This window comes from Mustela nivalis (genome assembly GCF_964662115.1).
Source record: "Mustela nivalis genome assembly, chromosome: 2".
NCBI classification, from domain to species: domain Eukaryota; kingdom Metazoa; phylum Chordata; class Mammalia; order Carnivora; family Mustelidae; genus Mustela; species Mustela nivalis.
This window is the reverse complement of record NC_139021.1, coordinates 19,971,657-20,026,845: the sequence shown is the minus strand read 5'-3', so window position 1 is coordinate 20,026,845 and position 55,189 is coordinate 19,971,657. Positions and strand designations below refer to the sequence as shown.

Here is a 55,189-nt window from a genome sequence, read left to right as displayed (position 1 = left end):
CCCTAAGGCCATTGTAACAAATTACCACAAATTTGGTGAATTAAAACAACACATCCCTTTATTCTCTCATTGTTCTGGAAGTCAGAAGACCAAAATCAGTTTCTTTTTTTTTTTTTTTAAGATTTTATTTATTTATCTGTCAGAGAGAGAGCACAAGCAGGAAGAGCAACAGGCAGAGCAGACAGAGGGAGAAGCAGGATCCCCACTGAACAGGGAGCCTGATGTGGAACTTGATCCCAGGACCCTGGGACCATGCACTGAGCCCAAGGCAGATGCTTAACCAACTGAGCCACCCAGGCATCCCCAAAAATCAGTTTCATGGGCAAAATCAAGGTTAGGCAGGATTGAGCTCCCTTTGGAAACTCTGGGAAGAATCTTATTCCTTGACTTTGCCAGCTTCAATAGATATAGTCCTTATAGACCTTGGCTCATGGAACTCTTCTTCTATCTTCAAAACCGGTGACATAGCATCTTGCTTTAGTTTTCATACGACTTCCTCTGTTTTTCAAATCTTCTGCTTCTCTCTTATATTATAAAGGTGCTTGGGATAAGACCCACCTAGATAACCCACCTTAAGATTCTTTATAACATCTGCAAGATCTCTTTTTTGCCATCTAAGATATTGTTCACAGGTTCTAGGACCATGCCATTGAGGGCCAGTATTCAGCCTATTATCCAGGGGTTGAAAGCTAATTCATTACAGAAAAAGCAGTTAGTAGGTTGTTACTATAGGACAAATGAATATTCAGTCTTGCTTGCTCAGCAAGGGGATTTGGGAAAATATAACACCCTAAACCAAATCAGCCATATGAAGAACAGGGAAGGTGGTGTTCAGGCAGATAGGACAGCTAGCATGAAGGCCCAGAGGTGGGAGAGCATGGTATATTGAAAGACCTTAAAGACTGTCTTATTAGATACTTTTTACACATGAAATAAAAGTAATGTGGGGTAATGGTGAAAATATGAGTTTGTTAGGGTGAGCAATCATTTTATAACATGGAGTCTCAAGATTCAACTCTCTTAAGATTATTTTCCCCTTAAAACTCAATGCTGAAATTTTAATACAATGTCAACAAATGATATTATGGGTTTGGGGGAGAGTAGAGTCAACAACAATAAATTATATTGTTCAAATCATGGGATATATCATACATAAGTAAAATAGATAACTTGAAACTGGGCCAATCCATTATAGAGTCTAGGGGAAAACAATGACCATGAAGGGTGTCATCAGTTCAAAACAAAGCCCAAGGGATTATGACAAACTCAAATACATTATGGGTGAAATTCAATGGTCAAAGTTTGAGGCACGTAAGTGGAAAACCAAGATTTCAGAGCACTTGTGATTCTCAATCTCAATCCATTCTTCTATTTAAAATTCATTGAGGTTTTGCTTTTGCATAATATATAGTTTCATTGGATCACTCAGCATTTAAGGAAGTCCTTGCAAAAACAGCCCAAGAAAGAGGAAGAAGTTATTTAAATGTCAGAACCTTTCATGTGTCCATTGATGTTCAATGCTGGATGCCAGCCATTACAAGAAGTAGAGTGTATCTGAAAACAAAGACCAAGGTAGAAGGTGATGGCTCCAACACATGTCACACCATAACTCTGCTTGGGTATAAGCCCAGAAACTGAGCAGGAGGTGTCAGAGATCATTCAGGAGCTAGGGCAAAGATTGTTCAGGCAGAGACCAATACAAAGGCTTATCATGAGATCCAAATAATAACTACATAGCTGAATCTCATTTCTTTCACAATGACTGCATTGACTCATTTCTTCAACTTTTCACTCCTCATAACTTGGTGCTATGCACCAGGTACACATTTCAGTTCCAGAAATATGGAGATAAGACACAGTTCATTCATTCATTTATTTAACAAATATTTATTGAATATTTACTATCTTTCAGGTGTTCGGTATACAGGATTGACTGGATTCGTCTTATCCCTTACTTTTTTATTACTATTATTATGTCAATTAGCCAACATATATAGTACATTATTAGTTTTTTGATGTAGTGTTCAATGATTCATCAGTTGCACATAACATCCAATGCTCATCACCAGACATGCCCTCCTTAATACCCCAAATCCTGTTACCCCATTCCCCCATGCCTCTCCCTTCTGCAACCCTCGTTTGTTTCCTGGAGTCCAGAGTTTGTCACGGTTTGTCTCCCTCTCTGATTTCTTCCCCTTAAGTTTTCCCTCCCTTCCCCTGTGGTCCTCTGCACTATTCCTCATGTTCCACATATGAGTGAAACTATATGATAATCATCTTTCTCTGCTTGACTTATTTCACTCAGCGTAATCCCCTCCAGTTCCATCCATGTCAATGAAAATGGTGGGTATTCATCCTTTCTGATGGTTGAGTAATATTCCATTGGATATATCCATCCATCTGTTGAAGGGCATCTCAGCTCCTTCCACAGTTTCACTATTGTGGACATTGCTGCTATGAACATTGGGATGCATGTGCCCCTCCTTTTCACTACATCTGTATCTTTGGGGTAAATACCCAGTAGTGCTATTGCTGCCAGAGCAGTCTATACTTTCTATGCTATCCCTATCAAAATACCATCTACATTTTTCACAGAACTGGAATCTTAAAATGTGTATGAAACCAGAAAAGACCCCAAATCACCAGGGGACTATTGACAAAGAAAACCAAAGCTGGGACATCATAATGCCTGACTTCCAGTTATATTACAAAGTCGTGATAGTCAAGACAGCATGGTATTTGTCTTGTTCCTTAAACATCCACAGTTTTGGGGAGGGGTGTGTACTTAGATAACTACTACAATGGAGTGATTTTTGCTGCAATAGAAAGAGACACTAGGTACTAGAATGGCACAGCTTGAGAAAGACATTGGCCTGGTCTTGGGAGACTCAGAGAGATTTCCTGGAAGAAGTGACTGCTAAGTCAGGTTGTAAAGCAGAAGTAGGAGTTTGAAGATAATCAGGGTTGAAGGAGAAAAAGATTGCAGGTAGAGTGGATATCATTTACAAAAATTCAGAAAGCACAAAGGAAACTTAAATAGTTTAGTTTGGCTTCAGGCTAATTGTGGAAAAGTGGAGAAGTGACCAGTGAGGCCACACAGAATGCTAAGGATAAAACAGGAAGGTTTGTCTGTCACACTGAGGAGCTGGGATTTTCTCCTTGGGGCACTGGTATAGGGTACGGTGGGGGAGGGAAGGCCACAGGAACACTGAGGGTTATAACCAAGGGAATGACACCATCAGAATTTAGCTTTAGATCATCTTTTTATAGTAGAAAATCTATCTTCAGCAGGCCCCTCCCCCACACACACCTAACAACCCCCTTCAAATAACACATCATGGAAGCAAAAACATTACACTCACTTTGCAAACACAGCGTCAAGACGATGCTTCTCTCTTTCCTTACCTGTCACTGCATGTGGACACATATTTCTCACCAGACTGCCATGTCCTCCTAAGAGAAATCTCATTGACCATGGAAATAAGGTCAAGAGATCACATATAGAAATTAACCAATTTAAAGAATTCAGTTATTTTAGTTCAAAAAAGAAAACATCCTACAATTCTGTCCTAATAGGAATTTGCAGCTGGAAGCTGCTTCTAAAAGGTACCAATAATTTAAATACACCACATTCCCCTGACAAGTCCCCAACTCTGTCCCAGCAGGACTCTTTCTCTCCTGCTTCTCACTTCCCTGTCAAGCTACATAAATCACTGACCTTTGCTTGTTATCATTCTCTGTCCCCTGCCCCAAACGAAAGTAAATATGAGAGATCATCATTGAAAGAAGGAAAAGGAACTGTTACAGCACCTGTTCAAGGCATGTTAGGTATTTCCTGATACCTTTACTACATTCATTTTTTTCCCCGAGAGCAGCCCCGTGGGGCAGGTAAAATCCCTATTCTGCACTGGAGAAATTGGGTTTCACGGTCATTCGTTTCTCCTTCCTCTCTGCCAGGCACTGCGGCACGGGGCTGGAAGTTCAGGGTCACGGGGCACAGTCAGGGAGAAATTTGAGGCCAGATTCTTTTGGCTCATGTCTTTCCAACTACATCATAAACAGGGTGTGGCCCTTTTATTGAGGTCTTTTGTTACTGGCGTCAGTGCTCACATAAGCTCCCTGAGTTTCTGGTTCCCTGTCTTTCCCTCCCTGTGGCACTCTCAGCTGGTAACTAACTACCTGCTTTTTCATACTTCGGAGTCTCCATGTTACTTTCCGCCTGCGTGTCCATAACCTCCTAATTCTTGACTTTTGATGTGAGGATGCCCATTTCCTCTTTGGTTTGTGTCCAACTCTGAGCCACTCATGCTCCAGGGTCAGCTCTGCTCTGTCCCCTACACACCTATCTCCCAGCACTGCCCAGGCGGGACCCAGTTTCTAAGCACCTGCAGCACCTCCAATCCAGGTCCTGAAAGTCCTTTTTATCCTACCTTTCATCAAGAGACATCTTTAAAAACTGCTTTGTTTCCTCCACCTCCTACCACTGACCATTTAAAAAAATATTGCTTTATTTTTCCAAGTGAAGCCATGGAGAGCTTCCTGATGAGATACTCATGTTTTCTGTTTTGATTAAAGACTAAGCTAAGAAGACTCAGCTATTTCTTTCTTTCTTTCTTTTTTTTTTTTTTTTTTTTTTACATTTCTAAAAAGGGACATAATTTTATTATTTTTTATTAACATATGCTGTGCTATTTGTTTCAGGGGTACAGGTCTGTGATTCATCAGGCTTACACAATTCACAGCACTCACCGTAGCACATACCCTCCCCTCAATGTCCGCCCCCCAACCACCCCACCCCTCCCGCCTCTGCTCCAGCAACCCTCAGTTCTTTTTCCGAGATTAAGAGTCTCTTATGGTTTTTCTCCCTCTCTCGTTTCATCTTGTTTCATTTTTCCCTCCCTTCCCCTATGATCCTCTGTCTTGTTTCTCAGATCCCTCGTATCAGTGAGATCATATGGTAATTGTCTTTCTCTGATTGACTTATTTTGCTTAGCATAATTAAAAAGGGGCATAATTTTAAAACCCCTATGCCATTATTACATGTAAGCATAGCAATAATTCCTTGTTAATGCATAATAATAAGCAAGTCCACAGTCACCCAACTGTCTTCATAATGAAATGATTTTTTTCAGTGGGCTTGTTTTAATCAGAACTCACTGCACTGCCTGATGTGTCTCTTTGAAGGTCCCTTAATCTAGAGTGTGTCCTCTCTTCTTGCTCTCTTTGTGTCATGCTCTTGACTTGTTCCAGTTGTGCTGTAGATGGACTCCTCTTCTGACTTTGTCTGTTTGCTACCTGGTGGTGCCATTAACAATGTTCTTTACTCTCCATTATCCCTGGAGACGGAAGTTAGCTCTGCCGCTCTATTGCACTCAGGTTGTTATTATTATTATTATTATCATTATTATTGCAAAAACACTTGATAGGTCCTACTTTTAATAACGTTAAGAGTCATCAGTAGGTTAAGGTGGTAATAATCTGATCCGTCCATGGAAAATTTCACCATCAACCGTTTATCTATTTCTTATGAACTGAATATGGACAGTAAAATCAGGCTTATGAGGGCACCTGGGTGGCTCAGTCGGTTGGGCATCCAACTCTGCTTTTGGATCAGGTCATGATCTCAGGTTCCTGGGATAGAGCCCCTCGTGAGGCTTCATGCTCAGTAGAGGGTCTGCCTTCCTCTCGCTCTGCCCTTGCCCCTTGTTCATGCACACTCTCTCTAAAATAAATAAATATTTTTTTTGAAAAAAGTTGGCTTATGAGTAAATTTGGTCCAAGAATATAGTTAGAGAATCACAAGGCTGTGAGATTTCTGAAAGACATTTCAGTCGACCTTTTACTCTCAGATAGGAACATGACTAAAGTTTGTAGAGAGGGAAAGGGGAGAGTGATATATTTAAAAAACAAGCAAACAAACAAAAAACCAAACCCAAAACCTGAGGGGATGATCTGTTTAGGCTATCTCTCACCTAGCAACACTCATACATGAGATCACAAGATTTAAGAAAAAGACTTAGCTACATAGAAAAAAAAGGTTTGAATAATTAAGGGGTAGAGTCTTTCTAGTGGCAATTACCTAACTTGTAAAATTCAGTATGCAGTGGCCAAAACTGTAGGGTATTGTGTCGGTTTGCTATTTCTTTTAACCCACTGAGCCACACAGGCGCCCCTGCTATTTCTTTTAAATATGAATAACTTTTTAACTGATAATAATGTATTTCCTGAGCCAAGGTAGGACATTAATGATCAAATCTCATGCTTCAGGCTATAACGCAATTATTGCAGAGAAGAGAGTTCTCTTGCCTGTGTTTCAAATGACAGAGAGAGAGAGAGAGAGAGAGAATGGGGTGAGGGGAGGATAGAGGGAGAGAGAACCACCATGCACATCCACCCTCCCTGAAACCTGCACTAAGCTTCTCCAATTTTCCAAACAAGGTGTCCTGACTTTGAAACAGAGGTGATAACAGCATTAGCCACAGTATATGAAGCTCTGATTTCTGCCAATTATTTCAAAGTCTCTTTATTTGCCAAGATTAACCTCTTTTCTCTAAATAAAGTAAGAGAATTGTTTGACTAGTTAATAAAAAGAAGATAACACAATGTCTGTGTTAGCATATGACTTTTTAAAACAATGGAACACCTGTAGAGAGGTTCTTGTTTAAAAGTGATTAGAATGAACCCACAGGAGCACAGGCATTATGCAGGTGACATTGACTTGAAACTCAAGTTTAACTCAGACTTATTATATTAATCATGGTAATCCAATACACAGTCAGTTCATTTGTTGTTGCTTTGTTGTTGTTCTTAAGATTGCATTCAAGCTAAAATACACAACAAGTGCAAAAACTGTTCACATTGGACAGACCTGAATTTAAGTAAAGGTTTTGACAACTGCTGTCTGGATGACATCAAACAAGTAATTTAATCTGAGTTCAATTGGAGAGATTAAAATAAGAAATATAAAAGAGTGAAAAGAATGGTAGTGACCACCTAGGGTTATTGCAAGGACTTTAAAAATTAGCAAGAGCCCAGAATATGATGCATATTTTCAACAAATGACATTATATCCTTACCACTAATTATAATGGGCTTCTCATGCTTGAACTCAGATTTAGAAATTAAGATACATTTTTATGCTGTTTCCAACAAAGATGTGTATTTTTTGTGAGTAGAATATCCAACAAAAATGAGCCTCAATATAGACATTCCAGACTGGGGCTACTAATTATTATGATGTTACTTAAAAACTAATATGACTTTGAAATTAGACTCCTTTGCTAAAAGTAAACTTTCTGGGCTCTTACTACTCAAAGTGAGGTCAGAGACTCAGGAGCAGTTGTAGCACTTAGGAGCTTTTCCAAATTTTAGAACCTCAGGCATTATCTGGACTACTGAATCAGAATATGCATTTTAATAAAACCCCTGGATGATTCATCTGCACATGAAAGTTTGAGAAGGATTTCTCTGGGGGGAACCTGGGCGGCTCAGTCAGTTAAGCAGCTGCCTTCAGCTCAGGTCATGATCTCAGTGTCCTGGGGTTGAGCCCCATGTTGGTCTCCCTGCTCAGTGGGGAGTCTGCTTCTCCCTCTATCTCTACCCTTCCCCTCTGCTCATGATTTCTCTCTCTAAATGAATAAAATCTTAAAAAGAAAAATAATTCTCTAGTAGAGTTCTCAGACTTTAGCATGTTACATAAGTACCTGGAGAACTTGTAAAGCACAGATAGCTGGACCCCAACTCCAGAATTTCTGATTAAGTAGGTCTAGAATGGCCTAAAATTTACATTATTGACAAGGTGATGCTGATGGTGCTAGTCCAGGGACCACATCTTCATAATGACTAGAACATTCAGTAAAGACTCCAGAGGTCAAACTTTAGACTACTAGTAAATGCTACTCTAGACCCACTCTGAGAAGACTTAAGAATAAGTCCTAGAAGTATCAAATCTGGGCACCTGGGTGGCTCAGTGGGCTAAGCCTCTGCCTTCGGCTCAGGTCACAATCTCAGGGTCCTGGGATCGAGTCCCAAATTAGGCTCTCTGCTCAGCAGGGAGCCTGTTTTCCCCTCTCTCTCTACCTGCCTCTCTGCCTACTTATGATCTCTGTTTGTCAAATAAATAAATAAAATCTTTTAAAAAAAAAAGGATTTTTAAAAAAAAGTAACAAACTATCCACAACAAACAAACAAACAAACACTTCTTAAAGAAGAACAACAAAATCCAGACAACAATATAACATTCAAGGTGTCCACCATACAATCAAAAATTAATAGCCATGCCAAGATGCAGAAAAATGTGATCCAGAAGCAGGAGTCAATCAACAGAACCAAATGTTGAAATGAAAGAGATGATGGAATTAGCAGATAAGAGCATTATAACAGCTATTACATATTATATACATGCTCAAAGATGTAAGGAAAAGCATAAATATGAAAGGAGAGGAATGGAAAATGCATTAAAAAATTAAATGGTATTTCTAGAGATGAAAGGTATAAATGAAAAATACATTGAATGAGATTAACAACAGGTATACACCCAAAAGAATTAAAAAAATATGTCGCACGGGCGCCTGGGTGGCTCAGGCAATTAAGCACCCAACTTTTGATTTCAGTTCAGGTCCTGATCTTAGAGTCATGAGACTGAGCCCTACATCGGTCTCCAGGCCCAGCACAGAGCCTGCTTAAGATTCTCTCTCTCTCTCTCTGCCCCTCCCTCCCCCCATACACTCTCTTTCTCTCTAAATGCAAAAACAAAAACAAACGAAAGATATATATAATTACAAATTATATAAATTATATAAATACAAATATATGATTTTATATCTATAATTATATAAATTATATATAAATTATATATAAATACATTATATTAGATATAATATAAATTATATAAATACAAATGTTCATAGGAACATTATCCATAATAAGACAAAAGTGGAAACTTAAATGTCTATCAACTGATGAATGGATAAACAAAAATATGGTATAACCATTCAATGGAAGAGTATTCAGTCATATAAAAAAAGTACTGGTACAATATCAGCCACCACATGATTGAACCTTGAAAATATTACATTAAATAAATGAAGACAGTCACAAAATCCATATTGTATAAGTCCATTTATATGACATTTCCAGAAGGTAAATCTATAGAGACAAAAAATGCCTTTGTGGTGTGCTCTAGGGATGGGCAGGAAGCCCTTTTTGAGGGGAAAAATGAGGAATGATTGTTAATTAGTATGGATTTTTTTATGGGGTGATGAAAATGATCTAGAAGTCATTTAGGTCATAGTTGGATAATTCTTTGACTATCTTATAATCCCTTGTATTGTATAGTTTTGGTGAAATGTATGATATATGAATTACATATTAATAACGCTATTATATTAAAAATATTAAAAAGTTAGCATTTTATTTCACACCTAGGAGGTCATTAGTGACCTTTGCTTGACCAATTCCAATTTGAATTGGGAAAGGGAAAGCCAAATTATGTTGTGTGTTGTTAGAAAAAAGACAGGAGAGTGGTAATGTGAAAACAATGTGGTAGACCATTCTCTTAAAAAGTCTAGCTGTAGGGGTGCTGGCAGCTCAGTCTGTTAAGCCTCTGACTCTTAACTTTGGCTCAGATCATGATCTCATGTCATGGGTCCTGAGATCAAGCCCCACGTCAGTGGGGAGTCTATTTGAAGATTATCTCCCTCGGCCCTTCCCCCCCACTGACATGCTTGTGCTCTCTCTGTCTGTCTCTTTCTCTTACATAAACACATCTTACAAAAAAAAAAAAAAAAAAAGTCTATCCATAAAGGGAAGAAAACAGTGTTATTTAGAGGAGTTTCCATGACAGGGAATGAGGTAATAGGAGATGAAGGAGAAAGAAAGATCCAGAAGAATGGAGGTAGGAGAGTTGAGAGGAGATGGAATCTAAAGAAAGAGATTAACCTTGCATAGGAGATCACCACTCTTCAACTGATCAAAGAGGAAGGAATGAAGGTCAAACATCTGCCTCTGAGTTGCTCACAATTTGGGAGCAGCAGCTAGGCTGTCTGACCGGGGAGACATTGCCCAGAGATTTCTTAACCTCCCCAACTTTCTAGTACTAGCCATTCTGATGCCTGTTATGATGGTGGTTGTGGTGGAGTGTGTGTGTTTGTGTGTGTGTGTGCGTGTGTGAGAAAGGGGGAGACCATCCTTCTCCATGATGTTCTCACTGAGAGGAAAGTGACAATTCCCACAAGGAAACCTGATCGTTTTGAAGACACAGAATCTATGAGGGATGTTGAAGCCAAATTCAGAGATGAGAGCAGAGGCTGTGAGTTCAACTGTTTACAAGGTCCAGATAGTGAATAACAACGTCTAATATTTGAGTGCATATTATGCACAGGCATCAGTCTGAATACTTCTATGCATAAACACACTTAATCCTTATAATAGCTCCATGAGGTAGGTATTCTCTCTCTCTCTCTCTTTTTTTTTTAAGATCTTATTTATTTGGGGTGCCTCAGTTGGTTAAGCGACTGCCTTTGGCTCAGGTCATGATCCTGAAGTCCCGGAATCAAGTTCCAAATCAGGCTCCCTGCTCGGTGGGGAGTCTGCTTCTCCCTCTGACCCTCCCCCTTCTCATGCTCTCCCTTTCTTTCTCATTCTCTCTCTCTTTCTCTCAAAAAAAAAAAGAAAGAAAATATTTTTAAAAAATATTTTATTTCATTGTGTATATATACCACATCTTCTTTTTTTTTAATTTTTTATTTTCTATAAACATATATTTTTATCCCCAGGGGTACAGGTCTGTGAATCACCAGGTGTACACACTTCACAGCACTCACCAAAGCACATACCCTCCCCAATGTCCATAATCCCACCCCCTTCTCCCAAACCCCCTCCCCCCAGCAACCCTCAGTTTGTTTTGTGAGATTAAGAGTCACTTATGGTTTGTCTCCCTCCCAATCCCATCTTGTTTCATTGATTCTTCTCCTACCCACTTAAGCCCCCATGTTGCATCACCACTTCCTCATATCAGGGAGATCATATGATAGTTGTCTTTCTCTGCTTGACTTATTTCGCTAAGCATGATTCGCTCTAGTTCCATCCATGTTGTCGCAAATGGCAAGATTTCATTTCTTTTGATGGCTGCATAGTATTCCATTGTGTATACATACCACATCAAAAAAAACATTTATTTATTTATTTGACAGAGAGAGACACAGCAAGGGAGGAAACACAAGCAGGAGAAGAAAGAGAGGGAGAAGCAGGCTTCCTGATGGGCAGGGAGCCTGATGCGGGGCTTGATCCCAGGACAATGGGATTATGACCTGAGCCAAAGGCAGATGCCACCTGCCACCTGCCAGATGACTGAGCCACCCAGCTGCCCCTGAGGCAGATATTCTTAATCCTATGATGGATAGAACATTGAGGCACATGAAGGTAAAGGAACTCACCAAGGATACAGAATTAGGAAGTTGGTAGAGCTAGAGTTCGTAGCCAAGCCATCTGAGTGAGAGCGTGTGCGCCAAACCATGAAATTATATTGCTTTCTTTAAAGAAATATACACAATAAAATGGGGTGTGTCTATCATGACAGAAGAGCCCACGAGCATCCTGAAAGGAGCAGACATTAGCCATGTCCAGCTCGTTCCTCACATGCATGAATTGAGCTCAGTGTTTCCAGACATGAGATTTTTTTTAAGGAGGAGCAGAATCTGAACTTGTAAATAAAATCTCACAATTTTTAGACATAGGCTATTTTTTTTTAAGTTTAGATATTTCATGACAAATATGTCCATGGGCCAGTTATGGCCATAATGAGCCAGTTTGTGATCTCTGCTTTGAAGAGAACTACAGGCTTCTGTCCAAGAAGAAGAGAGATAGGATACAAAATATAAACTCTGATAAGTTTAGAAGCCTGGTATGTCTAGAGATGACATTTTTTTAATGTACAACATGAAGGAGAAATGAATGCACATTCAGAATCATGCAACCAAACAAATATGCATCAAGAAGAAAATCAGGTAACACCCATGCAAGGGAAGAGAAGACAACAGACATTTTCAAATAACGACAAAAATTCTGGGCTACTATCATGGACAAGGACAATCAGGGTGGGACATCATTCTCCAAGAAAGATAAATGTGATCTGGAAGAATAAATCTTTGCTGTAAAACTCCTGCCCCACTTAAATCAAACATACTGTAGACAGTGAGATAAACACAAATAAGGGACAATCCATCACTATCTCACGAAGTTACTGGAAGGAGAGGGGAATAAAACAGCTTTGGCATCAGTAGGAGGAACAGTTCCCCCCCCAAACAAAATTGGGCTCTGTTACCATGGAAAGGGACAATAGGTGCTGGGTGGTCCTTACAGGGACATGGGCAGCAAGGAGCACAACTGGAATCTGAAAACAGATTACTCGGTCAGCTCTCTTCCACAGCTGCCCAGGCTCACCATACCTAGGGTGATCTAGCTAAAACAGTGCTGTGTAACCTTTTCACAGCCCATTTGCAAACACTTTGTCCGCATTGAAAGGATTGAAAGGCAAAAACTGACGTTCACTATCCAGCAATCATTACAACGCCATCACTACAATAGGACCGAAGGTATCTGCACCTACAGGAGAGTCCACTCTTATCCCACCATTCATTGGCCTGTCCTGCCGGGCTCAGCCTCTGGCTGGGAGAAACTGTTTGCCGACCCCCATGCCCCACTCAGAGGGCTCTCTTTGATACCTGTAAGGCAAAGCTATCCTTTGTTCCAGTAAAGAAACTCTTTTTGCTGGTTCAATCCCATGGTACATCTATCTCTTACAACTGGTCATCAAATCCCATGACCATCTCGGCCCAAGCTTCCATTTGGCAAAATTGCCAAAACCATGAAAATAACGAAATAACAGCAACACGAAAGAGGGATCACTTTACGAATGTGTGTCATGTTTTAGGGGCTGCTCTAACACTTGTCATGTCCACTGGACAACATGGGGCTTTGTACTGATCAATTTTGAGCTAGGCTGGAACTTCTCTAGGAGGTGGATGTATGCAGCTTCTAGAAACTCCTACTCATTTACTCATGCCAGGGCTGATGGTTGACAACTTCTCTCCCCACCCTGGATCTTTCTTTATCTCTAGAGTCCTGCCACTGTTGTGTAAATTGGAACTCTTACAGTACATTCTTTATTCCAAGTACTCACAAGGTTTCTACTCCCTGGTTAAACAGGAACACACTCATTCTGACTTTAGGAGGGGGGTGCTATTGTTATTCCTACTTCACAGGAAACAACAACAACAACAATAAAAACAAAACCTGTGCCACAAAGGGGGGAAATTACATGCCTGAAGTCACACACCTGAGGAGTACTGCGGGATTTGAACCCACAATTGATTTTTTGACTTAATAACCAGCTTAACTACCATAACAATACATGGAGAGACAGGTATTATATAATTGCCATTGCAGTGTATGAAGACATATATTATGCATATCTAGTATACAGATTTTATATATATATATACACACACACTTTGTGACATATATAGCATGCATTATAAGTAGATTTCATATATATCATATAAGCTATGCAATTGACTAGATACATATATTCTCCTTATATATACAAGTTAGCTCTAGGATTTTCTAGAAATTAATTTTTTCAACTGTTTTTGCTAATGGATAACAAAATGCCATCTGTGTATAATTGAAAATATACATACACAAATATATATTCTCAACTGTATACATTCAGTATTTTGATATCATTTGCAATAACAATTGAAAAACCAGTTTCTATAAAATCCTGGAGCTAAATTGTCCCACAATCAATAAGGAAAGGGTACAACTGCACTTTTTGGATAATATTGGTGACTCCAAAAAAAAAAAAAAAAAAAAAGAAAGAAAGAAAAGACTGAGCTCATTAATGTTCAAGCAAGGATACATCTGAATAAAGAAAGTTAATAAGTACTCAGCGTGGGAGGAACCGTGAGACAGTATAAGCTTGTGAAACAAATTCAATGTTTAGAAGAAAATGATAGATAATTCTGTTTAATGAGTACACAGCAGACTAATTATTGTAATGAAATATGTTTAATTAAAAAGAAGTCTGCTTCCTAATGATTATACTGACTGTAAACCAGTTTGTAATACCTTAAAGACAGCTCAAGACGATACATAAAGGCTACAGAGAAGGTTTACACAAGGACAGTAAATAAATGTGTTCACTTGGTCTAAAATAAGCATTCTAGTCATCCCAGGCTCTTTTAATATAATAATATGCCCTGATCTCTTAAGGCAATGCCCATTTGGAAATACAAGAAATAAAAAGAAGTAACAGAAAGCCTGAGGAGGATCATTTAAATATACTTTAATATGACTTTGGAGAAAATACACCTTAACACAAATTTGGAGAAAAATGTAAATTATAACAGGTTTCATTCAGGATAAAGAGCTAAAATCCATTCATGGAATCAAATCATGTAAGAAGTCTGTATAGCTCCAGTTTGTAGTGGGTCTGAGGAAGGACGTATAAAGCAAGCTTTCCTGTCCTATTTCGGTCACTCAGCCATTAGTGGCTCAGTGGACAGGGAGCAACATAGTAACTGGAAGAGAGCAGAATTGGGGGGTTTCAATCTAAGGCTGCAAAAATGGGATCCTTTCCGCCTGTGATTTCTATGAGTGTATGATGGTAAGAGTGTGTGCTGTGGAGTGTGGGTGGTGTTATCAGATATATCTTTAAGAAAATTTCAATCTGAGGGAACATCTAGGATGATTCATTTTCTGGGCATATTCTGCACCTCTCTTGCCTCTTTCCTGACAAATGGTGGGATGGAGCAGTGGTACGCTGGAGACCCTAGTGTGCTGGGGTTAGTCTATACTAGTTCACGGGAGCTGTCCAAGTTTTTAGAAACTTGCAGGTTGTTTATTAAACAGCTATTATTAAAATTTAAATTATATAAACGTACAAGCAGATAAATTATGGTAGAAATAAAGGTAACAAATGCTCAACAATCCTGACTTATTGTCCTAATTTTTTATTATATATGTTCTTGGAGTTATCTACAGCTATTGTATATATATATAGTGGGCATGCTACAGCTATTGTATATATATATATATAGTGGGCATGCTATATAGTTTTATAACCCCCCTTTCAGTGACTTCATGGTGGTAGCTTAAAATTGATCACTGTGGAAATATTTGCACCATGGAAAACCAGCACTGCTGCAAATTGGCTTCCCTCTGCCCTCGATGGTTGTTAAACATTTACCAGGACATACCTGAATAGAGGCCATCATGAGAAGTAACGTATGCTGCCTAGATTCTATGTTTGGAGGGTAGGACTTGAGCTCTGGCGGCTGTGCAGGGCAGAGAAAAAATGATAACAGGTGAGTCTGCAGAAGAAACCACACAGATGTTTGCTAAAGAGGTTGTTATTTTGGGGAATCTAGGTAGAGAGAAACTGAGGTTCTGGCCAGCAGCTGTTGGGATGAGAACTTAGAAAATCAAACAAAAGTGAGGTCTAAAGAATGAGTGGGTGGTGAAACCATGGAAGAATTATTGAACCAAGTAGATTAGCAGGTTTTATAAGGTGGATCCAAGGCATAAATAGGGAAGAAGCACTTAAAGACAGGGCCACTGGTTTCACATCTACTCTACATTGATTCAAACAAAACCCTATTTTTTTCTGAATGATCTCCTCTCTCTTTATTCAAAGTTCTTTGATGGCTGACCTCACATTAAAAAGGAAAGAAGCCAGATTAAGACAAGTTACATGGAGGTATGATTAACATTCTTAATACTAGAGCAAATGTTCACACAAACACGCACATAGTCACACACAAACATATATACACTCTCCCTCCCACACACGCATGCTCACCTTATTCATGGGGCAGCTAGAATGGCATTCATTGGGAAAAACTATGGGAGATAGAATTAGCAGCAGGTATATAGGTTTCCATTGCTCATTCATTATAGCAGAGCCAGACATAAGTCTCAACAACCCTAGCTGGGAAGTTCTAGGCTGAACAATTAAAGAAGCACTGGTTTCTTTCCCAGTGTGATTCCATGCTGTGAAGTGGCAGAAACTTGATTCCAACCATATCCTGCCAGTTTAGTGTTCAAAAGAGGTGGGAATTAGTCATATAGTGTCAGTCATGAGATGTACCAAACTAGGAGTCACAACATCAGGATTTGTGGCTGGGAAACCATCAGTCCTTCATCAAGGGTAGGAGCCCAAGATTTGACTAAGATTGCTTATCCTAAAGACTGGACCATCACCAGCTACCACAGATTTTGAAGAAGACCAACATGGTTCCTTACAGACCAGTCTGCACATTATCAGTCTGAGACATATTTTTCCTTGTTCCTCATTGACGTATAGTCTGGATCCTCCAAGAGATTTGGGGAATGTAATAAATAAGTTCATCAATACTGATTAATTTGTCTCTATTAGATGGAAAATTCAAGGAGTTTTTAAATTAAATCAGGAAGGTCTTCTGCTACCTATCCTCCAGTCTTCTAGAATATCTCATCCTTCTTCAAGAAAAACAATTATGAACACCTAGAACAAGGATAAAAGATTTCTTTTTTCCCCAAAGTGCCAACTGCTCTGAGGAAGAGAATATAACTTATTACAGATGTCTGCCATGGGTACAGCATAATAGGAAGTATAAGTCATGCCAAGTATTTGTCACTTTCCCTAACTTTTCTGTAAATTATTTTCCTTGTTTCAAAAAACATATTTTTGTGGGCATCTGCTTGTCTTCTTAAAAATCACAAGGTAATGATTTCTGATATAATTTTTTGAAAGACTATCCCTTCATATGTGAGATAATTAGAATAAAGTTAGCTTAATATGCTATATCTATCCTTGGATAACCCTCTAGTAAGGGCCGATCTGATTGTGTCTAAGGCCTGAAGAATGTTATAGTCCAAATTCCCAGGGGAAAAATTTCTTTCTCTCTTTTTGTGTCATAGGTGCTCAATGTAAAATTGACCAGCTGAAATGTGGTGGCTTTTTTTTTTTTTTTTCTGTTAAAATAATGGCAACACCTGCTCTGTCTTGCCTTTGCAAACACCAACCTATTTCTCTATATTATGGGTTATAAAGTCATTTTCTATTGGACAAATTTAAATAATTACCAACATAAAGAATCAAAATCATTCTTTTGGTATCGGTTGAGTCCTGATTTGTGACCCAGTATGTGGTCTATTCTGGAGAAGGTTCCATGTGCACTTGAGAAGAATGAGTATTCTGTTGTTTTAGGGTGGAATGTTCTGTATATATTTATGAGTTCCATCTGGTCCAATGTGTCATTCAATGCTCTTGTTTCTTTATTGATTTTCTGCTTGGATGATCTGTCTTTTACTGAGAGAGGTGTGTTAATATCTCCTACTATTAATGTATTCATATCAATATGACTCTTTATCTTGATTAATAGTTTTCTTATGTAATTGGCTGCTCTCGTATTGGGCGCATAAATATTTACAATTGTTAGATCATCTTGGTGGATAGTCCCTTTAAGAATGAAGTAGTGTCCTTCTGTATCTCTGACTACAGTCTTTAGTTTAAAATCGAATTTATCTGATATGAGAATCGCTACCCCGGCCTTCTTTTGAGGCCCATTGGCATGAAAGATGCTTCTCCATCCCTTCACTTTCAGTCTGGGTGTATCCTTCAGTTCAAAATAGGTCTCTTGTAGACAACATATGGATGGGTCCTGTTGTTTTATCCAATCTGCAACTCTGTGTCATTTTATGAGGGCATTTAGGCCATTCACATTGAGAGTGATTATTGATAGATATGTTTTTATTGACATCGTGTTACTTTTGAGTCTTTCTGTAGATTGTCTCTGTATCTCAGTTCAATGATATTCTTGGGATTTTTCTTCTTTTATAGAACCCCCCCCTTAATATTTCCTGCAGTGTCGGCTTGGTGGTTGGCATAGTCTTTTAAGCTTTGCCGGTCTTGGAAACTCTTTATCTCTCCATCCATTTTGAATGTCAGTCTTGCTGGATAAAGTATTCTTGGCTGCATGTTCTTCTCACTTAGTGCCTTGAATATATCTTGCCAACCCTTTCTGGCTTGCCAGGTTTCTGTGGACAGGTCTGACATTATTCTGATGGGCTTTCCTTTGTACGTAAGGAGCTTCTTCGTCCTAGCTGCCTTCAAGAGGGCCTGCCTACAATTATAATTCTTCATTCTTAATATTAGGTGTCTCAAGGACTTTTGAGAATCTATAATCTTGGGGGGAGACCTTTCTGCTTCTAGTTCACTTACTTGTGGAGCATAAGGAATAACACGGAGGACATTGGGAGATGGAGAGGAGGAGTTGAGTTGGGGGAAATTGGAGGGGGAGATAAACCATGAGAGACTGTGGACTCTGAGAAACAAACTGAGGGTTTTGGAAGGGAGGGAGGTGGGGGGTTGGGTGAGCCTAGTGGTGGGTATTAAGGAGGGCACGAATTGCATGGAGCACTGGGTGTGATGCATAAACAATGAATTTTGGAACACTGAAAAAAAATAAAATAAAACAAAATTTTTAAAAAGTGCAAGCTTTAAATAGATAAGTTGGGGCTCTAGGTAAAAAATAAATTGGCACTCAGATGTCAAAACCATCCTACAGCAAATGGGAAAGCAGTGTAGTGAAGGGATAAAGTTAGAAACTTTGGAGTAAACAGACTTGCTTATCTTGAACAAATCATTTAACCTCCCCAAGGCTCATTTTTCACCTTCCAAATGGGTTTATTTTCTTATATTTATCTACCTTCAGGTTATTGTAAAGTGAAATGAAATAGATGTAAATTTTTTATTCTAAAATGCTCTGAAATGTAATAAGTACTTAGTGAATGCTCAATTATTCTGCTAAGCATGGAGGAGGGTATACAAGCTTATGAAACTTATGGGGAAATATTTTTGTTTCACATTTTACAGATTGTCATTTATTCTTGTGAGTTTCTGGTCTCTGTATTTTTAACTACACTTCTATAGGGAGGCAGTATTATTCTGTAGATTGATACATATATGAAGAGTATTTATTGCAGTATCTAACACATAGTAAGTACATACTGAACATCATTAGTAATAACACATGAATCATGAAATAATTCCTGAAATATAAATGATTTTGATTCTTTTTTTTTTTTTTTCAGCGTAACAGTATTCATTATTTTTGCACCACACCCAGTGCTCCCTGCAATATGTATCCTCCTTAACACCCACCTCCTGGCTCCCCCAAACTCCCACCCCCCCCCGCCCCTTCAAAACCCTCAGGTTGTTTTTTAGAGTCCATAGTCTCTCATGGTTCACCTCTCCTTCCAATTTCCCTCAACTCCCTTCTCCTCTCCATCTCCCCATGTCCTCCATGTTATTTGTTATGCTCCACAAATAAGTGAAACCATATCATTGACTTTCTATGTTTGACTTATTTCACTCAGCATAATTTCTTCCAGTCCCATCCATGTTGCTACAAAAGTTGAGTATTCATCCTTTCTGATGGAGGCATAATACTCCATAGTGTATATGGATCACATCTTCTTTATCCATTCGTCCATTGAAGGGCATCTTGGTTCTTTCCACAGTTTGGCGACTGTGGCCACTGCTGCTATAAACATTGGGGTACAGATGGCCCTACTTTTCACTACATCTGTATCTTTGAGGTAAATACCCAGTAGTGCAGGGTCATAGGGAAGCTCTATTTTTAATTTCTTAAGGAATCTCCACACTGTTTTCCAAAGTGGCTGCACCAACTTGCATTCCCACCAACAGTGTAAGAGGGTTCCCCTTTCTCCACATCCTCTCCAACACTGGTTGTTTACTGTCTTGTTGATTTGGGCCATTCTAAGTGGTGTAAGGTGGTATCTCAATGTGGTTTTGATTGCAATCTCTCTGATGGCTAATGATGATGAACGTTTTTTTCATGTGTCTGTTAGCCATTTTTATGTCTTCTTTGGAGAAGTGTTCTGTTCATGTCTTCTGCCCATTTTATTTTTTTATTATTTTTTTATTTATTTGACAGACAGAGATCACAAGTAGGCAGAGAGACAAACAGAGAGAGAGAAAGAAGCCGCTCTCTGCCGAGCAAAGAGCCTGATGTGGGTCTCGATCCCAGAACTCTGGGATCATGACCTGACCTTGTGCCTGGGTGGCTCAATAAGTTAAGCATCTGCCTTCGGCTCAGGTCATGATCCCAGAGGCCTGGGAATAAGTCCCACATCCAGGGAGCCTGCTTCTCCCTCCGCCTTCCATTCCCCTTGCTCGTGCACTCTATCTCTGTCAAATAAGTAAATAAAATATAAAAATGAGTCACACCCTTCTAACGTTGCATTGTCCTTAGAGAGTTCTTAGGATAAAATTCATAGTGTTAAGCATGACCTCGAGGGCTTGAGAACAAAATTTTCACCTAACTCCCTAGCTTCATTTCAAAGTACATAGATTTCACTCAGTTCTTAACACCAAGCTCCTTCGCAAATAGGTATTCACATATGTTCTCCCCTTTGCTTATGACACCTCCTTCCCCCTCCTCCCTTTAGTCCAGCTAGCTTTTATTCATCCCCTGGATCTCTGCTTAAGTTACTTATCCTTCAAAAATTTCCCCAAATTTCCACATTAGTTGGAGACACTGTTATTCATTTGTGTACACTCCATATATAAAGAAAACACTTGTCGAAGTCTTTTTGGCTGTGCTGCAGATGGACCAATTCCTTATTTGGTCAATTTCCAAAAGTATAAGTTAGTGAAGGATAGATCCCTCCTCCCATTGTAGAGGGCTAAAAGTAGATACTCTTCCCCAGCCTTCCTTTTTGTTACAATGCAGATCCATGGGCTAGGTTTAGAAAATTAGATGCACCTGCTTCTGTGCTCACATGAGGAGCTGGTGATTCAAAGAAGCATGGACAGAAGAAGATTAATTCCCAATCTGGTGACAATGGCTGTGCTGACATCTGGTTTGGAGAGACCACAGAGATATCAACAGCATTGGTGTCAGTGGTAGAACCCTTGATCCCATTCTGGCAATGTCATGGATCCCAGTGATTAGTAGAGTTGTTGGTGTCCTCACCTGGCCAGTTCCATAGCTTAATTTTGGGTGTGACCTGGCTATGTATCTATCCTTATTCTCATCTTAGTTTCCCAAACTTCCTGCCAAATCTATAAATTAATACATATCTTTTCAATAAATTGTTTTTCTGTTTAAAGAAACCTGGTTCAGTTTCTGTTGCTTGCACCTTAGCACCCTGAAAAAACATCATGGCCCTTTTAACCATATGATGTAAAATGAATACATTTTTCAGTTATGTCTGCTTCTACCACTGAACTATAAGCTTGAAGACTTGTGCTTTGTCTATTTTATGAGCCACTGGTTTTCCAGTGTCTAGCACAGGTTTGTCAAATAGTAAATACAAGATCAATTGCTGAGTGAAAAGAGTGAATTAATATATGCAAAGCCCTATGCCTAAATGGTGGAGAGGGTAGGGGACAACAAAGCATACAAAGGAAAATCACAAACATGATCCTCAAATGAAAAGATAAGCTATAATGAATTACTATGTGTGTGTGTACATGGACATACACATATATGTGTGTGTATATATATATTAATTAATGAATGAACATTATGTAAGATAGAACATGAAAGTGTTGGAAAGATAGAAAGGTCAAAAGGAGAAGAACTGAACGTATTATGAAAAAGATGGTTTTCAGGCAAGATCTTAAAGCATAGCCCAAATTTTTACATTAAAAATTGGAAGAGGGATTACTCAATAAAGTCTAGACAACTGGAGGGATGAGCAAAGGCACAGAGGTCAAAATGCACAGAATTATGAGGAGATACCCCTCTACTTAGAATGTAATGGGCAGTCATTAAAAACTATTAGGGAGGGGGGAAAGCGAATAGGGAGGAAAATGACATGTTTAGGGAGGAAAAGCTGCATTATGAAAAAGTCAAACTGACAGAATTATTTAAAATTTAACACAGAGTAGGAAGAGTAGACAAAAAAAATCAGATACTAAAAACTATTGGTATAATTCAAAGGAGAGGTAATAGGGTATTGTTTAAGTAGTAGAAATAAAACAGATTATTATTATTATTATTATTATTAGACAGATTATGAGCTATCAAAGAGATAGGATTGCAAAGATTTGGAAACTTCTTGGATATGGGAAGCATAATAAAAAAAAGTTTTTAAGAAGTGAAAATAAAGCACGGATAAATGGGGAAATAGTAATAACAAGTACAGAAGGAAGAAATCATGGGAAAAGTGAAGTTTTATAGAGAAAGAGTAACTTTCTTATAGTATATTTTGAGCTTAAAATTACAGGCAATTTACAACGGGCAACTGAAAGTAGAAGTCTGGCATTCCAGAGAGAAACCAGAATTAGAGATCTAGATTAGGAAGTGAAGGAGATGATGCCATGCTCTCCTAGGTCCCTTCAACTCCCTTTATAGCATTTCTGTGTACCTTTCTCCCCACTTTGGTGTGAGTTCAAGCATTGGCCCCTGCTTGCCCCCTGCCAATTTGGGAAGACAACCATGAGTTACTAGAGGTGCACTACCCCCATGTGCAGATTGCTGGAAGAGTTCGAAGTTTAAGTGCCTTCTTCTGTTCTCCCTTAGCCTTTCTAATGACAATCAGGTAAAGAAGCATGAAAGCCTCACCTTGAATTAGGCAACACTGAGCTGTAACTTGCATTCCACTTGTTCTGCGGGATCAGGCTTATGCCTGGATCACCCTCATGCCTGGATCACCCTTGCCTGGCTTCCTCCCCCTCCCTGTCCTTGCTCTACTCCTTTTTCCTGTCTCCCATAAGAGTACTTCATTACTGCATCACTTGCACATGAATCCATCTCTCAGGGTCTGCCTCTGGTGATGTAGAGGGAAAACAGTGAGTAAATCATAATGTAAACTATGGACTTTGAGTGACTTATGATGTGCCAATGTCAATTCACTCTTGGTATAAAATGTACCATTTTGGTGACTGGTATTGAAATGTGGGAGGCTATGCATGCATGGGAACAGAGGGTACACAGGAAATCTTTGCACCCTCCTCAATTTTTTCATGAACCAAAACCCGCTCTAAAACAATAAAGTCTTAGAAAATAAACTAAAAATTTTAAAAGTGTATATTTTACCTTCATTATTGAAAGAAATTTTTGCTGTATATAGAACTTTAGGTTGGCAGCGTTTTTCTTTTTTCTTTTAGTAACTTGAAGATGTTGTTGCACTCTATTCCTTGCATTGTTTCCAACAAGTCTATTGCCAGTCTTATCTCTGCATCTCTCTGTATGTGATGTACCTTTTTTTGCTGGTTACTTCTGAAGATTTTTCTCCTTATCATTGCTTTTAAGAAATTTAGTTATGATGTGGTTTGGTATAGATTTTTTTCATGTATCCAATTCCTGGGGTTCATTGAATTTATTAGGTCTGTGGATATAATTTGATAAAATTTGGAAATCTGGCAGTCATTATGTACTCCAATTTTTTCTCTTTTCTCCTTTTGAGATTCTAATTAAAAATATATTAAAACACTTCAGGTTCTCTCATTAATCACTCTGTTTTAATTTTTTTTCACTCTTTTTCCCTCTGTGTATTTCATTTTAGTTCCCATTTCTATTTCCATGTCTTCAAGTTAACTAATCTTTTCTTCTGTATTATCTAATTTGCTGTTAACCCTTTGCAGAATATTTTTCAACTCAAACATTCAGTTTGGGTCCTTTTTATGTGTTTTATATTTGTTTCTACAGGAAGTGTTCAATCTTTATTTTTTGAACATACGGCATACATTTATAGAAACTGTCTTAATATTCTTTCTACTAATACAATCATCTGTACCATTTCTGGATTTGGTTATGGTGGTTGATATTTCCTCATTATGTTTCATATTTCCTGCTTCTTTGCATACCTGTCATTTTTAATTGGATGCCAAACATCATGAATCTTCTTTTTTTTTTTTTACGATTTTTTTTTTAAATTTGATAGAGAGAGAGAGCGCACAAGTAAGCAGAGCAGCAGGCAGAGGGAGAGAGAAAAGCAGCCTCTCTGTAAGCAGGGAGCCTAATGCGGGGCTCAATCCCAGGACTCGAATCAGGATCTGAGCCAAAGGCAGCCACTTAACTAACTGAGCCACGCAGGTGCCCCCGTGAATTTTTTCTTCCTGGGTGCTAGACATTTTTGTATTCCATAATATTCTTAAGGATTCTTCTATGATTCAATTGAGTTATCTAGACATGGTCTGAGCATTTTTAGGCTTTTAGAAAAGCTTTGTAAGGATGGACCAGAGCAGACTTTCATCTAAGGCTATGTCTCAGTATCGAGACAATATTTTTCTATGTACTCTATCCAGTGCTTTATTAATTAGGAAATTTTTCACTCCAGGTAGTGGAAACAAAAGCTGTTCCCAGCCATGTATGAACTCCTGGGATTGTTCCTTTGCTTTTCTGGATGCTTCTTCCTTGGCCTTGGATAAATTACTTACCTTCATGTAATGATTAGCACTCATCTGAAGATTTAAGGGAGACTCTTTTCTGACTTCCCAAGCTTTCTCTGCATTCAGATCTTTCCTCACTAGTACTCTATGAACCCAGCTCTGTGCCCCCCTCAAATCCAGCTTCACCAACTCAACCCCTGGCCTCCACCAGGATTTTCCTCCCTCACTCTAGAAACTTGTTCCAAGGTGAGAAAATAATATGGTTCACATTACTTTTTTCTTATTCCTAAGGGATCATTACCTTGCATTGTCTGATGTGCAATGTCTAAAAACCAGGGTTTCACATATTTTGTCTGGAATTTGTTTTAGCTGGGAAGATGAATCCAGTCTTAGTTATTCTATTTTGGGCAGAAGTCATATGTTGCTGTTTTTTGATGATAAGAGAAATTGGTATATATTCATGGAGGGGAAAAGATTGAGTGCAAGGTTGAAATTGAAATTGAAGAGAGAGAAGGAAAGATTAATGAATGAATTTCCTAAAGGAAGTTCAAAGGAGAAATAATGAAAAGCTAGGATGGGACTTACCTTTGGACATGGGAAAAAAACTAATTTGTCTGAGACAGGAAGAAAGGAGGTGAGTAATAGTGACAAAACAGAAATTTAGATGCAGACTACATTTGGTTGGTTAATATTAATATTAGCTTTTAGCATGTAAGGTAAATAAATCTAAACTACTTTCTGCAATGTGGGCCAGGAGAGTAAAGTACGATTCTTAGCACAGGTCTCCCTGAAATCACCCTCCTTACAAACCTTCATTCCCGAGCTTTCCATATTCCTGATAAAAGTGAGGGTTTTATAGGTTACCTAATGAGTTCTTAATCAACTTACTTTAAAACTGCTGGTGGTCTGATTCACAGCTCACATTGGTATCTGATATCTATCATCTCTTGACGCCTCCACTGATTTTTTTCAACTTAATATTCTGTTACACAATACTACCTAAGAGATATGAGACACATGAAAGTCCAATTTCAATTTAGGGAAATAAGTATTCTGTCCTGTAAGTGTTCTGCACATCAGGTTGTGGAAGCACAATGAATGGGTGGGGCCCTACGTAATCTTCAATGGCCAGATAAATGCTGCCATAAAGAATTGCCCTTATGACCCAAAAGAATTATCCACAAAATAGATATGGGGACAGGAATGGTGAGAAGAAAAGATATTCCATTGGGGGGGAGGAGTATGTATACAGGCAGGAGAATTATTGGAAATGCAGATGGATTAATAGGACAGGTGAGGTCAGGGAGCTTATCAGTAGCTATATCCCACAAATACCCTGAATGTATTACGGGTGTTTGGAACTGATCCTGAGAACAGGAGGGAATTCTGGAGGAGTTTTAAGTAGAGGAGTGACTGCAATCCATTCTGTGCTTAGAAATCATTCCAATAGCAGTGTAGAGAACACAAGGAAAGGAACAAGACTGTTAAAGTATTTGTTGTGGCAGGGAATAGTATCCTGAGATAGAAGGAGGACAGTGGGGATAGAGAGAAGTGATACATGCTAGAGAATAAGGTGGTAGAACTAAGAGCCTCATAACTGATGAAATATGTGCCATAAGAGGAGCTACCCAAGGAAACACCCAGATGTTTGTCTTGGATAACTGGATTGACAGCCTTGTTTTCAATGAAACAAGTATTACTGGTTAGATGTCCCAAAACTCCCTGTAAAGTAAGAGAAAGTAGGGACAGCTGGAATGGTTTAGATTTGGTTTTGTATTCATTGGACATATTGCCTACTGTGCCAGGCTTAAATATGAGGAAAGGGAAAGAAGCTATGGGGTAATAAGCAAGACAAGTAGTGGGAGGGGTGGCAACAGAAAGTGACAACCTCAGGGATCCCTAAGGCCCAGTCCAAGTTAGATAACATGAATTAGTAGTGGGAACAAGAGTCTTGGTGATGACATTCTTTCAGCACCTCTGGGGCTGTGAAAGTAGACTCAGAGAAAAGAGGCAGAGATGGTGGGTTGAACCTCAGCTGCAGATATGGAGGCAGTGTGGATAAATCTATAATAAGGTACAAGATGGGAGACAGTATCTGGGACTAATACAAGCATCTCTAAAATCCCTTCCCATGAGCACAGCGTGGGACCAATGAGAGAATAGAGAGAGAGTGAAAGGCTGGAGGTCAATGGGCTGAGAATGAAGGAGAGTTTGGTGCATAAGAGATAGCCATCAGAGAGAATATCAGCATTCACAGGAATGGCCGCAGAGAAACTCCAACAAGGTGGGTCCAGATGTGATTTCAACTCATTGAAGCTAGCAAGTCGTTTGGAGGCAAGATTGTTCAAAGTATTGTGGGTATGAATGATGACATTCCAAATGAGGGTGTCCATAGAGAGTCTATGAAGAAGGGAAAAGTCACTCTGGGAGTCAGTAATGGCAACAGGATGGAGGAAGTGCAGAAAAGTGAACCTGTTAAGAGCTTGTAGTCATTTGTGTAGAGGAAGGGACACACTGGTGGGGTGGGGGTGGGGATGAGTGTTTTCCTTCCTTGGAGTCTAGAGGTGTTGCTTTCATTAGAAGGAAATTCAAATCATCAAGAGAAAACAGGTTTGGGTAGTGATCATGAGAAGGGAAACCGTTCTAGGAAGGAATTCATTTTCAAGCAAATAATATGTTACAATAATAGAAGAAAACTCAAGGACAATTCTTTTCATTCCATTGGTCATTGTGGCAGCAGGTAGAAGAGGGAAAGCAGGAATCCTCAGGATACATGGTATATAGCAAGGAAGGTGCTAGAAGGGACACAGTAGAAAATTTTCCCCCTCATGGCAATTTTTTAAACATGTGCAATTGAGGCCTTTTCAGTCATTCATATTTCTGGAAACTCCAAAGTCATTTTAAGTTTATTCACTAAAATTTGGGGGTCTGTCCTAGTTGCTGAGCATCTCCATGATAAAATTCTTTGAAGAGATCTTTCCTTTGAATGTTCTTAAAGTGCTTATAAAGAAACATTAGGCAGAAAATACAATATGATACAATACAATACAATATATTACACAGGAAGATTATTCCTTCCCTCTCAGGGTCTGAACACAGAGAGAGATCACTGAGGAGATCAGTGCAGAAAACTTGAAATTTCCTATTAACTAGTGCACGTTAAATATCAGAGAGTGATGACTAACAGGAGGAATATACAAAAGGTTTCACCCACACCCTGTTTTGTGGTTTTTGGTCCAATCCTGCCACCACACCTACGAGTTTCACTTATTAAAATAATAAAGAGGTAGAATGACTAAAATCTGCTGACCAGTGCATGGAGCTTTACACAGTCCTTTAAAGGCTAGTACTGACAGACAAGATCAGTATTCCATTTGGAGAACGCCTGACGATGTTAGCTAATATTTTTTTCCAGTATGATCTACCTGCGTATGCTGGTATGTGTACTTTTGTTTATATTCAGCATATCTTTGAGAAGATCAATCTCACATCCTTTATTTCACTTAAAAAATGTTGATATAAAAAAATTAAAGATAAAATGGGGATAAATTAGGGCAGGGAATCTAAACTATACATAGCATCCCTTTTAAAAAGTCCATTTAAGTGTTTAAGATACAGCAGCAATTTATAAGTTGCAGGCAGGTAAAAATCAATAATTAAAGTTTTATGTGGAAAATATAGCCTATGCAACCATGTGTACACAGAGCAAGATATGTGTATGCGTAAAAATTCCAAAAAATAGCAGTCATCATATTGGCTGCCATTAAAGGGGCGCTGACCATGAGCTAAGCTCTTTCCATGTCAATGTAATCTGGGCAATTACAAGGGGTAAATACCCGTACCCCCATTTCACCGAGGAGCACACCACCCGCTCACAAAGCCGCCAGTTACCTGTCCAGCGTCCACCGCCACTGGCGCTGAGCCATCTGACTCTGTCCTAGTGGTATTTTTAAAAAAAAAATCCTACTAGAGTCCCATTTAAGGCAGATCCGCTCCACTTATTAGGTGTGACTGGTGACCTTGATTTTACCTTCTGGGTCACAACTTCAAGACCGGACTGGTAGTTAAGTTGAGGAAAGTGGGGTAGGGTAGTTGTGAGACTGGGGGGCGGGGGGAAGGACAGGTGGAAACTAAGAGGAGGGATATAAGAAACAAATGAAGAGCCGGGGTGCTGGCCGGCGAGGGGCGCGCGGAGCGGAGCAGAAAGGACCGCGCCGGGTGGCCGCCGCACCTGTGCACGTGACGGGCGCGGGATGGGTGGCCGTGGCGGGCTCACCTGGGCCCACGTGACAGGGCGGGGCCCCGCGCGGCTCGAGGCAGCGCGGCCACGCCCCCTCCCGCGCGGCGCGCCCGGACCCCGCGGACCCGAGCGGCGGCGGCGGCGGCGGCGGCGGCGGGAGCCCGGGCTGCCGAGGCGGGCGGAGGGAGGCGGCGGCTCGCGGAGACGCAGAGCGGCAGCGGCAGCATGTCGGCCGGCGGAGCGTCAGTCCCGCCGCCCCCGAACCCCGCCGTGTCCTTCCCGGCGCCCCGGATCACTCTGCCCGCCGGTCCGGACATCCTGCGGACCTACTCGGGTGCCTTCGTCTGCCTGGAGATTGTAAGTGGGGCAGCCTCGGTGACGGTCGTGCCGGGGGCTCGGAGCGAGGAAGGGCAGCGGCATCCTTGCTCCCGGGGCTGTGGCGCTCTGCGCGCGGGCCCCAGCTCCCTTCCCCCCGACGTGGCCTTTACCTGCGCCCCTCCTGGGGTTCTGCCCTCTCCCTGCCTGGCGCAGCCGGAACCTGGGCCCACTCGCCTGGCACCTGTTACGCTGGCACCTGCTCCCCCGCTGGCGACAGAAATCGCCCCGCGAGAGCGAGCAGACAGCCCGGCGGGGCCCCGGATTGAGGACTTTCAGAGGGGAAGGGTGTTTGGGCTTGGGGCACTGCCGGAGACCCCCGGCGGCTTGGCCGGGGGCCGCGCTTGGCTAGAGCTAGAGCAGGCGCTCTGGGCCTCGCCTGTTGCTAACCTGCCATTTTGTTGGGTGGCGCAAAGGTGTAGCCAGCCGGTGATTGAGTGACCTGGAGGCTGCCACGATGTGAAAATCCGAGGCGGGAGGTACCAGGAAGAGAAGGCGGGCTTAAGACCTGGGCTCCCCGCCCCTCCCACCCCTTGCCATTATTAGTGCCCTTTGGATTGGGGAGAGGAGCAGAGTTTAGGAGGCAGGGCAGGGAAAAAGGTCAAGTATGAACCGTGCCCTTGGCAGTTTCTAATGCAGTGGGTGCGAAAGAGAGAGCGGCAGAGGAAACGTGGCTGTCAAGTTCCTCGCTGCCCACCTTTGCACCTTCTGGCTTCTAGTGGACCTGTGCCCCTCCACACCTTGTCAGCACACTTTCCTGGGTCTAGGTGAAGGTGAGGTCACCTGGCCCGACCGGCAACCTTATTGGGCTAGAGACGTAAACTTTTTGAAGGCAATTTTATGGAGTTGGAAGCTTTTGGAACTCATCGTGGACCAGGGCAAATGTGCAAACATAAATTGGGCAACTCACGGTTGCATCATCGCCTGAGAAAGGCAAATCCAGAGCGCAGGGCTCTGCCCTTCCTGGAGGCTGATGTTGTTTGGTGGGTCTGGAGTTTCCATCTCCCTTCCCTCACCTGTTCCTTTGAGTTTGCATAACCTGGATTTGGTCGCTTCGGTTTCACTTTTGTGCTCCTGGGGCTGGAACGCCTTGTGAGCATTGGTTTTCTGCCCTATTATGCTGAGGTGGCTAAGGCGTGCGAAGTTAAGTTTAGCTCAGATTTGAATCTGAAAAAGGAGACAAGGGAGTTACAGGCTACGCCATCAGTAATCGGATCGTGATGGTGAGGCTGGAAGAGGCTGGTTTGAGTCTGAGCCCAGTTCAGAAGCATCTGAGTACTTGGGATGAGGCACAGGCATCCATGTGAGAAGAGTAGGGAGCGGATGGCACTGGGCCCGGGCTCTGCTGGGTGTGGGGGAGATGCGCTCGGAACAGTAGGATCTGGGGAGAAAGCTTGTGTAAGTTCTGGGCTGCTTCAGTGCCATGTTTCTCAAACTCCAGTTGTTTGCATACCTCTTTTACAAGTTTTTGCCAAATCCGCATTCCACCTGTTCTAGAATTTACAGAATGTTCACTTCAATTCCCTTCCTAAACTTTAGCACCTACTTTAAGCCTCATCCTAAACAATAATACACATGAGTCCTCAACTTTGATATACTGCGGGTATTTTTCTTGTATTTACTCAAAGATATATATTTACACATGTATGTATATATGTAAGGATAGGTAAGGGTACCTGTATGTATATATGGAACATATATACAGAGACGGCTTCTCCGTGTGCTGTCGAATCAAATCCTGTCTCGAGGATCATCTGTGGTCTTATCACACTTTTGGAAACGTTGCCTAATGCTGATGGGAAAAAGTGGAAGTGATTTATTCTATTGTGTTTTCCCTCTCCTGCCCCCGTATTTCTTTATGGGGCCAAGTAGTTAGTTCTCAACTCTGCTGTACTTAATTACTTGGGAAGCTTTTAAAAATATGGTGACTGGCCCAGACTAATTAAATTGGAATCTCTGGGGTTGGGGGAGGGGGTGGGTTGCCCAGAGTCAGCCAGGTTCTTCTAAAAGCTCCCTAGAGATTCTGGGGTACAGTCATGGCTGGGAACCGCCAAGAGCCGCCTTTATCAGCGGTCTTTATCAGGGCCATGGACAAGACAGCTCTCATGCAAATATGAATTTTCTCCCTGTACAAGAGCTTCTACCCCTCCCCATTCTAGCAGGAACCCAGGCTCCCAGAAATAGCCAGACTTTCCTCTTATCTCTTCATGTCTGGCTTCTTACTGAAGAAATGAGTCTCAGACCCTTACCTACATAGAATAGCATCACTTCCAAAAGCTTTGTCAGTTTACTTTTCCCTTATTATGGCCAAACATATGTGATGGTTAAAATCTAGGTCTCCCTTGCCTCTTTTACTTGAATATCATCCTCCCTCCTCCCCAACCCACCCCCGCAAAAGTAAAATAACCGAAATCATCCAATGAAACTGGTGACCTCAGAGAAACACAGACCTCATTGTGAGCCAACTAGAGCTCCTTCTTGGCCCTTCCCCTTCCACACTGCTTAGAGATATTGGGTTATACGCCCTAAGAGAGCAGAGATCAAACTTGCTCAGAAAATTCAGTCTCACAGATGGTGGGACTAATTACCGTGGTGAGCACTGAGTAATGTGTAGAATTGTTGAGTCCCTATGTCATAAGCCTGAAACTAATATACCATTATATGTCAACTATACTTCAGTGTAAATTCTTTCAAATTTTACATGAAGAATTCAATCTCAATCCCCCTTATTATACCCACTCATAATCTCTCAAGTATAAGTCATTTGTTGAGAGGTCATTCAAAAGATGCAAACAGCGCCCCCCCCCCCCCCGGCAGCACCAAGTAAGGCCATTTATAACACTGGCTCTGTAGGTAGAGAACATTGCAACCACACACCTGCCAGGCATGCTTTTTTGGGATAGGTGTGTCCCATTCCCAGAGAGATGGATTATCAGCCCCTCAGTTTGTGCACTGAGCTACGCCTGCCATGAAGAGCTTAATGCTACGTTATTTTTGCAATGAGGGAAAACATCATCGTCAAAGTTTCATTTTCAAATTCTCTCATGTTTTCCTGAATTAATGTTTTCTAAGCCATGTGTCAGGTATGAATTGAATACCTACTGTGCGCAAGGCACTCTTCCAGGAAAAAAAGATGCTTAGACCTTCTTCGCCTGGAAGAGCATACAACCTAGTTGAGATGGTATGTGTAAACATAACTACCATTCAAGGAAGATGAAAGTATGGAGAGTGAGCGGGAGCTAAAGTGTTTTCCAGGCAGGTCTGTTCATAAGAAAATGACCCTGGAGCAGCTGGACTATTGGGCTGAATAAGATACTTCAGGTTCCGGTCCTCAGCTTGCCTTGTATAATGCACAAAAAAGATTAGATGTAACAGTATTAAACATGGAAAGGAATAAAGGTCAATATATTGAATTCGTATGTTTCATGGTTTTGGTGTTTGAGAAACAGCCCATGTTCCCCAAGATATTCATTAACATTTTTCTTTATGGGAGATATTCTAGGACTCTTTTTTTTTTTTTTTTAAGATTTTATTTATTTATTTGACAGAGATCACAAGTAGACAGAGAGAGAGAGGAGGAAGCAGGCTCCCCACTGAGCAGAGAGCCCGATTTGGGGCTCGATCCCAGGACCCTGGGATCATGACCCAAGCCAAGGGCAGAGGCTTAATGCACTGAGCCACCCAGGTGTCCTATTCTAGGACTCTTATTCACATGCTTCAACCTGCAGTGTTGCGGATGTCTGAGTAATTTTCAGTAATATTTAAGAAATAATTACGAATCTGCTATGCATCAGGCCTTATTCTATTCCCTGGAAATAGGATAGCTCCTACCCTTAAGTGATTTCTATATACTGAAGTATAAAGTCAAGAAAGAATTACAGTGCTGTGTTTGAAGTGGTAAAATTAGTTCCTGAAAAGTATTATTGAAAAACAGGGTAGAGGGGCATCTGGGTGGCTCAGTCCATTAAGCATCTGACTTCGGTTCAGGTTATGATCTCTGGGTCCTGGGATTGAGCTCTCCACTCAGCAGGGACGCTGCTTCTCCCTCTGCCCCTCTCCCCAGTGGTGCTCATTGGCATACGAGCACTTTCTCTCTCCTCAAACAAATAAAATCTTAAAAAAGAAAAAGAAAAACAGGACACAGCATCTCTGGCCACTGAGGAGTCCAGAACAGACAGCTTGAACAGAATGGTGACGTTTGAGCTTAGTCTTAAATGATGAATAGATGAATTCAATAGACAGGAAAAGTGGGGAAGAAAATTCCAGGTAGAAACGAGAGCAGGTGTAAACCCTCGAGACGAGACAGACTGTGGCATGAGGGTTCCAGCAGTTGTTAGTTTGTTTTGGTTTTTTATAGAACTTGTGGGAAGGAAGCAGAAGGAGAACGAGCAGGTAGGGCCCGAGTTGTGATGCTCTGGGAAACGGTAGGCCAGAGCACAGGATGGGGAGCTGCTGACCGACGGGGGCAAATGCGACCATACTTGTGTTTTAGAGATCTTTGCGGAATGAGGCTTGGTTATCAAACAGATGGAAGGCAGAGACATCAGCTCCGGGGCTTGTGTCAGTGGTTTGAAGGAGGGATAATGACAACTTGACAAATGAAAGAAGTGGAGCAGGGGAGAGGCAGATCTGACGTTTGGAAGGTCAACCAAGTACGCAACGTGTGGCTTGTCCTGAAATGATACTAGACCAGGCTTAAATAGAAGATGTAACTCGGAGGAATTATGCCAGGAAAACAAATGTTAATGAGCGGATGATGGGGAGGGTGGGAGGGGCTCCGAGCAGGCATGTGCGGCCAGGCAGAGCAATCTGTGGAAGGACTGCAGGTTATTTTCAGCCCAGAGCTTTGACACTGGGCTAACATACGAACGGTCAGATGTACAGAGTTTCCTTTTTCTTGCCCAGAAAATAGATTTGAGTTGCACAGGGACACTGAGCGTTGGCAGTGGTGAAGAGGGGCTCTTCCAGGATAGGTGCCCCTCTCTAACAGGGTTTTAATTCTATAAGCAAGATTTTCCCTTTACCTCTGGGTTAAAAATCTCCAGCCATGGGTAAAGAGTCCGTAACATTTCATAAGAGAAAATAAACGGATGCCTCTGCCAAAACATTATTTTCGGCAGTCGTTTGCCTCTGACTGGCAGCCCTGTACGGAACATGAGGAATGGCAGTACGGAACCCTTGGAGTCAGGTTCCTGAATGTCTTGACCTTGAGCTCCAAAGGAAAAGGCCGAGGAGAGGAGATTGGTTTTGCAGAACCCTGTAGAAACATGGTAGCTGGTGAAAAGAGCCCTGAACATGGCATGTTTGAGTTGATGTTTCTGAATAGGGAAGGCTGTGTAATGACAAACAGTGGGAACGAGGCTAGTGTACACTGAATCGTGCGCGTGCGGCACCTGACAGATGCTGTTGGGTCAGCGGGACCAACTGGACAGCGTGTCAAAATATTCTAGAGAAACTGGTTGGAGCGGAGAAGGGCAGCTTGGCGGTTGATGTCCCGAGCAACTTTGAAAAATGTCATGATTCTTCTCCAGGAATCTGCCGTCCGATCTGAATTTCCTATGTCCTCTTTTATATGAGAGAGTCACCCTATATGACATTCTTAACTTTTGTATAATAGCTTCCAGAAGGAGGGAAGTCAAAAAGAGGGAAAGAACCGATGATTTGTAAAGCGCCTGCTGATGTCAGGGCAGTGGCCTGCACGGACATTTTTAACCTCGGTGATAAGTAGTTACCCACAAACATGAAAAGAGGATTTTTAAAAAATCAAAGGCAATGATAAGTAAGAATAAAAAGGGACCAGAACATATTTCTCCCCTAGAAGATGTGCTTTCCAGTTTAACATTAGCACCGACTATTTAAGAGACCAAAATGGAAGTTTGGGTTGGATGGAGAGGAAAACAAAACAAAGAAGAACCGTAGTACCAAATTCTTTTAAGGATCCTCAAACACATTTTTATTAAACTTCCAGATGTAAGTCTAAAAAGTAAAACTTCTTATGCATTCGTCTGTTTTCTACAGAGGCCTCTTCTAGGTCTGTTATTTCTCATTCCTTCCCCGAACTTGTCTTCTTTTCCTGTCTCTGATTTAAAACAAGCACGCCTTGCCGGCTGTCCTTACCAGGGCTAGTCCAGGACCAGGACCAGTTTGGATGGAAGTCCTCAAGGGGAGAGGGTGGATGGGGATGGATGGAGGGAGCAGGAGGAGGGCTTGTGAGCCACAAGGCAACCACTACCCCGGTCAAGAGTTCCAGCAGGAATTGCAGTAGAATGGGTGAACTGCCTTTGGGGTCTGAAGAAGATTGAAAATGGGGTGTCATGAGGTAGACTGGCAAAAGCTAGACTGCCAACTTCCCCATAACTCTCCATCCCCGCCTCCTGAGTTCTCCTACAGGGTGGTGGGTGCTGCCAGTAATAACTGAAAAATTGAGAAGTACGTGTTCTTGCTTCGCTGATCTTCATGCCTGTTTTCAACCACCCACCATGTACCAGGGAGTGAGCTCGGCTCCAGACAGCAGTGTGTTCTGAGCATCTCAAGCTGTACTTCTGTATTTTCTTCTAGAACCGTTCATGACACACACTGGTGGGTTTTCATTCATTTTGAAGAGAACGTAGCTGAACCTCTTCTGGACAAAGCATTGCCATGGGCTCTGAGCATGGAGCGATGTTTGAGGCAATGCTGCTGACTCTGACCTCATACTCCAGTGGGCCAAACAGCCAGATGCACCTGTGATTTCAAATCAGTAGTTGTAAGTGACACAGAAGAGACAAGTGATCAGTAATCACAGAAGCACCGAGGGATGGCATCCAGCCAGGGAAATCTTTCTGGAAGACCTGCTATCAGCATTTACTTATCCAGAGAAAATGTAGGTGGCACATGCTAGGCAGAAGCATGGGCCAGTGGGATGGACCCGTTTGCAGAAAATAAGGGATGAGGGGCTGGAGCGCCAGGCTAGGGTTCAGGCTAGCTGGAAAAGTTGCGGTGCTGGGAAGAAGGGGGCCTTGGAGAGATAGCAGCCATGTTCTCAGGACGGTTACATTCCACCACAGTCACGCCATGACTGAATTTACACATTTATGGGCTACCTTGGAAGCACATCTGTAAGTGGTACATGTTGACTGAAGTATGTGCCCAGTTTAAAAAGTCTTGGAGAGTGCCTGGGTGGCTCAGTCGATTAAACATCTGCCTTTAGTCCCGCATGGAGTTCCCTGCTCACTGGAAGGTCTACTTCTCTGTCTCCCTCTGCCTCTCCCCCTGTTTGTGTTCACACACCTGCTCTCTCCCTCTCTCTCTCTCTGCTCTCTCTTCCTCTCAAATGAATCAGTAAACTCTAAAAAAAAAAAAAAAAACTTGGACTACAGATTGTGTATAAAGAGCTAATAGTAGGTAATCTATTCATTAGATGATGGTCTGAAAACATTAAACATTCTTTAACCACGTTGTTTCATTTGTGGATACTCAGTAAGCCAGCATTTATTACAATAGGAGAGGTTACCAAGAAGATAGGATATTCTGAACTTTGGGAGGGGCACAAATGGCTCTGAGATTCTGACGAAAATTGTGTCCTCAGAAAAATGCAATTAACTACCCAATTGATAGGCAATCAACCCTCCCACCTCCAGCAAGCCAGTCCACAGCAGAAGGATAGAAAACCCTGCTCTAAAAGGAACACTACCCTTTGAGGGAGGCACAATAGCATAGCGTCAAGAGCATAGGCTCTGGAAGCCAGTTGCCAAGTTCAAGTCCCATTTCCAACAGTTATTAACTGTGTAACTTAGGGCAAGTTTTTAAAGGCTGTCTACTTCGACTTACCTGTAAAATGGGAATAAAATGGTAATCATGTCTCAGAGTTTGTGTGGATTAAATTGGTACAAATGAAACCTTTAGAGCAGTTCTTGGGGCATAAGCATTTGATAAATGCTAGCTGATACTTCTCTTATCCTTATCAGCCTCAACCTCTCACTCAAGCTAACTTTATAAACCAGACAAAGAGACAGTTTTTCCCCCTCCAGTCTGCTGGTTGGTTCATCACTGCTACAGTGGTGAAAAGTTCGATCTATAAATAGCAGGAAAATCAGAAAGAGAAAGGGTTATATGTCATACACAGGAAGCTCTAAATAATGAAGTATTTCTCCTTAGGGGTAGTCTAACCAGTCCTTCGTACCTTCAGATTCATTTACCTTTGCCTGTTCTCATTCCAAACATTGACTAAAAATAGGTCAGAGTAGGCACTGGCGTGTTTACCTAGTTTTAAGTCCAACTTGGAGGGTGCAGTTCGGTGAGATGCGTGGAGGAAAACTTCCACGGCTTGCTTACGGGAAGGCTGCACGGCTGTCACACCCTTGTGGGCTACAGGAGCCAAGCTCCGGTGACGAGCAGATGGTCGGCCACCCAGGAGGGCTGGGGTTTACGGACTGTGTGGCGATCGAGTAATTGCAGTCCAGCGCACACTTGAGCACGCAAGGCATCTGCCAGGATCGCCTTAATTGCAGCTCAGAGGGGAAGGGGGAACCGAGTCCCAGGGGAAGGCGGACACCTACTTCTAGGAAACGTTGGCCTTTGCAACATACCTGGAAGTCCAGCCGTTTTTCTTGGTAGAGCTTGGGGTTCAGAGGCATGAGCCCCAAGCTAGTACTTCCCGAAAGAAATGTCAAAATGGGGTGCATTGGGGGAATCTGGTATGTAAGTGTCAGACTTTCTAGGGCACTGGAAAGGGATGGAAGGCAGTGATAGACAATAGGTCAGAATGTGGATTCAGATCTGAGAGGGGAGACCGTGGGGGCGGACAAAGCATTCTGCCCCTCCCCACAGCGTGTGTACCCAGCCGTTGCTAGGATATTTTACCAGCTGTTCTCCTGCAGATTTTAACCATTTCTGTGCTCAAAAACCAAGGCTCCCTCCAGAGTCGCCTGTACTGAACCGGGATGCGAATGGTTACAGTGAGGCTAGTAAATGCTCTCGGCTTAGTAACGCCCGGCATTGGATGGACAGTGGTCGTGTTATGTAAGGATCAGTTTTTTTAAGTTGGAGCCAGCTTGGGAAGCCCATGGAGAAAAGGTAGCTTTTGGCAAAAGGAAATCCTGAAGCGAGGAAGAAAGGACTGTGTCAGAGCCCTGTCACCCCTGTACCGACATGACCGTCTGGCGGTGAGGAAGGCGGGTCTCTCCGGTGGCCTCGCTTCTGTTCTCCAGCTCATCCCTGTGGCCTCTCCCAAAGCTGCCATGGGGAGCAGGACTTTTGCCCGGATCTCACAGACTCACTGAGCCAGGAATCCGGGGGAGGGAGGGGTTGGGGTGCTGATAGCCTGGGAAGGGCACTCATGCGCCTTCCTCCTTCCCCTGCCCCACTCGCCGGTGACACACACACCACCCATGAGGAGGCCAATCTGTTCTCTTTTTGTATAAGCTTTCCTTTTCCTTCCCAAGCCTTGGAGGTGTTGCACGGGCTGTAATTTTGAGTATGATGAGAATGGTTCGTCTCTGCTGTTTCACATCAGCATCCGCCGTCCAAGCCCTGTCTACCTCTCAAGCCTGCTTCCAAACCTGCCTCCCCTGCCTCCCCTGCCCCCCTGCCCCCCCTGCTCCCCCCGCCCACCTGTCCCCCTGCTCCCTGCCTCCCCTACCCCCTCCGCCCCCCACCACCCCTGCCTCCCCTGCCCTCCTGTCCCCCCCATCCCCCTGCCTCCCCTGCCCCCCCTGCTCCCCCCGCCCTCCTGTCCCCCTGATCCCTCTGCCTCCCCTGTCCCTCTGCCCCCCTGCTTCCCTCCCCTCCCCTGCCTCCCTTCCTTGCCCTACCTCCCTCTCCCAACGCCTCCCACTCTGTTTCTTCTCTCCTCTCCCGGTCTCTCAGAGCACAGTGTGTGGAGCTCTTTTTATAGTATTTACCACAATCTGCTCCTGAATCAGATTTGATGGAGTCTATTTCTCCCTAACCTAGAGCTCCTGGAGACAGAAACTCGTTTTTTTTTTTCTTTCTTTCTTTCTTTCTTTCTTTCTTTCTTTCTTTCTTTTTTTTTTTTTCCATTTTTCCCTGAGTATTCTTCTACAGTGCCTGGTAGGAGATTTGAGACCAACTAGTTTGATGTCCAGTCGGGGTTTATGAAATGTCTCTTTAATTCCAGGGGATCATATAGCCCTTCCTCAGAGAGTCAAGTTATCATAATCCCTGCATCCTGTGTGGAGTCTGCTTGCCTCTGATAAACGTGGCCAGTTTATTACCTGTGTACTCACCCCTCTCTTCTCCATAAACGACTCTTTAATAATAGATATTTAATAGCAATGCATATTTCTTAAGTAATAAAGTAGCGCAAGTTATTTATAGTGGGAGAGTAAGAAAAGGTTACCAGGAAGATGATGCTGTGAAAAAAGGGAAAGATTTGAAGATCTTATCACCTTCACGTATTTAATAAACAGTATGAAAGAGTAGAGAATCTTTTTACCGGGAACATTATTTCTTTCATAGCTAGTAAAAAAGGTTGTGGCTAAATTTTTAAAATATGCATTCATATTCATGATTTAGACTTATTTCATGAAACTTTCTGGGTTGATTGTTAATTTTTTTTAATTGTTTTTTTTTTAATTTGAAATTAGGACTTCAGATATACCAACAACCACAATTATAAATTGATTAGATTGGTACTGCCATTATCATACTCAAGTGATAATGTATTATGCTTTCGAAAATCTTTTTCAAGGTGGTAATGGCTTATACGACTGGGCCTCCATTTAGAAACTTGAATTAGTAAAACTTGTGATTTTAACTTTTAGCGATTTGTGCAATTTGGGTATTATCTCTATACTTAAGAAGCAAGATACACATGATTATTGGTTTTTCTTTTTTTAAAGATTTTATTTATTTATTTGACAGAGAGAGAGATCACAAGTAGGCAGAGAGAGAGGGGGAAGCAGGCTTCCCGCTGAGCAGAGAGCCTGATGCGGGGCTCGATCCCAGAACCCTGGGATCATGTCTCAAGCCAAAGGCAGAGGCTTTAACCCACTGAGCCACTCAGGAGCCCCTTGATTACTGGTTTTTAATATGAATATGTAGAGTTCCAGCTGTTCTTGGGAAGTTGGAGCTTATTTATGAAACAAATATTGGAGAGCCTTCTGCATACCACAGGGACATGTTTCTATGATATAACTGTGGGGGGGAGGGGCCTAGAGTGGCTTCAGCTAGAGGTGGCTTCAGCACGGGCGCACAGCCTAGGTTTTTGGACCGCCGCCTCTAGTGTAGTGCCTGGCTAATAGGAAGGGATTGTTGTGTCAGCGGGGAACTGGCTTAGCGCGCAGCAGCCTAGAAGGCAACCGGATGCCAGGAGGGTCTCCTAGTGCCGCTGGCCTGGAAGCCGGGCGGTCCACTTGCGGTGGTTCTCATCCATGTAACATACCCATGTAGGGAGCTTGCCCAGGGCACAGGGCGGGCACCTGGGCGGGGTAGAACTCGGGAAGGCCTTCTGAGATGATGTGCTCTTCAAGATGGACTCTGAATGGCGGTTTCTCAAATACACGTGGGCAGGGAATGACATTCCGGGCCAGCATATGTCAGGCCGCCGGATGTGAAAGCGCTTTGTCTTTGGACTGTGGATGTTTTTCTTTAAAGTGAAATGTGAGGGACTTCGTGGGAAGGGACAAAGGCTGAGAAAGACAGGTTAGAGCAGGAGGGGCCTGGAATCCCACGCAAAGGGTGTGTAGCCTCTGTGGCTTTAGTGGGAGGTTAGAGGAGACCGTGGCCGTTAGGGTCATAAAGCTGACTGTCTCTGTGACGTCATCGTTTCTCCTCCTGTGACGTCTCCCTCACTCCTCATTGCCCAAGCCAGGAATCTGAGTTTCTTCCTTATCTGTTCTTTTGCTCTCATGTCCCCTATCTGATCGGTCACCACCTGCCACCACTTCTCAGTTTCTGTCTAATCCTTTCGCTCCCCTCTGTGCTTCTTGCCCAAGTCTGGGTTGTGCTCTGTGGCTGTAACGGTCTCCTCTGTGGTCCCTCAGCCCCGCATTCATTCCTCTCTGGCCAGAGAGAAGCTTCTGAATACAGACTGGGTCAGGCTAGTTCCTGCTCAGGTGTTGTGTGGCCTCCCGTGGCCTGTGGGAGAAGCTCACCTCCTTGAGTGGACCGGCCCGGCCCGTCAGCTCAGCCTCCCGCGCTCTCCTCCGGCCGTGCCCCACGTGCTACCTGCTGTCCCTGCCGTGCTGAGCCCTGCCCCTCAGCTCTGCCAGGTCCTCTCAGGGCTGGCCTCCTGCGCTGGGGCAGCCTTCTCCTCCTGCCCCTACATGCCCTAGCTTTGTCTCTTGGTTTGTTGCTTTCCGGGTGTGTTTCCGGAGTTTCCAGCTCTGGGTTTGTAGTGCCCTCCATCTGGGAACCTGCAGTGCCCACTGTTTGCCCAATTGTGACATGTGTGAAGCAGCATTTTACTCACTTGTTTAATTGTCTCTTTCCTGAGGTGCCGGGGTGGCTACGTTGGTTCAGCGTCTGACTCTTGATTTCCACTCAGGTCATGATCTCAGGATCATGACATCGAGCCCTGACTCAGGGCCTGCGCTCAGTGTGGAGTCGGCTTGAGAATCTCTCTCTCTCTCTCTCCTTCTGCCCCTTCCCCCACTTGCTCTCTCCAAATAAATAAGTAAACAAATAAATAAATCTTTTTTAAAAATAAAATAAAATAGTCTCTTTCCTGTAAGAGATGGTGAATTCTGTGATGGCAGAAACCCAGCGTCGTGTGTAGACCGTTGTATTCCCAGCATGTGGAGCAGGGCCTGACAGGCACTAAGTGTTTACTGAATGTCAGGTCTGTGAACATCCAAGGTGCCTGTTCCCATGGCCAGCACGCAGAGGCGTGTCAATAAATGAGGCAGGTTGTGCTGACTACCCTGTACAGCAGCGGCGGCTCTTATCCTCCGGGTAGGCAGTAATCTCGTGTGTACCAATAGAGCATGATAAGGGCGGGCACATGGCCATCAGAAGGGACAGGTTAGAAAGTTACGGCTGATCTTGGCTGATAAACTCTCGGAGAAGCTGTGAGCGCAGAAGCCAGTGGTTTGAAGAGTCAGAGGTCACGGATCGGAGGTGGGGACCAAGCACAGATGAAGTTTGAGAAACGGTTGACCGGAGAGGACATTAGTAGAGAGGCAGCAGCGTCAAACGGAAATACTTTTAGGTAATGAACGGATTCTGTGTCTGTTCATGGGCTGAGGATGAGAATCCGACATAAAGTCAGGTGCAGAGATGGGTGTGGCCCCGGGTCTGACCTGTCAGCCGAAGCCCTGGCCTTGCCCTGGAGGGAAGCTGGAGTAGGGCACGTGCAAGGACAGAGGAAAGGTGGTGGGTGGGGTTGCGGGACTGTGCGCGGCGGGCTGGGGAGAAACCAAGGGTGAGAGGCAGGGGAAGGAGCGTGTTCAGGTCTGTTGCCCACGCCTGTGACGTCTTTCTTCCTTCCCGCAGCTGTTCGGGGGCCTCGTCTGGATCTTGGTTGCCTCCTCCAACGTTCCTCTACCTCTGCTGCAAGGATGGGTCATGTTCGTGTCCGTGACGGCTTTTCTCTTTTCCCTCCTCTTCCTGGGCCTGTTCCTGTCTGGCATGGTGACTCAGATTGATGCCAACTGGAACTTCCTGGTAAGGGATTTTTAAGTCTATTTCAGGAAAATGCGAGAAACGTATAAATATCCTATTCTGTCCTGAAGTGCCTGGTACCCTGTTTTCTCTGTTGCCTCCGGTGAGAGAAGAAAGGTCCGACCCCCAGGTCTGCTGTGCAGCTATGTGGCTGCCTTCCCGGGGAAGCAGGCTCCCGGTTGGTGAGATTCCTGTCGATAGAGCCGAGCAACCTTTCTATTACTCCGCCATGACTTAGACAACCTTTACTCAAAGACTTTTATTTCCTGCAACAGATGACTTGCTTTGCAGCTATTGAACTATCAAGGAGGTGCCTTTGGGAGATGGACACTGTGACATAGATCTTGAAATTTTCCATCAATTTCTGCTTCAGATATTAAATATATACGTTCTATTCAGAAAACCAGTAGCTATATACTCTCTACTGTAAATACTTAGAAAAGGGGATAGTTTATTTTTAATTCCTCTCCTAAACTAGTAAGAATTGTTAATTTTAAGAAATGAATTTATAATCCACCTAATTTTAAAAATTATGATGGCCACTAAATTGGATCAACTTGCTTTCGCTTTTCCCGTGTAATAGAGGGGGCCTTCTTCATGCTGAGGCTTATTTCGTCTCTGAGACTATTCCAGAATGGCCAGTGGAGCTTGGATTCTGGTCTGTGGCGGACAGTACCTGAAGAAGTTTGTGAGGAGTTCAGGGAAGAACCTCTGTTCCATTTCAGTTAGTTGTTGATTAGGATCTTAAATCAGGCCTTAGTCAGGATGGTATTGTTCTTTTCAGGTACAGTAACATTGTATCTACCAGCTTTAGGAGGGATGTTAGGCATATTAAAGAATGTTCCAGAGCGTAAGGAGAGCCATCATCACCCCAGATGTTACCAGCAGTGAAGCCTAGTGGTGTAGTTGCCCGAGAAGCCGGCCCGGGCGCAGTAGGTTAACTGCAAAGTTAAGGAGGAAACATGGGGCAAGGGTTACAGTCTTGACGGGATCTGAAAGGAGGTCTGGTGTGTTTAGTAACTGTGTAGCCTTGGCCAAAGTATGGAACCTCTGTGGCTTCTGATTTCCTCATCTGTAGAATGGTAATAATAGTACCTACCTGGAATTAATGTATTCGGAAGTACTTATTGGCTTTGCATCTGATCTGTGGTGTACGATCCATAATCATCCTAATTCCTTAAATATGTCAAGGCTTGCAGCTTGACACTCTGAAAGTCCTTCTTTTGAATCACTAAATTGTACACTTTAAACTAATCTTACATTGTATGTTAGCTAACTGGAATTTAAATTAAAACTTAAGGAAAAATTATTCCCAATACACACACACACACCCCCACCCACACACAGGTGTTTCATAAGTTGCTATGTTTTTGTGTTCTTATGTTTTTGCCTTGTTTTCTCATTAATGATGAGAAAATATTTCTAATAATTTGTCAAGTGATGAAGATCAGAAATCTCTATTTAAGTTACGGATAGATTGCTTAACCTCCTCTTTCAGAATGCTTGGCTTTCCCATATTCACGAATGAATGAATCAGTCCATACCCGATGTTGGTAAGCACCACCAGACTCTTTAAGTATTAAGCTCCAAAGATGGTATTTGGCCAGCAGGAACCAGTATAGCCTGAAGTACTAGTTAATACACAGCCATTGCTTCAACCTGCTACCTCTTTCTAAGTGCTGTGCTCGCTGCCACCCTGTCCTGTCCTCTGGGACCTTCCTGGACCTCCTGGTAGCCCAGCCACTAAAGGGTTATCACCTGGGAAGGTAGTGAGTCTCCAGGGTTCTGCCCTGCCCAGCCTTCCTTCTAATAGTTGATGCATACGCTGTACCAATGTGTATCTGTTTCCCAGCATCCCACCTGGTTTTGTTAGACATATGTTCATACCATCTTTTCTCCTTTCATTTATAGTGAGTCTAATTTTTGGTATTGAGTACATCATTAATATCCTTATAAATTCATTAGGTTTCCTAAATATGGGGTTCCCCCCATTTGTAACATTATGTTTCTTGTTCAGACAATAAAATGTAAGAGTGTGTGCTGTTTTTTCTTTCTTTTTTTTTTTTAAATTAAACCACTTAATGAAAGTGGCAACTGAAATTGGAAAGACCCTACCACTGTGTTGCAGAGGTCACCTGCAGAGCTGAACCCAGGGTTCTTTAGCTGGGGCCGTCCACTCTTACTGAGGGAGGAAACAGTAGACCCACGCAGCACTTGGCACAGTGGCGTTCTCTGCACGGCCTTGTCATGGAGGCCACACTTTCCAAGAGCCAACTCATCTTGCCTTTACGGAGCTGACTTAAATGCTGGCCATATTTAGAACAGGCTCCTTTTTTGCTCTCTCTCCTTTTGTGATTTTTCACATAATCAGTCATTTTTGACCACAGGGTTGCTTTTAGTAGGTTTTGTAATGTATCGTGTATTCTCTCTGCCAGAAAAATTTCTAAGCCATGCATATCATGGAATCGTCACCAGATGGTAACCGTTTTTAATTGCTGCGTTCTGGAATTGTTAGACTTCAACTGCTCAAAAAATAATTGTTTCCATTTGTGATAACAGCTTAATGTTACCTGCGTACAGCACATGAAGGAAACAGGAATGCATTTTTTGGAAGAATTTATTTTCTAAAAGTATTTGTTGTGGGATATTAATTAAAATATTCATGGTTTCTTGTTTTTTGTTGAGCATGAGGTTGGATTAACATTTGTGGTGGTAGATATCTTCAGAATTTTTTCCCCAGCTTGATGAAATAAAAATACAGTATGTAATATATGTAATAACAAATATTAAATGCTAGAAACTTGCCCTTTTCTAATTTGAGGAAAGAAGCAAGTTTTGATTTTTGAGATTATTTTTCTGTTGTCTTTTGTTTTTTGTTTTGTAGAGAGGCAATAGCCTTTTGCCTAACTTTAAAATAAGACACCCCCTACTTATTTTCCATTTTTGGAGAGGTGGGTTATAAAGGAAAGACAGGGACGCCTGGGTGGCTCAGTTGGTTGGACGACTGCCTTCGGCTCAGGTCATGATCCTGGAGTCCCGGGATCGAGTCCCGCATCGGACTCCCAGCTCCATGGGAGTCTGCTTCTCCCTCTGACCTTCTCCTTGTTCATGCTCTCTCTCACTGTCTCTCTCTCTCAAGTAAATAAATAAAATATTTAAAAAAAAAAAAAAAAGGAAAGACATATTTTAGAAAAATAAGAGCTACCAAAAAAAAAAAAAAAAAAAAGAGTCCCATGCAATTCAACGTGCTGCACTCTATTTCCCCAAAGTAGGTGGCATGTGTTTGCCTGTTGTTGACATCACTTACTGCTGTGAATGTCCCGAGCTCTATTTTCTGTTCCGACATTCATTTACTTACTTGATCTTTATGACAGTTCCTCATGGAAGACTACTACTGTTCTCATTTCTACGGTTGAGGGAGATAAGCTCAGCGTGGCTCTTGTCCCATTTTCATGCTGCCATTGTGGAAACCAGGATTCCCCCATTTACCATGTAGCTTTCTTTAAAACTAGTTAGTAAAAATTTGACCTGAGGAGCAAAACAGGGGCTAAAGATAAGAATATGGAGAAGAAAGAAGAAAAAAAATCATGCTCTGCTTAAGGTCGTTTACCTGAGCAAAAGGGCAGACAAGCTTGCCACAGTCCGGGCTGCGTGACTATCGGGAAGCCTGGCAGAAGACAGAAGTGGAGGAGAATACAAAGGAGACCCGGAAAGGGGCTGGGGCCGTCTGCTCACAGGGAGGTGCCAAGGACTCAGGACAGGTGGTTCTGTAAGGGCGGTCCCCGACCAGGGATGGCGGCAGCACCTGGCACCTTGTTGGGCGAGCAGATTCTCAGGTCCCACAGACGTCCCAAATCAGAAACTCAGAAGCTGGGACACAGCTTGTTACACAGAAAGTAACAAGCTTTTCAGATGACTCTGAGGCCTGCTTACCTTCAAGAACCATCGGTTTTATATAAACGATCTACATTGTCCAAAACAATGAGCAAAAACCTGTGGAACACCTTCTTGCATACGTTCCACACGTAGCAGGAATCCAAATCAGACGCCCGGAAGGCCAGATAGAAATATGGGTGTGGCTCTCCCCGGCATGGGGGACCTTGACAGAGCTCCTGATACATACCGAGTCCTAGAGTAGGCCCTAGAAATACAGTGGTGAATGAGATGGGCCTGTAGTGGCTCTCAGAGTTTGCTGTAGCAGATAGTGTCAGTAAAGAAGGAATAACACAGGGGGGCCTGGGTGGCTCAATCAGGTAAGTGTCTGCCTTGAGCTCAGGTCATGATCTCAGGGTCCTGGGATCGAGCCTTGTATGGGGCTCCCTGCTCAGCGGGGAGCCTGCTTCTCCCTTTGCCCCTCCCCTCTGCTCATGTTCTCTCTCTTTCAAATAAATAAAATCTTTAAAAAACAAAAATAATTACACAATGGATGCATTAATCACAATGATGTTAATGACCAAGCAGGGAGTGTTCAGGATATTAAAGAACATATCTGTCATCTCAGGTCCACTGGAAAGCAGACTGTATGATGAATTTAAAAGTGCAAGAGATTTGGGGGCACCTGGGTAGCTCAGGCGGTCAAGCGTCTGACTCTTGATTTCAGCTCAGGTCAGGATCTCGGGGTCATCAGATCGAGCCCCGAGTTGGACTCCAGGCTCAGCTTGGAGCCTACATAAATTCTCTCTCTCCCCTTCTCCCCCTCTCTGTCCCGCTGCTCCTGCTGTCTCTCTCTCAAACAAACAAAACCACCAACCAAACAAACAAACAAAACTCCAAAAACTGCAAGAGACTTTTTGAGGGGAAGGGGAAGAGATAGATAGTACCTGTCTGGGGAGGGAAATGGGAAAAAGCAGGAAAGTCCTAGAGTGGGCTGCAGACCAACCGTCTGACCCAAATTAAGGAGAAGCTCAGGGGCCCAGGCTTTGCCTTAAGAGTCTTGCATTAGGCAAAAGTGGCCGGGCACCGGTGTCCCCACTGTGCCGTCATTAGCCGGGGACTGCCGGGAGGGATACAGCAGTACCCTAACCCACCGAAGCCAGAGCTGTCAGCTAACTAGACTCCTCACAAAGCGACTGTGTGCCCTACGGGATTACCAATGCGCAAGGACCAAGGAGACCATCGGGAGCTGCTTCACAAAGACGTGTAGCCCCCACTGCGCGTTGCCTGCCCAACTCTGAAGTGCAGGAGCCTGCAGAGTGATTTTCTGGCCTGGGTTGCCGTGAATTCAGTCCTTCTCCTCCAGCACCTTAGGATACCTAGGACCTAGGATGATGTGGGTAGCTGATCTGATCGCAGCAGCTGATGCTCGGAGAGATGGGAGGGTAGCATGAGCCCAGGCTGGTGAAGAAGGGGAGGGCCTCCTCACACCGAGCTGCAGCCACGTCATCAGACTTCTGCGCCCCTCCTCAGGTCACCTGAGCCACTTCTGAGGGTCCACCTCAGTAATTTAGATGGGCACCTAGTGATCTCAACCCTATTTTTCTCCAATCTTAATTACTAATTGAGATCCAGCTCTATTACTTTTAATCCGTAAAAGGAGGGACATTTGGACTTTGACCTTCTTCAGTTAACATCTGTTGCAAGCTCTGTGGATCTGAGCACTTCTGCTATGGAGTAGACACACCATCCGTCTGTCACACTGCTCTTGAGTCTTTTAAAGGCATTGGTGAGTCAGCTTCTACAGTAGAGGTGCTAAGTGGAGTGTATTTTTAGTGCATACCTTTGTAATTCCCACTCCTGGTAAATTAACTTTTTCTTATTATTCTAGTCAGAGTAAGAACCATTCTCACAGACAATTGACAGTTTTGTTTGCTGAATGGGCCTTTACAAAGGCAGTGTGTTGTTCTTTCTCCGAAATGTTGCTGTTGTCAATGACCGCTTGATAGCAGAGAGAAAGTGGAATTTGGAACCAGACAGCCCTATGTGGGTTTGAGGTCTCCTTTCAAAAAGGTTATGTTTGAATGGCTTTAGAATAGTCATTCAATTAAAAAAATCACTTGTCTATAAAGTGGGATTAATAAATGGTGATTGTAGGGATGAATGACAATGAATGTAAAGTAGCAGGTATCTGGGAGCTGTTGACAAAGATACACAGCAGCGTGTGGACAAAAATCGGTTCATGTAAGATGCTGGAAATTCCAGCAAAGTTACGCTTCACGATGCTGCAACACATGAGATCACATTATGACAAGTGAGTTTTGTTTGAGAGTTCCTATACTTTTTGTCGAAGTATATGATATATAATTTGCTTTTTTTTTTTTTTAGAATAGAGGGAGATATGGTATTGAGTTCTATGATGTCATAAGTCTTCTGCATTCTTCAGTATATGGGGTGACAGTCTAATGAATAAAAATAATGATTGTTCAGAAATAAAAGACTTAATTATAAAATGTATGTATGTATATTATTACATAACTATATAATATACTACAATAATACGACTATTATCCAATAACTATAATAGCAAGACATATAAAAGTATGTATTTTATTATAAAATTCAGGACATCAAGTTCGTCTACATCGGTTACAGCAGGTCGGTTGGTTTTCATTTGGATTCTAATAGCTTGACGCTGTTCAAGCAGCCAAAGTAAATTGTGAGTATAGCTGAAGATTGTTTGATGAAGTGGTCTCGCCCTCCTGAATCTAAACCTCATGAGTTGAAATAAGGAACAGAAAAATTAAAAAAGTATTATTTTTAATTACAGATGTCTGTCTTTGTTTTCCTCCTCTTTCAGGATTTTGCATACCATTTTACAGTGTTTGTCTTCTACTTTGGAGCCTTTCTCCTGGAAGCAGCAGCCACATCCCTGCATGACCTGCGCTGCAACACGACCATGACGGTGCAGCCGCTCTTGAGTGATAACCAGTATAACATAAACGTAGCAGCCACAGTGAGTGTCCATGAGTCCAGGCGACCAGCACCCCCACCCCCACGGTCACGGTCTCCCAGAAACCCCTCAGGCAGCCATCGCTTTCTCTAACAGGAGCCATTTGACTCCACATAGACTAGCTATTTATCTGTATAATGACCTCATGAGCAAAGTTCCGCCCTTACCCCCGGTGTGATAGACCCTGTTGCAGGTGACCACCAGCCCATGGTTGCGGCTGGACTGGCACAACGGAGCCTATTTTGTAGAAAGAATTCATTGTACTTTTTATTTCCCCTAACTTTAGATGTGGTGAGGGAGATGTGTTCTTCAGTGGTCAGTACCTGCTTGTAATTCATTTTAATTCAGTGTGTGCTTATGGAGAGCCTACCACGAAGGAGGAAATTGGTGGGGTTTGGGGGACTGGGATGAACCACATACAGCTCCTGCCCCTGAGGAGTGTCCAGAGGGCTGAAGGGCGTGAATATTCCCACCATGACAATAGATGACATACAGATAAAATCCATTCCATGGGGAAAGTTTTTGAAATTTTTAGTCCTCCTTAATTCACATACTAAGTGAGTTTGTTGTTTTTCATTGACATGGGTAATTTGAAGAAATACTACATTATTTCTGTTTTTATAATTTTGAAAGTGTCAGAAACCCAAATTATTCCCTGAAGGTGCTAATATTTAATATGGCTCTGTGGCAAGTTGGTGGCCCTAATGTTTCACTATTGTACCTAGGTAGTCTATATAAACAGCCCAGGACTCCCCCATATAGCCATTAAAATCTACCAGCACTTTCTAAAATGATAAGAATATCCCATATATGCACAATTCAATATGGTGGCTACTAATTAATCCATTAATTCATTCCTTTTAATTCATTACATTTAAATTTAAATAGCCGCACGTGGCTGGTGGCTCTCGTATTGGACAGCACAGGTCTAGAGTCTGGGTTTTGAAGGATGGAGGCGCAATGATTCTAAGACCTACAGCCATCGGGTTCCCAAGTCTCTGTCCAGATTTGTCAAAATTTATTCATGAGTGTCTACAATGAATTAGACAATTTGTGGATTGCAACAGAAAGGAGACCTGGTCCCAACTTTGACAGGCTTATAGTTTAGATCAATGATTTTTGCACTTTCTTTTATGAGAAGTGAAATTGCTTTACCTAATGAAATTTTACTGAAAACCAAATAATTATATACAGAAGGCGAGAGCACAGCTGCTCTAGTTGGAGTGGGAGACAAGGGTCTTGACTAACGCCTATCTGTCCTTCTCCCGAAGCCACCTCTGCCCACCTCGTCATCTCTGAGGCACTGCCGTGGGATCCCTATTATCCAGAGACCACAGTTAGGGAACCACTGGTTTTAACAATGTTGTGAAGTGAAGAAAAGTTCAGGGACTTGGAATTGACTTTTTCCTACCAAGCGTCCTTCCTGAGTCATCAGTTCTGGTTGGATTTTCCTTCACTCCTTTCATCCCTTCCTTTTCAGTGGTGTGGGCTGCGCTCTCATTGCCACTCAGATCCTTGAAGTAGTAACGAATGGGTCTGCTTGGAGTCGCCTTAAGAGCCCACGTTCATAAGAGTAGTGGGTGCTCAAGTGCTTTGTGGACGGTACATGTCATTAATTTCTCACCGACATTCCTTTGTCCTAAGAGCCCAGTTTTCAGTGTTCTCCATGGCATGATTCTGTTCTGGCCACCCTCTTCTGTGACTTTGTCCCTCTCTCTGCTTAAGTGAAACTGCCTTGGTAAACCTCAACGTGCTTGTAGTTCTATAGTACCCCCATCTCATCCATACCCTCCTGTAGAAGTGAATCTTTAATTTCTGAGTTTTAATACTTCCTAAATATATGAGGCATGCTTTTGTGACATGGCATTGAATCCCTTACTTTACTTTTAATTTCAATGCACCTGAGAGAGGAAAATGCATTTTCACTAATAATGCATACTAGAAGTGGTTGTTCTCATCCAACAGACAATGTCTAGATTATAGATGTGTCAAAGAGACAACCAGCAGAGCAGGCTGGGGAGAATTGCAGAACGGCAGTTAGACAATGGCCATGTTCCCCAGGTGAATCCAGTATTCTTTCTCAGAGCTAGAGCTTCCTGGTAAAGGATCCCTGCACTAAATCATGTTTTACCATATTTAATTGCTTTGTCTTACAGTTTTCTATGGCTCATGAATTCCCAAAGGATGAGGACACTATCTACTCTTTGCCTATCTACACCAGATGTACTGATGTACACATAGTTGGTGCTAAAGAAATCCTTGTCAGGAAGTAAGGGCGGTAATTCAGAGTTGAGTGCAGGTTTCAGAACTATCTCCCATGCCAGTCTGTTGATTCATTTCTGTGGCTTTACTTTGTTTGCTTCTGAGGCATTTTCCACTGTCACAGGAAGGGTTTGATAGATCCTCAAGTTCTAAGACTTGTATTTTTCTTGGCCGTGAAATCACTGTATGAATAGACACCTTGTACTGACTTTTTGAATATCATGTTGGGGGTTGTAGAAGTATTTAACAAGTGAGTCCAGCACATGAACAAAGGTTCAACCTAAGGCTATCCACAAATGAGAAAATCATTGGGGGCCAAAATGTTTAAAAAAAGAAGGGTTAATGATGTGTGGGGGTAAAACACAGTAGTACAGTTCATCAAAAAGATGACTATAAACTATATTCCGTACGTGTTGAAGTATCTTTAGGTAGGTTGATCAGTGTTCAGATAGTTGTTCTTTAGAAAAGTGTTTTCTTAAAGTCAGTGTTATAAATCTGATGAGCTTTTGTTTCCTTTTTCTTAGATTTTTGCCTTTGTGACAACAGCTTGTTATGGTTGCAGTTTGGGTCTGGCTTTACGAAGATGGCGACCGTAACACTCCTTAGAAACTAACGGTCTGTGTTGGTTTCATTTGTCTATTTTATATGTCTGATCAATTTGGATACCATTTTGTCCAGAGAGAACAACATTCCGAAAGTAATCTGTTTAGTATGTGGAGAGAATCTAAATAACAAGTTTGGTTCATTTCATGGATGGAATTTTAATGTTATTATGATGTTAAACAGAGAAATGACCTTTAATTTTACATCTGTCTCTTTTTTAAAGAAAATTTTCCTTTATAGCCATAAAATATACAGATACTGCTCTTGAAAAAAGGGTATCTCTTTTGTTTAATTGCTGAGTCACTTAAACCTTAATTTTAATAGGTAACAAAAATTTCCTTAACAAAAAAACTAAAAGCAAAAACAAACCACATTTTAAATAGCCTTCCCACTGAACTCTGTCTTTTAGCATAAAACAGAGATTGACACCCTTTTTTCTAAAGGTCCAGATGGTAAATAATTCAGGCTTTGTGGGCCATGCAGTCTCTGTTGAAAAAATTCAACCCTGCTGTTACTTTGTGGAAGCAGCCACGGGCAAGAGCAAATGAATGAGTGAGTGTGTGTCCCGATAAAACTTGATTCAGGAAGACAGGAAGCAGGCTGGATTTGGCCTGTGGGCTGCAGGTTATAGTTTGCCGACCTCTGGTGTGACACCTTAGTTATATATTATGTATTTTACTGAACTGATCCCGAAAGGTATAAAACGAGATAAATCATGTAATATTTAGCCTCATTATGCAATAATCACGTTGCCTTTGTGTTCATGGTCAAGTACTTACCCTTGAAGTGGTGGATAGTTTTTCAGGCAAATTCAAGCAGAGTCTTGGGTACAGGAAAAAGTAATTTGTGAAGTAAATCCTAGTTGCTTAATCAAACTAAGGGTCTCTTAACAACTGAGCAGACTTCTCATCTGGCATCCTTCAAATGAGATCCCCAGAGACCATTCACCACTACTGGAACTGGTATCTAGCCACTTATGTCTTACTTTGGGTTTATTTATGCTTCGGAATATAGCTGTTTGTCCTGTGCATGAACATACGAATATTTGTGTGTGGATATATGAGGCTTTACCAAATAGAGCTTCCCTAAAGAGTTAACTTTTTACTTCTCATTATTTCACATTACTTTCTCAGTTAAATTTGAATAGAGTATTAAATATAATTTAAAGTTGAAGCTTCTTACGTGTTTTGATAATAGCCCCCCGACATCTTTGTTGTTTTGCATTGGTAACAGATATATGAAATCAGTTGTAAAACAACAGCCATCCTAAAAACTTGTCTCTGGTCGAATTGCACAGAAAATACCTTAATGCATCTGTTAGAGACCCTGGTTGTGGGAAGGTGCCAAAAAATGGCTTGAATGGGACAACAAGTAAGAGTTCAGTCCCAGATCCCACCACACTGTCCAAGCAGGATACTTATGTCCTGCCCCAGGTGGGCTTCCTCTGGGAAAAGAGGGGTTTGACCATTCAAAACCTTCAGCCCTTTGCCCCTTTTTTTGGCTTAGTCATCCCCTAAGAGTGCCATGTCTGAATTGTGCTACTAGATTTCATGGAATGTAGAACTATCCCAAATGAGTCACATGATCAATGCTGAGTGAGCAGATGGTATTTATATAATAATCCCCTAGAAAGAAGAATCTTATCAGAGTTTGGTTCGTGATATACAGACGCGTTTCAATATGTGGCAAGAAGAAATCAGTCTAAGACTTTCAACTCATGTCCTATCTTTTCTATAGTATCTGACTTCCTTGGTTTTTCTAGCTTCATACCACACACTTAAACCTGTATTATGAATTGTATATTACAAAGTCATAAATGTGCCATAAGGATATATAGTTCATTCAAGTTGGAATCATTTAAAGTTAGTCTGCTAGATTTAGTTGTGAGATTTTATTTTTGTTTCCAGAGTATAACAGGTCTATGCTTGGTGGCATTAAATTAAATGATTTCATGAAATGGCTTTAGTGGCACTTTTGTAAATGGATTGCTTCTAGATCATTAAGAACCAAGCCTAAAACTCATCTGACTGTGAATACTTACATTTGTAGATTAATCGTGTTCTGGGTTTGTGAATTGAGTGACAAAGCACTTGAACAAAAATTATGACATTTGAGAATTTCTTTATATATGCTGTAGAGATGAGAAAGTGTTGGTTGGTTTTAAAATCTGGTTACTCCATGATGAAAAGAAATTTATTTTATAAGTGTTATGACTCTAATAAAGTATTCATTTGATAATCTCTTTTGGTCATCTATTTTTTATACAATTCACTTTGAAATTCAGTTAAAGGTTTGATGTAAACTTGACTGATTTGGAATTTCTAGACTCACCATATATCAAAGTTCTGCTTTAAACGTTTCAAAGATAAGTCTCTCAGGAAATGTCAGTGAGCGTTTTTTCTTTGGTGAAGGTCAAAGAGGTAAGTCTTTGGAAGTAGTATTTTAAAGAAAGTTTAAGTTATACTCTATTTTATTTAAAAGCATTTATATAGTGCTTACTATGTGCCAGGCAGTATTCTTGGCATTTTTTCTTTAAGATTTTGTTTATTTATTTGAGAGAGAGTGAGAGAGAGCATGAGAGGGGAGAAGGTCAAAGAGAGAAGCTGGCTTCCCATGGAACAGGGAGCCCGATATGGGACTCGATCCTGGGACCCCGGGATCATGACCTGAGCTGAAGGTAGTCGCTTAACCAACTGAGCCACCTAGGTGCCCCTGGCACTTTTTCAAATATTAGCTCATTTAATCCTCATCATGACAACTCTGTGAGATAGACAGTATCATCTCCTCTTAAAGATGAGGGAACTAGGGGCAC

The 55,189-nt window shown here is 42.2% G+C and overlaps 1 protein-coding gene and 1 long non-coding RNA gene across 2 annotated transcripts; one reads left to right on the top strand and one right to left on the bottom strand.

Moving 5' to 3' along the window:
* Positions 1–20,130: 20,130 nt before the first annotated feature.
* Positions 20,131–29,518, bottom strand: LOC309858980. The gene is made up of 3 exons (XR_014308472.1): positions 29,138–29,518; positions 25,298–25,408; positions 20,131–20,257 (listed from the first exon to the last, which is right to left on the bottom strand). It is a non-coding gene; the product is annotated as an uncharacterized lncRNA (long non-coding RNA).
* On the top strand, positions 28,765–54,619 carry MAL2 (mal, T cell differentiation protein 2). Its single transcript, XM_082719346.1, has 4 exons — positions 28,765–29,006; positions 42,459–42,629; positions 49,360–49,515; positions 52,299–54,619. Exons 1-4 carry the CDS (start codon positions 28,875–28,877, stop codon positions 52,368–52,370), a joined length of 531 nt encoding a protein of 176 aa, XP_082575472.1. The 5' UTR covers positions 28,765–28,874; the 3' UTR covers positions 52,371–54,619.
* Positions 54,620–55,189: the final 570 nt, after the last annotated feature.

Coding starts and splice junctions, on each gene's coding strand:
- MAL2 (XM_082719346.1), top strand. CDS start 28,875: ATGTCGGCCGGCGGAGCGTCAGTCCCGCCGCCCCCGAACCCCGCCGTG. Junction 29,007..42,458: donor CCTTCGTCTGCCTGGAGATT/GTAAGTGGGGCA, acceptor TCCTTCCCGCAG/CTGTTCGGGGGCCTCGTCTG. Junction 49,516..52,298: donor ACATAAACGTAGCAGCCACA/GTGAGTGTCCAT, acceptor CCTTTTTCTTAG/ATTTTTGCCTTTGTGACAAC.